Source organism: Pleurodeles waltl, chromosome 1_2 (assembly GCF_031143425.1).
Source record: "Pleurodeles waltl isolate 20211129_DDA chromosome 1_2, aPleWal1.hap1.20221129, whole genome shotgun sequence".
In the NCBI taxonomy this organism is placed as follows: Eukaryota; Metazoa; Chordata; class Amphibia; order Caudata; family Salamandridae; genus Pleurodeles; species Pleurodeles waltl.
This window is the reverse complement of record NC_090437.1, coordinates 634339200-634411288: the sequence shown is the minus strand read 5'-3', so window position 1 is coordinate 634411288 and position 72089 is coordinate 634339200.

Genomic DNA, 72089 nt, shown 5'->3' with positions numbered 1-72089 from the left:
TTTACCACCTGTAAAATCTTTCACAACAGTGTTGGTTATAGTGGATTTTTTATCTAAAATGGCACATTTTGTACCATTACGGAAATTACCCACGGCAGCAGAATTTGCCGATATTTTTATAAGGGAAATTGTGCGTTTACATGGTTTGCCAAGCAAAGTGGTGTCAGACCGAGGGAGCCAGTTCAACTCTAGATTTTGGAAAAAATTATGTGAAAAACTGAAAATAGATGTGGCATTATCCACTGCTTTCCACCCAGAGACAGATGGACAGACTGAACGACTGAACCAAACCTTACTTCAAACGCTACGTTGTTTATTGGCTGATTATTCTAGTGAATGGTTGGAAGCTCTCCCTGTAGCGGAGTTTGTTTATAACAATACTGAGCATTCAGCTCTACTTTGCTCACCATTCTATTTCTTGCAGGGGTATCATCCAAGAGCTATACCCATTGTGTTAGAAGATTCCCTGTTACCTACAGTAACGGATAGACTAACGAGGTTAGGTGACATACAAGACAAAGCCAGGAAACATTTATTAAAGTACAAGGAAAGTATGAAAAGGCAAGCAGACAAACACAGATCTGAGGCCCCAATGTATAAAATTGGTGACAAGGTATGGCTCTCCACAAAGAACCTAAACATAGAGCGATCCCGAAAGCTGCAACCACGTTTCATTGGACCCTTTAGTATAACTGCCATAGTAAACCCGGTAACAGTAAAATTAGATTTACCAAAAGAATATCCAGTACTTACTACATTCCATGTGTCCTTGCTTAAGCCGTACAACCCAAAAACCCGACCTGAACCACCACCTCCACCCATACCAATTAAGGGAAATCTAGAATATGAAGTGAAAAGCATAAAAGACTCAAAAAGAATTAGTGTACGTCTGTTTTATTTAGTAGAATGGAAAGGATATGATGAATCTGAGAATTCATGGGAACCAGCATCATATGTACATGCCCCACAGCTGATTAGACGGTTTTATTTAAAAAATCCAGGAAAACCCCGTCCTGTAGGAGGGCCTTTGAGGGGGGCAACTGTTAGGGTTTGTGCACAGCAAAGAGCATGTCCCCTCTCACTGCACTAGTGGGTTCTGTAATAGCTCCCTTTTAAACTTACTATTGAAAGCCTTTCTTGTTATCTCACCTTCCCCCCCCTAGGCTTCTGTGTATGTTGTTTAATATGCTGTTTTGTTTACACATTGAGCCTTGCTCTTACCAAGGCTTCTTTAAAACACTCCTCCCTAGGCCATGTGTTAATTCAACTCATTTGTATAATAACTGAAACTCTGCACACCTTTCAAGAACATGTGCAGCATGTGAGGACCACACCCAGCTCTTCAAACCACACCCAGCTCTGCACACCTTTCAAGAACATGTGCAGCATGTGAGGACCACACCCAGCCCTTCAAACCACACCCAGCTCTTCGAACCACACCCAGCCCTGTCTATAAAAGGCAGCCCCCGAACCTCACCCAGTGCTTGTGCTCGTCTACCTCCCGCTTACCTGAGATCAGATCCTTCAGCGCTGGCACTCCTGCTCTCTACAGACTTTCATTGGCTTCAATGGGCGCAGCTGCTGGCTCTTCCTTCCTCCGGTTTCCGGTTCCTCCTTGCCTCAGCCTCTCTCCTACAAGCAACCTGCAAAAGAGAAAGAAGACAAGGTTAGACTGATCGGTATCTCTTGCCAGCAACAAGTAAGTGCAAAACTTTTATTACCTGAAAGAACTTTGACAACAATTTCTGGATTCGTGTATAGACAATTTGAAACAAGATACCTTCCACGAACATTGTGATTCAAACTCTTTGTTACAAGAATACTTTATGGAACTTTTAAGAATCGAACAATGGAAACCATTAACAGCAAGACAAACAGTAAATCAAGGACTTGCACAAATTTCATGCTGTATTTTGATGTAAAAGTACAGTATTTGTTTTATAAAAGATTCTGGAAATATGGGAAAAGTGAGTCTGCTATTGGGAGTTTAGGCTTTAGTTATATTAAGATGAATGTTTGATATTGGTAATTCTGATAACGGTATTTGTTTAATGTTTTAGAAGCTTTACAGCAATAGAAAGCACATCCCAGAGCAGTAACACATTCCAAACCTGGAAACTAGAGACCAGGATCCAAGAGGTACTTTTAGAAGAGAATTTCTAATAAAAAAAGGGATAGTCAGGAACCCATTTAGGAATAGGTTGTACTTATCTGTTCTTTGTTTATGTTTCATTAGGCACCAGTTTCTACAGAAGTCAGAAAGGGCCGCAGATTTGTGCAGCACTTCAACAGTGGAAACGCAAGAACGGTGTTGTCTCTCTTTTTTATTTTATCCACTTCCCCCCTTCCCTTGAGCTTCTGTTCTTAGTGCACTGTTTTAAAAACTAGTGTGCTGGAACAAGCAGTTTCAGGGTGGGGTCGGATTGTCTTCAACCTCCATTAGAACTGAACAAGGACTCAGGTGAGCTGGGCTTTGACAGAAGCACAAGCCTTAAAAAAAAAAAATATTTCAGTTCTGGTGGACGATGAATACCGGGGAAGTAATAGAGGGCATTGACGTCACGGATATGGCGCAGGCCCTAAATGAGGACTTGACTCATAATGAATCAGTGTCTGGCATCTTGCAACATATGCAAGAGGAAATAGAGAGATTAAAGATGGAGAATACCTCTTTAAAACAGGATTTAAGCAAGTATAAATTTAGGGGATCTCAGTGGAACACAGCTTTTACGCCTTTGTTTAAAACCTCCTCAGAGACAGGGGCGCCATCAAAACATACAACTTTGCCTCCTCCAGTTGAGGTTACTGTTAATGTTCCTAATGCTGTGCCCTTAGCAGCACCTGAACGTTTTCATGGAGATAGTAACAAATTCCATGTTTTTATCAATCAATGTCAATTACACTTCGTATGTAAGCCACAACAATTCCCTACTGATGCTACGAAAGTGGCATTCGTCTTGTCTTATTTGGGTGGCACAGCAGCCAATTGGTCAATTCCTTTCGTGGAGAGAGATGATCCCATCCTCCATAATTGGAATCAATTTAAACGTACCATGACCAGCCTTTTTGCAAAACACACTTTCATGCAGGCAAGTGATAATGAGCTTTTAAATCTTAAACAAGGTAACAAGGATTTATTGACCTATCTCACTAGTTTTAATTGTTTACTCACCGAGACACAGTGGCCAGAAGAAAAGCGTGTCTCCCTTTTTTATAAAGGTTTGAGAGACGAGTTAAAAGACGCGCTGGCTCATATCGTTGATTTGCCAAAAGACTATCCGGACTTTGTAGATTTAGTTGTGAAATTAGAACATAGACTAGGAGAAAGAAAGGGAGATAAATACAAACTGGAATCACGGTTAACTTTTATTAGACACGAGAAGAAAGACTCAGATAATAAACTCCCTGAACCTGAGCCTATGCAAATAGGGACACTCAGAGGTCCACTCACATCAGAGGAAAAAGAAAGAAGGAGAAAACTTCAATTATGTTTATATTGTGGCAGGGCAGGTCACTTTGCCAGAGAATGTCCAGTAAAGCCTAAAACTCCACGAAAGGGTGCTGTTTCCTCCACCTCCTCAACTGAATCGGGAAACGATTAAGCTCGACAAGGGGAGAGGTTACTTCTTCGAGAAAACATCTTAATCAAACCTCTAATGCTGCAGCCTTCATGGTACCGCACATACCTAGACATTTCATAATTCAGGTCGTTTTAATTGTTACTACCCAAGTGAGGCATTCTCTCCCTGCCCTACTGGACTCAGGCGCGACAGGAAATTTTGTGGATAATAAGTTAGCTGAAAATTTAGGACTTCCTATGTGCCTAAAGCCTTGTCCAGAAGCAGTATGTGCAGTGGATGGGTCAGAATTGACCTCTGGATTAATCACAAAACAAACAAGTCCACTTGTTATGGTCTGTCAGAACGGGCACACAGAGGTGATTAGCTTTGATCTGATAGATACTCCTAATTTTGGTTTGATTCTCGGGGTACCCTGGTTAACAACTCATAACCCAAAAATTGATTGGGTGAATAGAACTGTTACTTTGGATTCCTCTTTCTGTAGAACCAATTGCTATCAAGAAGCAGGTACAGAACAGAGCACAGTATTACACTGTGCTAGTCTTACACAAGATGAACCAAGTCTCCCTCCTGAATATTCTGACTTTAAAGACGTCTTTGATCCAGTAAAGGCTAGTGTGCTGCCCCCACATCGGTCTTATGACTGTCGTATAGATCTTATCCCAGGGGCCCCTTTACCTAATAACAGAGTATATGCTTTGACTGACGAAGAAACCAAATACTTAAGAACCTACCTAGATGACCTACTACAGTCTGGGTTCATCCGTCATTCCACATCTCCGGTGTCATCTCCACTCTTGTTTATCCCGAAGCCGGATAAATCCCTGTGCGCGTGTATCGATTATAGAGGACTAAATAAGGCTACAATAAAAAATAAATATCCTCTTCCTCTAATACCTGTGTTGTTGGATCAGTTAAGACATTCTACTGTATACACTAAACTAGATCTGCGGGGAGCTTACCACCTGGTCCGAGTAAAAGAGGGGGATGAGTGGAAGACAGCTTTCAAGACAAAGTTTGGTTTATTTGAGTACACAGTAATGCCTTTTGGGTTATGTAATGCCCCTGCGGCCTTTCAGTTCTTTATAAATGAGGTCCTACATGAATTCCTGGACGTTTGTGTCATAGTATACATAGACGACATCCTCATTTACTCTAAGAACTCAGAAGAACATACCCAACATGTTCGTGCAGTATTATCAAAGTTAAAAGAAAATCATCTTTTTGCTAAGTTAGAAAAGTGTACTTTTAATGTCAGCAAGGTGGACTTTTTAGGATACTGCCTGTCACCTCAAGGAATAACTATGGATGTAAAGAAAATCAGTGCTATTGCTGATTGGCCAGAACCATCCTCTGTAAAAGATATTCAGAAATTTCTGGGTTTCGCCAATTTTTATAGGAGGTTTATTGCACATTTTGCAGACATTGCGGCCCCAATAACTACCTTGTTGCGGAAAGGGCAACAATTTCTTTGGACTGATGAGGCGGCACACGCCTTTCAACTCCTAAAACAAAAATTCACTTCAGCCCCAATTCTGAAACATCCTGATCCTGACTTGCCCTTTTTTGTTGAAGCGGATGCTTCACAAGTAGCTTTAGGAGGAGTTCTCTCTCAACGAGATGCAGTAGATGGCCAGTTACATCCTATAGCCTTCTATTCCAAAAAGTTATTACCAGCTGAACAAAATTACACTGTGGCTGAAAGGGAACTACTAGCTATCAAAGTAGCCTTTTCAGAAAGGAGGCACCATTTAATGGGAGCCAAGTACCCAGTTACAATCTTTTCTGACCATAGGAATCTACAGTTTTTTGGATCACTTAAAGCACTAACACCACGTCAGATGCGCTGGTTAATTTTTTTTAGCACATTTGACTTTGTAATAACCTATAGACCAGGTGCACAGCAAATTCAATCTGATGTGTTATCTAGATACGGACATACCTCAGACATGAAACAAGATAAAATAGGAGAACCCATTATTCCTCCCCAAAAGTTTTTGGCACCAGTACAACAGAAGGATTTCATCACAGATCTATATAATGCACACATGCAAATAGCACCTCAGGATTGGTTAAAGGATTCCCATAACACAATACAACGAGGTTTATTGTATCATGACAACATGCTGTTAGTGCCCACCTCTGAATTACAAACACAGGTGATAATGTGGCATCACGCCTCACCGTTGGCAGGTCATCCTGGTTGGTTAAAAACCCTGGAAAATGTGCAAAAACACTTTTGGTGGGACACTATAAGAAAGGACATTAAGCAATTTGTCACTTCCTGTCCAATTTGTGCAAGACATAAATCTTCTCATAAGGCCCCTGACGGCTTGTTAATACCAATGCCAACACCCAAACAACCTTGGCACACTGTGAGCGTAGACTTTATTGTAGGTTTACCACCTGTAAAATCTTTCACAACAGTGTTGGTTATAGTGGATTTTTTATCTAAAATGGCACATTTTGTACCATTACGGAAATTACCCACGGCGGCAGAATTTGCCGATATTTTTATAAGGGAAATTGTGCGTTTACATGGTTTGCCAAGCAAAGTGGTGTCAGACCGAGGGAGCCAGTTCAACTCTAGATTTTGGAAAAAATTATGTAAAAAACTGAAAATAGATGTGGCATTATCCACTGCTTTCCACCCAGAGACAGATGGACAGACTGAACGACTGAACCAAACCTTACTTCAAACGCTACGTTGTTTATTGGCTGATTATTCTAGTGAATGGTTGGAAGCTCTCCCTGTAGCGGAGTTTGTTTATAATAATACTGAGCATTCAGCTCTACTTTGCTCACCATTCTATTTCTTGCAGGGGTATCATCCAAGAGCTATACCCATTTTGTTAGAAGATTCCCTGTTACCTACAGTAACGGATAGACTAACGAGGTTAGGTGACATACAAGACAAAGCCAGGAAACATTTATTAAAGTACAAGGAAAGTATGAAAAGGCAAGCAGACAAACACAGATCTGAGGCCCCAATGTATAAAATTGGTGACAAGGTATGGCTCTCCACAAAGAACCTAAACATAGAGGGATCCCGAAAGCTGCAACCACGTTTCATTGGACCCTTTAGTATAACTGCCATAGTAAACCCGGTAACAGTAAAATTAGATTTACCAAAAGAATATCCAGTACTTACTACATTCCATGTGTCCTTGCTTAAGCCGTACAACCCAAAAACCCGACCTGAACCGCCACCTCCACCCATACCAATTAAGGGAAATCTAGAATATGAAGTGAAAAGCATAAAAGACTCAAAAAGAATTAGTGGACGTCTGTTTTATTTAGTAGAATGGAAAGGATATGATGAATCTGAGAATTCATGGGAACCAGCATCATATGTACATGCCCCACAGCTGATTAGACGGTTTTATTTAAAAAATCCAGGAAAACCCCGTCCTGTAGGAGGGCCTTTGAGGGGGGCAACTGTTAGGGTTTGTGCACAGCAAAGAGCATGTCCCCTCTCACTGCACTAGTGGGTTCTGTAATAGCTCCCTTTTAAACTTACTATTGAAAGCCTTTCTTGTTATCTCACCTCCCCCCCCTAGGCTTCTGTGTATGTTGTTTAATATGCTGTTTTGTTTACACATTGAGCCTTGCTCTTACCAAGGCTTCTTTAAAACACTCCTCCCTAGGCCATGTGTTAATTCAACTCATTTGTATAATAACTGAAACTCTGCACACCTTTCAAGAACATGTGCAGCATGTGAGGACCACACCCAGCTCTTCAAACCACACCCAGCTCTGCACACCTTTCAAGAACATGTGCAGCATATGAGGACCACACCCAGCCCTTCAAACCACACCCAGCTCTTCGAACCACACCCAGCCCTGTCTATAAAAGGCAGCCCCCGAACCTCACCCAGTGCTTGTGCTCATCTACCTCCCGCTTACCTGAGACCAGATCCCTCGGCGCTGACACTCCTGCTCTCTACAGACTTTCATTGGCTTCAATGGGCGCAGCTGCTGGCTCTTCCTTCCTCCGGTTTCCGGTTGCCTCTTCTGAAAGCGTTCTGGATTTGAGGATAGGAGATTACACTAGTGTGTGGTCCAATAAGTTGAAGACAGCATTCAGAGAATATACATTGAACTGTTGGTATGTATGGAACTTTTACACAGTGTACATTATTTGGAGCTTGGAGACATCCCGATTGTATCTATGTATCATTGTTATCAAACCACTGCAATTTTGAGCACTGTACCATCTGCCCTATTTTTGAAGTATATAATAATTATACCTGTTTGGGAAATAAACAAAGTAAATTGGTTATAATATTGAAAAAGATTGTCATATTGACTGAATAACAAAAGAGCCTCACAGAACTGTCTAATTTGTTCTTGCTTTTAACCCTGGTTCTGGGTTGGAGGATAAGGGACACATCCTGTATATTGCTGTCTAAGACAATCCGGTGACAGATCAAGTGGAGGTCTAGTATTCCCCTTTATGAATGATCTAAATTTGATTGAGCCTAAATTAATAATCAAACTGAAAACTATCCTTACAGTATCCCTTAAATTTAAAACTTCTATCAATTTACTATGGTAACTTCTATATCCCCCCGTAAATCAAAAAAAAAAAAAGAGCTTAACCAATTTCACAAAAAACTAACATTTGCAATTGATTTTAGCATAGAAGGTACTGTTATTATAATGTGAGACGGCAATTGCAATCAGTTAAGTGAGAACAAAAATGAAGAGTTTGATACCATTGGTGAACATCACCCTATCCCACAAACTCAAAACAACAAATTTAAATGCTCTCAAAGCGAGTGGTCCATGTATTATAAACTATGACACTTAGAACACAGACAACATATTGAATAACTGCCAAACTATCAACCAGCATCTTATACATTCCAGGCTGCAGGAAACAAATCAGTAATTGACTATACTCTCCTTCAAGCTGACTTTTATAAAAAATTTGATTTTAAGATCATTACAGGACCAGAATGATCACATATCCCAACATGTCCTGGACAACAAACATGTATAATGCCTCAGATGTCATCAACCGTGCTCCGTAATAGTGAGTAGAAGAATGATGTGGAACTGCAAATTTGGCCGGGCTGTGTGAACAATCACATACTTGGTAAATTCTTAATCCAACTGTACTCATCAACTACTAGTTCAATAACAGACTCTTACAAGGGAAACCCTTTCAAATACCATGTTCAATTTCTTGTCTTCTTCTATAAAACTCCAAAATAGACTACTTTTTCTACTGTTCTCTTACAAGCTGAAAGTGAACCACTGTTTTTTCAAATAGAACTAACCAACCACTATACTTTTAAGGGTCTGTTACTTAATCGACCTCCAGGACCCAGATCTGGTTTTGCCTAAGCCATCAAACCTTGCTGGAATCTAGCATTAAATCTACCAACTACACTGTCCTTGGTGACTTTAATTTCAATCTTGAGAACCCCTTGGATAGTGATATTGAGACAGTGTAAGATGTCATGGCCAGTGTTGGCTTTTTACAACAGGTTGAGGCTCCAACGCATTCCGCAGACCATACCCTAGGTGGGATTTTCACCAATAATCCCTTTGTATCTTTCACTACCTCGCTACCACTGAACTGCTTGGATCACAATGCTGTCCTATTTGTCCTATTTGTATTAAACATTCCAGCGAACCATTCAAGAGCTATTTCCATCAGCTTGGCTGTAAAGGGCAGGGAGAGGCATACGTTGGAGTCATTCTCCCTGAGGTTGGCCTTTGCCAACTCAAAGCCTTTGTTAGCTAAAGATCTAGATGTGGCCACTTCTGATTACACTGCTTGGTTTGGTAGGGTGTTTGACTAACTAAGCCTGGATAAAAATCCGAAGAGGCTCAGAAATACACCAACTGAACCTTGATTTTCAGACAAACCTAAGACTCAGAAGCAGCTATGTGCAAACAAGAGCATAAATGGTGAGAAAATTCTGATCAGGCTGAGAGAGAGAACTATAAACAATGAATCAGAGAGTACAACGCAATGACTTTTTAAGAGAAAACTGCCTATTTTACTAACAGGGTTGAAGTTAAGGAATATTCTAGCAAGGAGCTTTTCTCAACAATAAAAAACAGTAAAAAAATAACACGATGGCACGCAAGCCTTTTGTAACACAATGGCCTGCTTTTTCAGGCAAAAGTCATGCAGATAATCTGTTTGATGCAAATAACATCACAGCCTCTAAAATCCATGATGAGCCTTTCCTTTTTAACCACATGGTTTTTTTGCACTCCTTCGTCCCGCTCTCAATTCAACAGATTCTAGAGTTGGCTCAATAAAATCCGGTTCCACTTTGGATACCTGCCATCCCAAAATATTTCAACTTGCCCCGAGATACCATGGGACCATCTTAAGGACATTTTCAATACTATGTTTAGCTTGGGATAGTTTTTGAAAGACTGGAAAAAAGCATCTTTTCTTCCACTATTCAAGAAGCCTAATATCAATCCTCAGGACCATAGCAGTTACCTATATCTCATCTTCCCTACCCAGCTACAATAGTGGAAAAAACAATCAACATTGAATTGATGGTCTACTTAAATAAGAATAACCTTCTTGATGCTGTCCATTATGGCTTTGGAAATTAACACAATACCGAGTCTGCCTTGATTGTTGCTGCAGAAGAGGTTAGAGGTACTTTTGATGTGAGGGTAAAGGCAGCTCTCATCTTTTTGGACCTCTCTGCAGCGTTTGAGACCGTCAATTGTGATGTATTGATCGACTGTCTTTACAGCATAGGAATAAGAGGAGCAACTCTGGCACTTCCTAAATTATTTCTTTCTGAACGCGAACAGTCAGTTGCCTGGAATGAGTTCATCTCTGGTTCTTTTTCCCTTTCATGTGATGTGCCCCAGGACTCCTTCCTGAGCCCCACCATTTTTACCTTATATATCACTCCTCTGTGTCAGGCTTATAAAAACCTTTTTTTTCTATTATATCCTATGCGGATGAAATGCAAATTGTCATTACTGTATCCAGTAACCTGTAAAATACAGCTGTTAGGTTTCACAGCTGTATGAGACAAATCAGCAAATGAATGAAAAATAATTGTCTGAAATTAAACTCAGCAACAATGGAAGTTCTGTTATTTGGAAACAACACCTCATTTTGGACCCCAAGTTCGTCACTACAAGAACTTGGAACCTACCCTCTCCAGTTAACAAAACAAAAAACCTTTGAATTGACTTTGACAATAAACTGTCTTTTGAGTCTCAAATAAAAACAGTCACCTTACCCATCTTTTTCACCCTAAACTTAAAGTGTATTCAGAAAGTACTTCCTTACATTCCCTATGAGCTACAAAAACAGTGGAGTTTTTTAACAGAATTATTAATGAATATTCATGTATCCTGAGTGTTGAATTTGGGTAGAAAATTAAATAGCATAGGAAAAATATTGCACTCATTTGAAATTATGACCACATGAGTAGCCATCAATATTCACCAGGTGTACTTATTAATAGCGTATTAATATGCAATATTGAGCATATGTTTAATTAATGTAGTAATATGTCATATTAAAGGTTATGCATTATGTATGAGCTTTATTAATTGAAAGCCTTAACTTAGCACAGCCTTATGTCAAGCTGTATTTCTTGAGCGTTTAATAAAATATCTGCTTAGAGAATTAAATTATGATTTTCCACTGTGCTGATTTAATGTACTCATAGCTAAAAGTCTTTCCCATGAGAACTGCTTGCTAGAAGATGCTGTTCATATGAATGCAACAATGTAAATGTGAAATGTGTAAGACTGACTTTCTCAGGAGAGAACAATGACCATGCTGAGTGGAGTGTAAACTGTAACAATATTGTTACCTGGCAAGCTGAATCATCGACATGTGAACCGTGTACTAGCATAAATGTACATTTGAAGTTTTAGTTTTATTAGACAAAGTGTAAACATGCGATCCCTTGACCAATAGGGACTTAGGAAGTAGTTTTAGGAAATCTAACTTAGCTAGACTGCACCAGGAGAAGATACTGCATTTGCTTATTTTATATCACGCCGTTAAGACAGCCATTATTATCTGGGCGTCTTGAGAAGAGACATGCTTAACTTTACTTAAAGACTTTGCCTTCTCTGAACTTTGATGCTGAATCCTTAAGCCTTACTGAACAAACTGATATCCTGAGGACGAAGACTGTCACAGCTTGCCAATCCAAACTAAGGATAGGTATTTTGAATATACTGTTGTTTGCGATGTCTATTTGCTTTTGTCTCTAGGTACCAACCGCAGTATTTTGATGGAGCCATAGATAGATATTTTTCCAAATTTATGTTGACTAAATTGTTTTGCATGAAGCCCACAATGCTAATTCTAATCTGAAGTTAGTTAGGGTTCTCACTAATGAAGTCAATAGAGAGGATAACAACTGATCTCTTTTCTTTGCTGAAACTAAATGTATGTGATATTGTTTGCACAGTTATTCTTGCTATTAGTTTGTATTGTAACTTTGGAATGTGTAGTAGCTCAAACCTTGATTAGATTGCGTTTCTTTTGACGCTTTGGCCAGCCAGTGTTGTTTTGTATGTTTATTAATTGATTTTGAGGTTAACTTACAGGACCTTAGCCTTGTTAATATAGGGAAATAAATATTCTAACTTTTACATAACGTTGTGGTTATTCATGACTGAAAGGTCATGGTGTGTGACAATCACTGACTCCTATTGATTAGAAATGTTATTGATTATTGTTGAAAATGGATGTTAATAATTGACAATTGGTTATTGATCGGTGTTAGTACGGGGTCTATGCGGTATGAACATCTCAAGCGTTGGTCAAAAGGTTCATCGACCTATTTGCATCCCCTTGTAAGTTTACTTATTAAGGTCTGACGTGCTAGCAGAGATGGTAGCAGCTTGATGGTGTTTCCCCTTGGAAGCCCATCCTAGAAGCCCAGTACATGGTATTGAGAGATAGAAGATAGTAGCAGATTGATGGTTTGTCCCCTTGAGAGCCCATCGTAGAGGCCCAGTACATAGTATTGAGAAACGGTGGATGTCCACAGAGACAGTAGCAGACTGCAGCTTTATCTTCTTAAGAGCCCATCATACAGTCCAGGAAGAGATGGTAACAGGCTGAGTGATAACAGGTGTTCCCAGAGATAGTAGTAGTTTCACAGTCTTGTCTTTTGAAAGCTCATTATCACCGAGATTTTTATTTATTTTTCAATGATTCAAATTGGAGAGAAAATGCGCCCGTAAATCCTGACATGACTTTCCAAGAATCCTGGAGCTTGCCAATGGTGATTTGAGGAGGTTCTCGGCGTTCTAGTGATAGTGTGAATGAGGTAGGTTTTGGGCTTGCACAGATTATGCAAATCGAAGGTGAATTGTGATGTCTGTGCGGGTATAGGGAGTTTGCATACTCCAAATGAAGTTGTAGAAGGAGTGTGCGTACTCTGCTGTGTGAGAGTAGGGAAGTCGTTGAACTTCACATGAGTGTGGCACTTTGTGCTAAAAAATTGGCCACATTGTTGTAGTTTAGCAGTGATTAGATTAAGCATTAGCAGAAGACATCTTCTATTTAGCAACTATTGTGAACATTTTGTATTCATGGCAGCCATTTTCTTTGCCACATGCTGCCATGTGCTCACCATGTGCTCTGTCCTACCTTTCTGTTAACTACTCTTGAAAATCTGCCTAGTGACAAGTTATATTTAGCATCTCCCACTTCGCACATACTCAGTAAGGTCTGCAGCTGTTAGTCCTTGAAAACTGTCAGCTCCTCCTACTACCTGTTTACTGTGCATTTCCACATGACCTTACATGTATGCAAGTCTTGCTTCTATAATTGTACCACCTCCTTTTAACCCCTGCGTGGGTATAAAGGGACCATGCTCTCTCAGTTCAGTGTGCTACTTCAAACATTACCGAAGGGTGCTGTTTGAACTGTAGTACCACCTCATGAGGTTTAATAAACTTTTGTCTTTTATTTCAGTTTCTGTGCCAACTTCTTCCTACATGGTCTGAGGACTTTGTGCAGAGAAAGGTGAACCCCTTACACTAGTAGGCCTTGCTGAGGCTTACTTCAACAAATTGGCGCCCGAACAGGGACTCATCGGCAACTCGGACGCCCAACGGATTGGTCGCGATGAAGGACTGGGATCTCGCTGCGGACAATCAATGCCTGAGGAGACCCGAGTCTTGGCAACCACGGCGTTTTTCCCTTCCTTCTGACTTGACCATCCAGGTGGCGCCGGTCCTCGACTGAGATCCTTTTAATTCATTCGTCATGCAGTGACCATTTGGTTGATTTTAGAACTTGGCAGTTGGAACCTGGACAACCTGTGATTGGTAAGAGCCGTTTTACGGCACTTGCTCTGGGTTTTTATTTGTGTCCTTTGAATTGATATATAAATTGCAATTTATATAGGCAGGTAATAGGAGAATTTTCTCCAATTTAATTTTGATTTGAACGCCACCTTAAGTGCTACTTTGATAATAATATTGCATATTCTGCACAATTTTTGGCATGCCTTTAGCGCACTTCGTAGGATGTGTTGCTTTTGTAATGGTACCAATTTGAGACTGGAAGAATCGCAATCGGCACCCCCAGAGGGGACGCCCAATAGAGATATGTATGTTAAACATGGTCTTTCTTCTATAATGTACAGCACATTATGGAATAAATACACTTGTGCGGATCCTGAGTTACGTTGGCCTATGCATGGGTCATTTGATTTGCGAAAGATTGAGTATGTGGAACAATGTATGTGTAAGTGAAAGTCTAGGCAAGATATGTTTGACTGTGTACGAATGTGGGAGAAAGAAGTGCGTGGACGAGTGAAGCGTGAGCAAGCCTTGCTTGAGAAAGAGCAACGGAAGAATGTATATGTGAAAGCATTGGAAATGAGAGAGAAAGAAAGAAATGACTTAAAGGCGATAGAAGAGAAAGAACGTAAATTACAGGTAACTGGCCAATATACCATTAGGCAACCTCTCTATCCTATCCTTAATAAACCACATGATGATTTTTTATTACTAGATCGCCCTCCACCTCCGTATGTCGTTCCTTCTGCCCCTCATGAGTTAGCTAAGGTCTCCAGTTCGGAGCAACAGAAGATGCGAGACAGTCGCTCTATGTTACCTTCTGACCGTGCGTCTGAGCTTAGATCTATTGCTCGTAAAACAATTTGTAGCGATGTCTCTGCTTCTGAACTTTTAGATAACTTGAAAGGGTGGACAGAAAAGGAGCAGCTATATGTTACTGAGGCATTTGGCTCAGACGTTATTGAACTATATCGGAAATATTCTGATGAGTTAGAGCCCGATGATGTAGCAGCTGATCATAAGCAAATGCGTGATGGTCTTTTTGTTTTCTCCCAGGTGGCTGATGCAATCAGGCGTTTGGTGAAATTATGTGTTACGGCAGTCCGCTTGCAAGAGGAGAAAAGGGCTGTGGACGTAGTTGCACAGACATCTCAGACCGATGGGGTTCAAGATTTCATCTTCGGAACAGATAAGACAATGATAGTTCACGCGAAACCAATGCGGGAGGCCGCGCCTTTGTATGTTACTCCTAAAGGATTGGGTACAAGTGATGATAAAACTTCTGTTGATGCTAAGGGTTATTTTATTTATATTTGGGTGTATACTCCTTGGAATAGGGCAGATGTAATGGTACTTAAAACAGCATTACCTGACCCGCGGAAAAATACAGCCGCCTTTTATGAGGAAGTTGAGGGAGCAATTAGTTCTTGTACTATGACTTTGGACAACTTGATCCTTTTGTTTTGCCTGAAGGTGTGGCTCTCATACAATATGTCGATGATATTTTGGTGGCGGCTGATACCCCTGAGCAATGTGAAAAGTGCACTTTGTCCTTACTTTCTTTTCTTCCTTCACACCATCACAAAGTGTCACGAAAGAAATTGCAATATTGCAGACCAAGGGTAACCTATTTAGGTCACCTTTTGTCTAAGGAGGGCCGTTCACTTACATCAGATCATATTCAAGCAATTTTAGACACACCAGTACCCTCTACTCAGAAAGATATTTGTGCATTCCTTGGTCTTACTTCTTTTTGTAGACAATGGATATTAGGGTTTTCACACATTGCCAAACCTTTGCTAGCACTTTTGACTAAAGATACTCCAATGCCCCTCCCATGGACAGATGAATGTGAGACTGCTTTCAGGCAGCTGCGACAAGCCCTTTGTTCAGCACCAGTGTTAGGTACTCCAGATTACATGAAGCCTTTTGCGCTTTACGTACATGAGAAAGATGGATGTGCATTGTCAGTTTTAGTACAGACACATGGCGATAAGCAGCGTCCCTGTGCATATTTTTCAGCAGTACTTGATCCTGTCGCACAAGCGTTGCCTGGGTGTTTTCGTTCAGTTGCCGCAACAGCTGTGTCAATATGTCAGAGTGAAGGGATAGTTTTGTCACATAAGCTGTTGGTGTTAGTACCCCATGCGGTTGATGCTCTTTTAAATCAAACAAAGACACAACATTTAACTAGCGCTCGTATAACAGGATATGAATTGACATTGCTGGCTCCTCACATTACACTGAAGAGATGTGCAACACTAAATCCAGCCACTTTGTTGCCATATCCGGTGACTCAGCCTCAGTCACAAGAAACACATGATTGTATATTCCTTACCGAAGAACAGACAAAGGGTTGTATTGATTTACAAGATACGCCCCTTCCAGATGTAGACGGGGAATTGTGGGTTGATGGGTCTTGTTTGAAGTTGCCAGATGGTACGACCTCTGCTACATATGCAATTACCACGATACACACGGTAGTGGAGACAGCTCGTATACCACAGAAGTCAGCTCAAGCAGCTGAACTAATAGCTTTGACATGAGCATGTGAGCTTAGTACTGACTTATGTGTGAACATTTATACAGACAGCCGCTATGCTTTTGGAGTGGCTCATGATTTTGGTTTGCTTTGGAAGGAGAGAGGCTTTCTCACATCCCACGGGATGCAGATAATGCACGGAGAATTAGTGCATAACCTCTTGACTGCATTGACATATCCAAAGAAAATAGCTATTGTGAAATCTACTGCACACAAGAAAGTGACCTATAAGATAGGGCAAGGTAATGCCATTGCGGACCGCGTAGCACGTGAGACTGTGATGTAGCGAAGTACTACTTCTATGTATGTAGTAAAGTTACAAGCTAAACGTTGGCATTATGCTAGACAAGACGTATTAGATATACAGAAATCTGCTTCTGTGAAAGAAAGTGAGCAATGGTCTGAACATGGAGAATTGGATGATGAGGGCTGTTGGCGGAATAAGCAGATGGATAAATGGAAATTGCCTATAGCTTTTGTACAACCTATGGTTCAGATGGCACATGGGCTGGCACATGTTGGAGCTTCAACAATAACAAAGTTGCTTACGCAAGTTTGGGAGCATCCAGAAATTTCCAGTACAGCTAAGAGAGTAGTACAGTCTTGTTTGATCTGTTTACAATACAATCCTGGAAAAGGGACACGTACTCCTGCGGGAGGGTTTGCTACACCAACTGCACCTTTTGAAGTTCTACAAATGGATTATATTCAGCTTGAACGCTGCAACAATTTAAAGTATGTCTTGGGGGTGGTATGTGCCTTCAGTAAATGGATAGAGGTGTACCCCACAAAGGATAATACTGCCATTACCACAGCGAAGGTGCTTTTGAAAGAATTTTTCCCTAGGTTTGGTGTTTGCAGACTTTTTATGGAATGATAACGGACCTCATTTTGTTGGGGAAGTTATTAAGTATGTCCTGAAAGGATTAGGGATCAAACAGAAGTTGCATGTGGTTTTCCACCCACAATCATCAGGGTTGGTGGAAAGGTATAATGCTACTTTGAAGCTGAAGTTAGCGAAGATACAGGCTTCCACATCCTTAACTTGGACGGATGCATTACCGTTGGCATTATTGTCTATTAGGTCAGTGCCACACTCTCGAATTGGCCTTATGCCCTATGAAATAGTGTTTGGAAGGCCAATGAACATTTGGGGAGTTCATAAGCCAAAATCTGTATATGATGTACCTTGTGTCCTGATGAATGATTATTTGGCACAGTTAACCGACAATTTGGTTTCTATTCATCGACAGGTTCGAGAAGCACTTTCTGACAGATCTACAGGTGAAGGCCATGAACTCCGACCTGGTGACCAGATGATGATTAAGTCCTTTGAAAGATCAAGCAGCTTGGAACCAAGGTGGTGAGGCCCAGAACAGGTGCTCATTGCGACAAGGACAGCAGTTCGAGTGACGAACCGAAATAATTGGGTCCATAGTACTCACTGCAAGAGAGTGCTACCTACCTTGGTGGAACCTGCTGTGCTGACCGATCATCGAGAGATTTTGACTACGGAGAAAGGCCGTGCTATATCACCTGACGAATCTGCAGAGTTCTTCCCGGACCATACGACTTCTGGAGTGTTGCGATATAATTTGAGACCGAGGAAAGAATCAGAATTTTTTTTTTTTTAAACTGGTTGAGCTACCGCCCTGGGTTAGTGAAACGGAGAGCCAATGTGGCAAGGGGGGGGGATCAGCCATGCATTAGAGTAGTGACACCCGTCTTGGCCTGTGGTGAAGAAATCAGCGGCTGCCCAGGGATAAGAGCTCCAACTATTGTTTTTAATTCATTTCTGAAAGGGTCGATTATCACTGTTGCTAAAATGAATAACAAACTGATCATTAGTACTATGGGGTTTGTTGTTGTTTTGATGGTTATAGCAATAATCACCTGGTTTGTTGAAAAGAAGTCTCCTGCTCTTGAGTTTTTTGTTGCCACTACTCCAGTACCAGAGGATCACTATTACTTTACACTTACCTATCAGGAGCAGAAGCACCGTCAATCGTACTAGAATAATACCTTCATTCAGATGTTGCATCATACTCATAATGCTACAAATACTACTAACTGTTGGGTATGTGGAATGATACCTGCGCATCAAAAGAAAGGAGGAACACCTTTCATTCCTCTTCCTTTTTCACACGATGGTTCTTGTCAAGCTTGGTACACGCTTTTGTTTGCATCTGGAAAACGTACAGAGGGTGGACTTTTTTTTCCCACCTTAATAAAGTATGCTACCAAGACAAAGATGGGTATCCCCAAGCCAAAGGAACTAAATGGGAATGGGAAGAGTATCAACCGGACAATGTTTCAATACCATATGTCTTCACAAATATAAGAGACTCTGACAAGAAGGAACAATTTGTGATTTCTGTTACAAAAACTAAAGCAGATTTATGTATACGTAGCATTGGGCGAATTCCAGTAGGGATAAGCAATTGTACCTTGATTTTAACTTTTGAGGGTGTAAATAATAGTAGTTTTACAGCTTCACATAATACATATTTTGTTTGTGGTAACTATGGATATTACCAACTACCTGTTGGGTGGTCAGGTGTGTGTTATGTATCTTTTCTATTACCCCCTGTGTTTTTGGCCCCTGCATCATATCACCGACATTTTAAACTGTTCAATGACATCATTAACAATAGATATAAAAGGGCAATAAGTACAAATGAGGTAGACCAAACGGATACTAGCCTGCAACAATATGTTGATTTTAATTTAGGGTTGTTCCCCTTTGTGGGTGCTGCGTTACACAGTAGGAAAGTGAGACGATTGACTAGGGTTGTGGAAGCTGTTACCAATCAGGCAGCTCTGGCACTTGGGAATATTACTGAGGAGCTCCAAATTGCGAGGATTGTAGCGCTCCAAAATCGTATGGCACTAGATGTGATATTAGCTGACCGAGGTGGTGCATGTCGCATCATCAGTAGTAGTTGCTGTGTTTTTATTCCTGATCACTCACCTTCAGTATATGATGCAATATCTAAATTGCATAAAATTGCTGCAGAAATCCACACAGAGACTGGTACTTGGACTTTTTCTGGATGGTTTTGGGCTCTTGTTTCTGCCTAGGGCTGGAAACTACTGACTATCCTGTGTGTAATGATTGCAATATTTTTCACATGCTGTATCTGTATTCAGTGTGGTCCAATGTTCTGCTCCATGTGTATTACTGCTTGTATGCCTACCAAAATAAATATTACAGAAATGAAAGCACAACATATGTTAGATAAGGAAATAGCTGAAATGATGAGCATAAATATACAAGATGAATATTTAGATTATCCCAGAAAGACTAATGTCTTCAGCTAATGCTGAAAGGGTCGTCTGTTGTAGTTTAGCAGTGGTTAGATTAAGCATTAGCAGAAGACATCTTGTATTTAGCAACTATAGTGAACATTTAGCGGAAACCATTTTGTATTCATGGCAGCCATTTTCTTTGCCACATGCTGCCATGTGCTCACCATGTGCTCTGTTCTACCTTTCTGTTAACTACTCTTGAAAATCTGCCTAGTGACAAGTTATATTTAGCATCTCCCACTTCGCACATGCTCAGTAAGGTCTGCAGCTGTTAGTCCTTGAAAACTGTCAGCTCCTCCTACCTGTCGACTGTGCATTTCCACATGACCTTACATGTATGCAAGTCTTGCTTCTATAATTGTACCACCTCCTTTTAGCCCCTGCGTGGGTATAAAAGGACCATGTTCTCTCAGTTCAGTGTGCTACTTCAAACATTACCGAAGGGTGCTGTTTGAACTGTAGTACCACCTCATGAGGTTTAATAAACTTTTGTCTTTTATTTCAGTTTCTGTGCCAACTTCTTCCTACATGGTCTGAGGACTTTGTGCAGAGAAAGGTGAACCCCTTGCACTAGTAGGCCTTGCTGAGGCTTACTTCAACAACGTGGTTGTTGATGTATGGACCCTGTGTGGTCTAAGACTCCGGAGAATATTGAAAAGTGTATGAGACACTTGGTTTTTGTTTTAATTTTGTAATCTGGTTTCATAGGTTGATCGGGTGTGGTCGACAAGACAGAGTGTGAGAAGGGTTGCACATGGATTTGCAGCCGTCCGTGAAGTGCAATTGGTTGAGAATGTGGGTAAACAGAATTCTTGGATTAAAAGTCATTTCCTGATTTGATTTTGAATAAAACAAAGCAAAGGTTGAAAAGATAAAATGTTTTAAAGCTTTAAGGGGAGATACGTACATTACAATGATTATAGGGGATATTACACCACCAGAAGGTACACCAGCTTAAATTGTAATCGAAGAGAAGAGTGTCGCGCGATGTCTTTGGCTAAAGCAGTTGTGCAAAGTGACAGACAAAGATGGGAGTTTAGCGTTTCCTACCAACAGAACATTTATTTGAGGAGTTTAGAGAATCCGAGGAGGCTGCTGTATGATCTGAAACCACTTCCGAGGCCAGCACAGTTCAAGGCATTAGCAATCTGGGAATTGGTAGCCCGACATCAACATAAATTTGAGAGAATGAGAAAGGCAGAAACAACACTAGCGGAGGCTATATGGGATCATGCTCAGAAATTTTGTAGAACTGAGACATTACAAGGGATTAAACTATTTCCAGCAATTACTCAAGACAGCGAGAGAGAAGGAAGGAAAGCTACCTGAAAGACTAACAGTAGCTCTTCTGAGAGCAGAGTGGCTAGAAAATCTTCGACAGCGGAGGAACAGTCAGATGAAAATGAGTTTATTTTACAGTTATTGAGAAGTCGTCCACCACCATATGCAGCACATGAGAGTGGTCCAAGTATCAGTGCTGATCCTTCAGCTCCAACACAGTGTAATGCAATGAGTCCAGTGCAGGTTAATCCTAGCCCGATACAGAGTCCGATGCATAGTAGTCTTGACGCACCTACTACTCCAGTAGTACAAACTCAGGTGCCACAGTCAAATGTCCATAGAATTTACCCTGATGTGCCCATTGTGGAAATTGCCACAAATGTAATAGTGCCAACAGGACAGGTTTACCCGGGATCGATGTTGGTTCAGATAGAAGTCAAATCTACTTTTGCTGCCTCAAGTGCAGCCACAGGTAATGCCGAAATACACTCAGATAACAGGGACACAGTCAGAGATTCTATAATCACAAAAGGTGTGGGGTAGTAGGAACCGGGGGTAAGACTGGGTTAGTCTTTCATCCAGTGCCTGGTTACATTAGGTTGCTTTATAGGGGGTGCTGTGTTGACCTACAAGAGTAGCGGGGAATTTTCCTTTACGGACTAGGTGATCTCACACACATAGTAGTGTCTTGCTTCATCATATGACCACCTAGCCCCACCCAAGTAAGATGATACTACTCAGGCGGACTCAACCTCTGGTTAAAAGAACCAGAGGGAGTGCTGAAATTAAATTGACTGGATAGTTACAGTGATCCAGAGGGGGTGAATAATAAAATTACCGAACATATCACCGGTGGCTCTTGTTAATTTTAATGGTGGTGCATGTTGGTAAGACTAAAACTAAGGGGGACGGCTCGTTAGAGAATGATGTCTCTTGGAGTCTAAAAGGGGATGGATAAGACCAACATGTTTCTGCCCTCACTAGGTGCTGGTAGGTCAGGGGCATTCGTCAGGGTCAGAGCAAGTGTAATAAGTACGGTGCTCAAAGTGAAAAGTGTGTGGCCTACCTGAACAGGTAGTTCACGGTGGGGTAGGCCCCGGAGCTGGGGGCGTATTGCCTCTGGTCTGGCTAGAACCGGGGGGGGGTTTTCCCTTGTAGTCACACTCACGCCAAAGGGAATACCATGGGGGATACCTACATGCCGGAGCCAGGCCGCTCTGAGATGTCTGTACTGGTGAATCAGAATGTGGGAATTACACAACCACAGAACTTGAGTGTCAGACCGAACCCAGATGCTGTGTCTGTACCTGTCACTATTTGTCCAATTGTAACTTTGTTTGCACAGGAGAATAACAGAGCAGGTGGACAGGGAATCCTGAATCAGAATTCAATGAGGGGAGGACTTAATGAGAATATTCGAGTAATCTCTCCAGTGGGACAGCCTCTTGATGGATCGAGATCACTGCTAGAACTTAGCCCATTTGGAATTCCTACGGATGCTGTGATAGGGTTGAGAGCTTGAAATTGTTGACACCACAGACCCCGAATACCATTGTGTAACAGGTACCACCTGTCAAGGCCAGCAACATTTTGTTGCAAGGTTTAACAACCCAACAACTGTCTGAATGGTTGAATAAACTTAATTCCCCCGAAAGTGCTCCTAAGAGAGAGGAGTACTTGAACTACACTAGACTAAGCATGAAAGCAGATGAGCTCATAGCTGGAAATATGGGTGTGAATAGGTTAATGTCCAACACAGAAGCAGAGTTGAGATATCTATGTCCAAAGATTACGAGGGAAGTGAGCAATGTGCATGAAAGGCTAGCAGACCTGGCAGAGAAATACATCATAGAAATAGAGAAAACGAAGCATTTGAAAAGGAGTTACAGGTTAGATTTTGAGGCTAAAGATTTTGAACACATCTGCCAGAATGAAAGCACACCTTAGAGAGTTGATTCAAAGTGCTCAGACTTGGGGAGCATTATACAAATGGGAAGGTAGATGCGTAAAGAAAAGACATAAGAGCAAAGGGATTCTGTAGAATTGACTGCAAATGTGCAGCAGGACAAGGACCCAGTGAAAAGTTTGCCAATGAGGGAGATTCCAGGAGGGAATTTTTTTCATGTCCCTTAGAGCAGAAGTGACATTCTTTCGTTTACAAATAATTATCACAGATTGAGAGAGAAGCCAGTGGAATGGTACCAGCAGACAGAAAGGTTTGGGAAACTTGCAAAGTTCATCTGGGAGGACTTGAACACTTTATTAGAGATGGTAGTTCCAGCTGATTTGTGGATGGAGGGTAAAAGGAGTATAGCTTGTCTGACAAAAGAACCAGAGAGAGATATTGATCAAGGTGTGCCGTCTCCTGAGGTAATGAAATATTATTACAAAGTGATTGAATTCCTGATGACGAGAATTTTGCCCAAAAACATTGACTGGCAGAGAATAGATAGGACAGCTCAGGAAGCAAAGAAGTCAATACATGCATACTATGAAACATTGTTACAGGCGTCCAAGCATTACAGTGGTACAGAGACAATTGTGCCAAAAGACATGATTCATTTTGTGTTCAGATTTGTGGAAGAATTGAGACCTGAAATTGGCCAGATGATTAAGAGTAATTTGATCTGTTGGCAAGCAAAGTCAATGGATGAGGTGTTGCAGTATGCAAAGTACTGTAGTAATGAGACTGAATTGAAGCAGAGAAAGTTAAAAGAGAAGGCAATGGTGATGCAGATTAAAGCTGCACAAACAGGGATGCAGGGAAATTTTCCACAACAGCTACCACAGCAGCAGCAGGGAAACATGATATTTCAAAATCAGATGAGAGGTAGAGGTCGCAGAGGAAATGTAAACCATGGTCCAGATATAGGTACTGTAGTGGTTCAGAATGATGTGCAGGGAATTAAATAATTTTTGCCTTGTCACACTTGCGGAGCTATCGGGCATTGGAAGAAGAAGTGTCGGATGATGGTGCAGGTAGGTGTTATTCAGCAAAATAATGTTATCAACTTGTTCCAGAACACGAGAGGACTGAGAATGAGAGGTCATCATCTGAATTTAAAAAAAAATTTGAATCAAATGCAGAATTTTCAACCCTTGCAGAAGGTGCAAATGCCATGTCTACAAATGACACAGTTGCAGCCAATGAAACAGCAGGTTCCCATGGTACCTAGACAGCAAATTCAAATACCCCAAGCCCCAATGGAACAGCATCAGGTGCGTCTTCCTCAACAGGTCACAGGTGAGAGGTCCAGTCAAAGTAATAAGACAGTACATCAATTCCCGTTACACAGTGAGATTGGAATAAATGATGATTGGGTGAGGGAGATTTCGGATTAAGAGGAATGTATGCTTGCAGCTTCCCTAGAAGTAGATCAGAAAAGTCCCTGTGTGAAGGGAAAAGTCATGGGTCACTCTTTCTTCATTCTTGGTTGACACAGGAGCTACACGCTCTACAGTGAGAAGTGCAGAAGTTCCAAATTTGCCCCTTCCAGGAGAAACAGTCCAGGTTGTAGGGGTAGCGATTAAGTATTTGACCAACCCGATTACAGATCCAGCACAGGTTAAAATTGGCAATTTCCAGGGAATGCACAAATTCGTAGTTTGTGATTCAAGTCCAGTATCCCTACTGGGAAGAGTCTTGCTGTGTAAAAAGAGGTGCTTGATTATTTGTTCAAACTTTTGAATCGAGATTCAGACAAATAGCGACGATGAAGATGACCCGGTACCAGAAACAGAGTGTGAGACAATAAATGAGGAATATCCTCTGATTAATTTCTTTCCAATGTTCACAGTGAAGGAGCTTCACCTTAATTTACAGGGAACGGTTAAAGAGAAAGTGTGGGATCTGACAGGGAAAGAGATAGGTTTAATAAAGGGAGTTGAGACAGGTAAGGTTTCTATAAAGCTGAATGCAATTTTCCTCAGAATCCCCAGTACCATATGCCACAAGATGTTCTTATGAAGGTCACCCAAATAATTGCAGAATTTGTGAAGCAAGGGGTTTTGAAAGAAGTGTTGAGTAGCCTATGTAATTCACCGATAATGGGATTGAAAAAGCCCTGTGGGAAAGTTTGAATTTTCCAGGATTTGAGAAAAATAAATGACATTGTGATCAAATGTTGCCCCCTAGTACCAAATCCAGCTGTGATAATGTTTCAGATTCCATGTGATGCTGAGTGGTTCACTGTCATAGAATTGTCACAGGCCTTCTTTTCTGTGCCTGCCAATTTCTCTTTTGTTTCAAATTTTTAGACCGAGTTTACTGTTGGTGTTGAATTCCTGAAGGGTTTTCGGAGTCATCTTTCATATTCAATCGCATCTTGAAAATGAATTTGGAGTCACTGGAATTTCAAATCGACCTTGGTACAGTACATTGATGACCTACTGATTGCTTCCAGAACAATGGACGAGTGCAAGTATGACACGATTGCCTTGCTGAACCATTTGGGAAAGAATGGTCATAAAGGGTCCCCACACAAATTACAATACTGTCAGAAAGAAGTTAAATATTTGGGTTACCAGATTGAGAAAGGATCAAGGAAAATATCCAGAGAGAGGGTCACAACCATATTGCAGGTGAATCCCTATACCACACAGAGAGATGTCAGGATGTTCTTAGGGATGGTAGGTTATTGCCACCAATGGATTCCCAATTTTTCAGTCATTTTGAGGCCATTGTAGAAGCTTACCCACAAAGAGGTCACTGATCCCATAGTAATAGACCAGGCTGGTATGAAGGCATTCTCTGAATTGAGAGAGTGTATGTGCAAAGCTTCAGCTTTGGGTATTCCTGATTACACAAAACCTTTCACATTGCTTGCCATGAGAGTGATGCATGTTCCTTGTCTGTCTTAACGCAGGTCCATGGAGATGTAAACCGCCCAGTAGCATATTTTTCATCTACCTTGGACCCAGTGGCAGCAGCCTTACCAGGTTGTTTGCGTGCAGTTGCAGCGGTTGGATAGAGCCTCACACAGTGTGAACTTATTGTGATGGGACATACCTTAACAATTATGGTCCCTCACTCAGTTGAAGTTCTCCTTACCCGCACCAAGACACAACATTTAACTGGTGCAAGGTTGACCAGATATGAGACGTGTATTTTAGAATCACCAAATGTGTCATTAAAACGATGTATAGTGCTGAACCTGGCAACTTTACTTCCAAATGAAAATGTTGAAATTGAAAAATTCGAAGACATCGAGCATGATTGTCTTGAAGTAACTGATACTGTGCACAAAACCGAGACCTGACATTAGAGACACTCGATTGGAAGAAAATGACAAAATTATTTTTGTTAATGGCTCTTGTCTAAGAGACAATACAGGGCCACTGAGAGCAGGATATGCTGTGTGCACAATTTCTGGGATCATGGAAGCATCTTGGCTTCGGGAAGTGTATTCTGCACAAGTAGCGGAACTGGTAGCCCCTACTAGAGCACGCCATGCTTCTGCTCAGATGAGTTACAATCTATACGGATAGCCAGTATGGATTTGGAATAGTCCATGATTTTGGCCAGTTGTGGTCACAGAGAGGTTTCATGACCGCTTCTGGTTCACCAGTGAGAAATGGTGAGAGAATTAAAGAATTGTTGCATGCTATCCAAATGCCTGAAGAAATTGCCGTGGTGAAATGCAGTGCATATCTGAAATCACAAGGCTTTGTGTCAATGGAAAATGGATATGCAGATCAAGTTGCACGTTTTTGCGTATTGAACTGTATATCGTTCAAAGATAAGTGAGAACTGTTACCTGAAGAAGATGTAACATGTCCAAGTTATGCATTGAAAGTAATTGATACGATGGAAGAATTGAAAATGTTCAGAATAATGTTGGTAGGAAGGAAATACATTCATGGAGCAAAATGCAATGTGTACAAAGACAAGATGAATTGTGGGTTTCAGAAGAGGATAAATTGGTTTTGCCTAATAGTCTGTTGTCTCAAATGGCTAGGTATTATCATGTTCAGGTACATGTTGGGAGGGATGCCATCATTTGTCTGCTCAAGCTTCATTGATTCAACCCAATGTTTAGACAGGTTGCTGAAGCAGTTTGCCATTGTTGTGTCATTTTCCAGCAAATGAACGCAGGGAAAGGGGCATTGGTTAACTTGAGCCACTTTGGAAGAGCAGGAGGTCCATTCAGCAGAATGCAAATGGATTTTATTGAGATGCCTGTATGTGGAGGTTTGAGATATGTGTTGGTGATTGTTTGCATCTTTAGTCACTGGATTTAAGCATACACCACACGAAGAAATGACAATCTCACAGCAGCTAAACCACTGCTTAGGGAACTGATGCCACGTTTTGAGTTACCGATCTCTTTAGAATCAGATAGGGGCAGTCACTTCAATAATGAAGTAATTAAATTACTGTGTGCAGCGCCAAACATTGAACAGAAGTTGCATTGTAGTTACCGCCCTGAAGCATTAGGACTAGAGGAACAGGTGAATGGTACCTTGAAGTCAAGAGTTGCAAAGATATGTGCGCCCATGAATCTGAAATGGCCTGACGCACTGCCTTCAGTTCTGATGACAATGAGAAACCCACCTGACAGGAAGACAGGATTGTCGCCGCATGAGATCCTTATAGGCTGCGCCATGAGGTTGCCAGCGGTGCCTGCAAATGCTCTTGTCAACATTACAAATGATTTGGTGTTGGACTACTGCTAAGGTCTGGCTGATGTGGTTCGCTCTTTCTCTCAGCAGGTGGAAGCCACCACACTGCCACCGATCCATGACCCAGGGCACAACCTGAGAGCCGGTGACTGGGTTGTGGCCCGAAAACATGTGAGGAAAATGTGTTTGGAGCGTCGTTGGAAAGGTCCATTCCAGGTAGATCTGATGACTACCACAGCTGTGAAGTGCGCTTGAGTTTCAAACTGGATCCACGCCAGCCACACGAAGAAAGTGGCATGTCCTTCAGACAATGAAGAAGGGTTGTTGAGAGTACCAAGAACGACAAAACAAGTCTCAGAACCGTAAGGAGAAGAAAGAGGAACTGAGACCGGATCTGAACCCATTGAGGATGGTTCAGTCACTTCTGTAACAGACGAAGGAGAAGACCTCAAGAAGGGTGACAGTGAGCCTATCTCAACTGAGGCAGCAGGAGAGCCAAGTCAAAGAAGGGCTTTCCCAGAAGCAGATGATTTTGAGAGACAAACAGAGCAATTGCCAGACCCAGAGAGGAAAGGAGTCGAGGAGGATCAAAGCCAATGTGATCTAACCCCTCCAGAACCAGTTGCAGGTCTGTCAAGAGAAAACACCACAGAGCAAGAAGAAGATTAAGATCAATATTGAAAAGAGCATTGACCAAGGGTCCACTGAAAGGAGATAAATGGCTGGAGTCACAAGCGAAGGGAAAGGAAGCAGTTGTTGATACAACAATTGAGGAAGAAGTAGACACAACTAGGAGAGAAGATCTAAGTGAAGGGGAACTGAATAGCGATCGAAAGTTGAAGAGAAAGAGAATAGCAAGTTGAAGATACGCTGGTCCTGAATGGGCTTATGCAACTACAAATGAATGGCAAAGAGAGTTTTTGTCTTTTTGTTTTGATTGAGACATTCCAGGTCAATATTTTGGCACTTGAAGGAGACTGATGAGCTGAACTGTTGAGACAAATTGAGAAAAGTGCAAAGAGAAAAGAGGCTGTTGAAAGGAACCGGAAGAGACTTTGATAACCTGATTTGACTTTTGAGTACTGATTTTGACAAGCTGCTAAACTGATTTTGACAAAGGATCCTGGAAGTGAGACTGAGAGCTATAAATAACTGCTTACAGAATTTTTTTGTTTTTGTTTTTGATTTTTGCTGCATTTCCTAAATTTTCTCTTTTGCTTTCTGATTCTTTACAGATCATGAGTAACATTAGTCAGCAGGGTAGGAAGGATAGGCACTCTAAATACATGAGTATTGGTTTGGTAATTATTTGTGGGATATTATTTGTGACATTGATTGTGGGTATGACTGTTCTTGATAAAAGGGGAGCCAAAGACCACTGCATTAACAGCTATAGAGGTTTAGGTTAGATGAGAAGTATTTGCACGAGGGTACTAATACAAAAGAGAACTTTCTTTTAATGTCTTCTATCGCTTAGTGAGTGAGTATGTTGTGATGATGGATGCAAAGAATTGCATTGTGTGTACGCAGATTCCTTCATCAGTCGAAGAAGGAGTTTCTTATCATAGCTTGCCTCTCACCTATGGGATAAGTTGTAGTCTGTTACTAAAAAGATTCTATAACCAAGAGAACATTGAATAGTTCTATCCCAACCATGACGTTGTGTTTTTGTTTGTCCCTACAATTGGGTATTTGAGAAGAGTAGCTAAGGATAATGACATAATAATAGTTAGAGGTTTCTTTGAGCCTGCATAACTTTTGCCACAGCTTATGCTCACCGTAACAACTTGATCTGCTTGCTTACACCTTTAGAAAAGAGCTTTGTAGATCACACAGATGACAGGAGGAAGGCATTAAAGGAGAGATTAGAAAAGGGTTTAGAGAAAAGGACTTAGCAGAATGATTATGCTTATAGTGCAATAAAAACACAAGGGAAATTAGCTTTAGATGTAAAACACGTAGGAAAGCTTTGTGTATATAGGCCTAAATCTCGCACTGATGCTTTATTTGTTGGATTGAGTGAATGTAGACATTTGTTCTTTTTTCAGAGTAAATTAACATTTATGTTGAATGGACAGGATTCAGCGATTCCTGGGATATATTACATCTGTGGTCCTAACACTTATTACCATCTTCCAAAAGGGTAGTATGGACATGCTATTTGGAGATAGTTTTCCCAAAGATTTTTCAATGAGATGACTTGAAGAAATTTCCAAAAGTGACTGAATTACATCTGTTAGACTTTTCATCCTTGGCGTGGTCTCCCTTAACTTTTTGCCTCTGTTCCCCAGGTTGTTGATGTGTGCTGGACTCTGAATTTACTGTTTTTGTTACTCTGGGCACTTTGGGCCACAGATAGCAAGCTTTTTGCATGTTGCAAACAGCGAATTTCGCTGTTTGCGATGTGCAAAAAGCAAATCGCAATGCACAAACCCCGTTTTGCGATTCGGTAACCTGGTTACCAAATTGCAAAACAGGTTTGCGACTCGCAATTAGGAAGGGGTGTTCCCTTCCTAATTGCGAGTCGCAGTACAATGTAGGATTGGTTTGTGACCGCGAACACGGTCGCAAACCAATAGCATTTTGCACCCATTTCAAATGGGTGGTAACCCATTTGCAAAAGGGAAGGGGTCCCCAGGGGACCCCTTCCCCATTGTGAATGGCACTGTAAAAAATTTTTTAGAGCAGGCAGTGGTCCTATAGACCACTGACCTGCTCTGAAAAAATGAAACGAAAACGTTTAATTTTTCGTTTTTGTAATGCATCTCGTTTTCCTTTATTGAAAAGCAGTCACAGACATGGTGGTCTGCTGTCCGCAGCAGGCCACCATCCCTGTGAGGGCCGCCATTCGCAAGGGGGTTGCAAATTGCGACCCACCTCATGATTATTCATGAGGTGGGCATTTGCAACCCCCTTGCGAATCGCATATGGTGTCAGGGACACCATCCAACCTTGGGATTTGCGACTCGCAAAATGCGAGTCGCTCTGACTCTCAATTTGTGGGTCGCAAATCTGAAAGTTGCTACATGTGACCCCTAATCACTGCTAACCAGTGCTGAAGTGCAAGTGCTCCTTTACAAAATGCGTATGTAATTGGCTTATCCATGATTGGCATATTTGATTCACTAGTAGGTCCCTAGCAAAGTGCACTAGAGGTGCCAGGGCCTGTAAATCAAATTCTACTAGTGGGCCTGCAGCACTGGTTGTGCCACCCACATAAGTAGCTCTGTAATCATGTCTCAGACCCGCCATTGCAGTGTCTGTGTGTGCAGTTTTAACTGTAAATTCAACTTGGCAAGTGTCCCCACTTGCCAGGCCTAAACCTTCCCTTTTCTTACATGTCAGACACCCCTAAGGTAGGCCCTAGGTAGCCCCAAGGGCAGGGTGCAGTGTATGGTTAAGGTAGGACATATAGTAATGTGTTTTATACGTCCTGACAGTGAAATACTGCTAAATGTGTTTTTCAGTGTTGCAAGGCCTGTCCCTCTCATAGGTTAATATTTGGGCTACTTTAAATCTGATTAAAGTGTAGATTCCCTTTGGGAGCGGATGGACATGTGGAGTTTGGGGTCTCTGAGGTCACAATTTAAAAATACAAGTTGATTTTAAGATTGTGTGTTTGAAAATGCCACTTTTAGAAAGTGAGCATTTTCTTGCTTATACCATTTCTTTGACTCTGCTTGTTTGTGGATTCCCTGTCTGGGTCAGTTTGACAGATGGGCTGGTTGCACCTCACACTAGACAGTGACACAAAGGGACTCGGTGTAGTCTGCATTTCCCGATGAGCCATCTGTGCTGGGAGGGAGGGGAGGAGTGGTCACTCACACCTGAAAGGGCTGTGCCTTTCCTCACACAATTCAGTTTCCAACCCCCTGGTGAGTGTCTGGGGGCTGGCCTGGTCAAGGCAGGATTTCACATTTAAAAGAGACTTTGCTTTGAAGTAGAATGGGTATAAGAAGGGCACCCAAAACCACAGACTTTAAAACACTTCTGGAAACCAAGAGGAATCTCTGCCTGGAGAAGAGCTGAGGAAGAAGAGCTGCCCTGCCTGTGACTGTGCTTTGTGAAGCTATCCTGCAGTTGCTGCTTCTGCCAGAGTAAGAGGGCAAAGACTGGACTTTGTGTGCCTTCCATCTTGATAAGAACGCTCCAAAGGCTCGATGTAGAGCTTGCCTTCTCTTATTTGAAGTCTCAGGGACAGCAAAGACTACTCTCTGCCAGCACCTGGAGTCTCTGGAGGGACTCCTACTCTGCTCTGTGGTGCCCATCCTGTTCCTTGGACCCTGAAAGGAGAAGTTGGCAGCCTAAGAGGAGGAAATCCACACACAGAGTGCCGTGCGGGGAAAAGATAGACGCAACTCCGATCTGGGGCTGAAGAAATGACACGTAGCCGGATCCGCGGCTTGAAATCAATGCTCACCGGAAACGCGACGGAAGAATCGAGGCACGGAGCTGGAGAAATGACACACAGCATCGCTGACAAAGGCTGGGAGATCGCAACCCACGCTGCGTGGTTTTTGGATCATCGTTCGGCTGGATTTCCGATGCAAGCACTGATGGGCGTGTAAAAACAACCCAAGGCCTGCCCGGACCCGAGAGTGCTGATCGGATCGATGCATCGCTCTCCTGCAGAGAGAAGGAACGACGCACCCCGACCTGCCGAAAGGGGAAACGATGCAAGGTCCCGCTCGTGAGCGGAATCGACACATCGCAAGCTCTTTTTGACGCACACTCACCCGTGCAGGGTTATTTTTTACGCACCCAAGGTACATTTTCACACTAACAGTGTTAGTGTGTGGTTTAAACTACATAAAGACTCTTTTTGCTTTTTAATTGATAACTTGACTTGTGTATTGTGGATTTTTGTCGTTTTGGTCTTGTTTTGTTTAAATAAATATTTCCTATTTTTCTAAACCTGTGTTGTGTCATTTTGTAGTGTTTTCATTAAGTTACTGTGTGTGTTGGTACAAATACTTTACACCTAGCACTCTGAAGTTAAGACTACTGCTCTGCCAAGCTACCAAGGGGCTAAGCAGGGGTTAGCTGAGGGTGATTCTCTTTTACCCTGACTAGAGTGAGGGTCCTTGCTTGAACATGGGGTAACCTGACTGTCAATCAAAGACCCCATTTCTAACAACATCATATTAGACAAAGGAGAGAGTCTCCTTCTGGTATAGTGGGAGATATATTTGGAGCAATAATTCCTTCAGTGGGAGTTGTTCTGAATTCGATAAAGATTAGAAAGTCGTCTACTGTTGTGGATAACATGCTGGCAAATTTTTCAGGAGCCACACTCCTGATAGATACTGAATTAGCTGCTGAAAGAGCTATGACTCTTCAGAACTGTCTTGCAGTAGACATTCTTTTAGCAAAAGATGGCGGAGTTTGCAAAATGCCTAATTTTAGGGATTGCTTTTAGTTTATTCCTGACTATAGTAAAGAAATTTGAATCTTACTTGCTAATCTGACTAATGAAAGTGTTGATTTGAAAGAATCGAAAGAACCAGGTATTTGGGAAAAGGTTGGCAAAGGTTTTGCTTTAGTGGGAAATTGGCTCAGCGACATTTGGAATGGGATACTATTGAAAATAATACAATGGATATGGATTATTGTGGTTTGCTTAATTGGAATATGGGGAATATGTAAATTGTATAAAAGGATCAAATTGAAAAAGACAAAGAATAATAAGAGGAGGGAAGAAAAGAAAAGGGAAAATTTGTTTAGAATAAATTCAAAAAGGGAACCAAAATTTGAAGGGATTGAATTGACAGAATTTTAGCTGATGCAAAAATCTGTGAAAGAAGGTTTAGTGTGATGACAAATTTAGTCATCGGAGGAGGGATTGCTAGAGCAGGAGTTTTTTTAACAGAATTATTAATTAATATTCATGTATCCTGAGTGTTGACTTTGCGTAGAAAATGAAATAACAGGAAAATTATGACAACATGAGTGGCCACCAATTTTCACAAAGTGTACTTATTAATGGCTTATTAATATGAAATATTGAGCATATGTTTTATTAATGTAGTAATATTTTATATGAAAGATTATGTATTATTTCTTGAGCTTTTAATAAAATGTCTGTTTAGAGAATAAAATTGTGATTTTCCACTGTGCTGACTTAATTTACTCGTAGCCCGTTAGACCTGCTTGCTAGAAGATGCTGTTCGTACGGATGCAACAATGTAAATGTAAAATGTGTAAGACTGACTTTCTCAGGAGAGAACAATGACCATACTGACTGGAGTATAAACTACAACAATATTGTTACCTGATGAGCCGGATGGATGAGAACACTACAAAAGGAGCCAATAATTGACATGTGAAACGTGTATTAGCAGAAATGTAGATTTTAAGTTTTAGTTTTACTGGACAAAGTGTGAACATGCGATCCCTTGACCAATAGGTACTTGGGTAATAGTTTTAGGAAATCTAACTTAGCGGAACTGCACCAGGAGAAGATACCGCATTTGCTCATTTTCTATCACGATGTTGAGACCGCCATTGCCTTGCTGACCGAACTGATGTCCTGAGGACAAAGACTGTCACAGCTTGCTGATCCAAACTAAGGATAGGTATTTTGAATATACTGTTGTTTACGATGTCTATTTGCTTTTGTCTCTAGATACCAACCGCAATATTTTGATAGAGCCATTGACAGATGTTTTTCCAAATTTATGTTGACTAAATTGTTTTGCATGAAACCCAACATGCTAATTCTAATCTGATGTTATTTAGGGTTCTCACTAATGAAGTCAATATTGAGGATAACAAGTGATCTCTTTTCTTTGCTGAAAGTAAATGTATGTGATATCGTTTATGCAGGTATTCTTGCTATTAATTTGTACTGTAACTTTGGAATGTGTAGTAGCTTAAGCTTGATTAGATTGGGTTTCTTTCACCGCTTTGGCCAGCCAGTGTTGTTTTGTATGTTTATCATTTGATTTTTAGATTAATTTACATGACCTTAGCCTTGTTAATATAGGGAAATAAATGTTCTAACTTTTACATAAATGTGTGGTTATTCATGACTGAAAGATCATGGTGTGTGACAATCACTAACTCCTATTGATTACAAATGTTATTGATTATTGTTGAAAATTGGTGTTAATAATTGACAATTGGTTATTGATCGGTGTTAATACAGGGCCTGTGGGGTGGAACCATCTCAAGCGTTGGTGAAAAGGTTCATCAACCTATTCGCATCCCCTTGTAAGTTTCCTTTTTAAGGACTGACACGCTAGCAGTTACAGCCCTTGCCCTTTCCAAGATGGATTACTATAAGGCGTTATACTTGAATATGTCGAATAAAAAGTCTTAATAAGCTTAAAATGCTGCAAAATACTTTGGCACAGTTGCTGCTGAAAATTCCCAAATACCAGTCTGCAGCACAAGCTAGTCAAACTGCACTGGTTACCCATTAAAAAACGCATTGAATTTAAAGCCTTGTGCATGGCTTTTAATGCTCTTCATTGCTCTGGGTCAGCTTATTTTAAGCATAAATTCACCTGGTACTCCCCAGCCAGGATTCTGCGCTCCTCTGCAGCCATCAATGTTGTGGTTCCCAAGGCCAGTCAAGACTCTTGAGCCGAGAGAAGCCTTGTTTTATGCACAGCAGAACTTTGATACACCCTCCCGGTACGCCCTAAAACAAGTCCAAATCTGATTACTTTTAGGAAAACAGTGAAAACCTGTCTGTTTTCTTAGGGGTGTCAAACCGGCAGAAGTCTCTCTCAGCAGCAGCGCGAAGACGCCTCCGGGCATTCGAGCGCCTTACAAAGCTATTTTTCATTTAAAAAAAACATGATATGCATATTCTTCATGAAAGGAGAGAATTCCGAAAAAACACAAAGAGTCTCTTGTAAAACAGATGCAAGCTTCACTGAACGGAAGAATATTAAATTTGATTATCATTGATCAGAAAAAGAAACTGTACACAACTGAAGTTAAAAGACAACAAGACTCCTGGCCTGAACTACAACTAGCAATCAACCTTAAGCATGCTCTCAAATGTTGGGTCATACTGGTCATGGCCTACACCAAATTAAGAAGGCTTTAGGGCATCTTAAATCAATAGCAACCTAGAAAACTCTCATCAGCAACCTATATGGAACGAACAAAAGTACGTTTCCGCACCCCACCTGTTACAGTGATTGTGAAAATTACCTAAATCACAACAGGTTTAACTGGACATAAAGGGTTGCCGAGATTCCTTGACATCCGGAACAAGCAGCATACATGTAAGCATGATAAAAGCTTCCTCACGAAACTATAGGTTCACTTTGTCTCCATTGCTGAATTAAATGATTTCCCTCTTGTAGGTCCTGCCATCATGGAAACGATCATTCATAAAATCTTTTGTAAAAAGGGCCAAAAAATAAACTATTGGATGATCATCCTATTTATTAGACGCAGATGGTACCATTTTTGCCAAACATCTTCTATCCTTTTCAGAACAATGGCTCAGTACATACAAAATAATTTCTCCAAGCCAGACACGCGTCAGAGCTAACTGCTCTAAAGTAGGCAATATCTTTATTCTATTCTGGATGGTTGATCAGTAGAACCAAAACTTCTACATTGTTCGTTTACTTCACTGATTGTCCCACAGCCTTCAGCAAGGGAGACAAAAACGTCCTGTGGCCAAAACCTTAAAAGTGAGGAGAAGAGCTAGTGTTACTACATTTTCTAATAGAGTTCATAGTGTAATTGGGTCCAAGTTAAACTGACCTGTGGTAAAGGCCAAGCCCCAAAAATGCATATGGCCCATGTAAATCTCTATACCAGCCCATCTCCTTTTTCACTTTGCACCTCTGATCTCACACAAACCATAAGCCAAAGTGCTTGTGACTACCCACCCCATAATTTAATCAACATATAATCTAAATTCTACCAATCAATCAGTCAATCAGGATTTTTATAACGCTGCTAATCATCTAATAGGGTATCCTGGCTCCATATGCAGGCGACCCTTGTCTTGTCACATAGACAGAAGGGACTGCAAAGACAACTAGATATCTTGCAAGAATATAATAAAGAAAACAGCTTTAAAAGTAATTTCAATAAAACCAAAAAATCTGGAAACAACACAAATTATGTTTGGAAGCTAGCTCACAACAAAATGCACCAAGAGTGGAAGTGTACTTATATTGGTCTCAAAATCGATGCAAAATCAAACTGGATTCCACATAAGAAAAAAACAATACCATTTAGGACAACCATCCCAAACTCAAGCAATTAATCAATTTGCGAAACGGGGATATCGGCTGCAATCATTTCAATATGTAAACAATAAATTATCTAGATTCATTATTCATCAAACTCATCCATCAAACTTTTCAATTAAGATCATCCTCTTCCCGTTGTCGAATTAGATTAAAACTGATTTTTGTACAGCTACAAGCATAACCTCATGAACTTGATCAATTATTTCTGTGACTATTATATCGCCCATAACACAGCAATGTAATGTATTACAAAAGAAGAGCTGGCGACGCGTTTAAGAAAATACTTTGGCCCTCATTACAACCCCAGCAGTAAATGCCGCCTACTGCTGTGTTGACGGCTGCCAACATACTGTTACCACGGCGGTAATCCGCTACGGGTATTATGACCCACACAGAGAAATCCGCCACTATACAGACACAGACACAAGTCCGCCAGCCCAAAGGTCAGTGATAAAATGGCAATAACAAAATCCACACCGTTACGCCAACAGGAATACGCCCACAGCATCAGGACCCACGAATCACCGCAGCAGTCTTTCAACTGCGGTAAACCATTGGTGGTACACACCGCCACACCCAAAAACACACACACTAACAAAACTACACCACATTGGACAATTCAAACTACACACACCTGACACACATACACACACCACACCCACACACCCACAACACTTTCAACGAGAAAAAAAAAGATTGCTAAGAGAGAGAGACACAAGCCAGGAGCACCCACTCAATCAGAGGCACAATACTTCATCACCCATACACCATCCACGCACCCCACAACACAACACCCTACACATCAACCCACACATCTTCACACATACTACTCACACCACATCCATGGCACCCCAAAGGCACCCCAGGTTTTCAGAGGAGGAGCTAAGGGTCATGGTAGAGTCAATCATCTGGGTAGAGCCACAGCTATTCGGATCACAGATGCCGCAGACATCCATTGCAAGGAAGATGGAGCTATGACAGAGGATCATGGACAGGGTCAACGCCGTGGGACAGCACCCAAGAACTAGGGATGACATCAGGAAGAGGTGGAATGACCTACGGGGTAAGGTGCGTTCCGTGGTTGCAAGACACCAGGTAGCCGTACAGAGGGCTGGCGGTGGACCCCCACCTCCTCCCCCACAACTAACAACATGGGACGAGCAAGTCTTGGCAATCATGCACCCGAGGGCCTCACAGGAGTAGCAGGAGGACTGGACTCTGGTAAGTCAAATCTTTACTACTATATCCCCCACGCTACCTGCATGCCATCACAAACTCCTACCCCCACCCTCACCCCCATCACTCCACCACCTCACACATACCCCACTATCACAACCCACCCATCCTAATACCAAGCCCTGCATGTAACACAAATGCATGGACCCCCGTCACAGACCTAAATGGACACCCATCACCACAGCATGGCCAGTATAGAGACTCACCCAGCTCACAAAATCACCATGCACACAAGGCAAAGCTGACAGGGAAATCACAACCATACAGGGAAACACACCCATGCACATGATGGCACACGCAGATACACTAACACTGCATTTGCATCCCCACAGGACCCCTATTCAACATCACCGGAGAGGAGGTGCCAGCTACATCCAGTCCCCCACAGAGGAGGCTCACAGTGACGACAGCAGCTCTGCACACCTGGATCAGGATGACCAACCTGGCCCATCAGGGACCTCTGGACAGTCGGTTCCCCACAGAGTCTCCCCCTCAGGAAACACCAGCACAGCACCCACCCAGGTGGGCCATGCCACTGTCCCCAGGACACGTCAATCAGCAGTGTGTCCACCACTACAGGGACCACAGGCAACCCCACAAACACAGGACGATCAGGGACCTGGGGGTCAGTGGGCACACGGTTCAGGGGACAGAGGCACAGGACAACAGGGAAGCTGGGAGGACTGCTGTGTGACAGGGGGAGGACAGGCCCAGGGAACCCAGTCTCCAGGAGGCACTCAGCAACATCCTGGGAGCATGGCGATGGGCCAGATACTGGCCAAGTTGCAGGAGACCCAGCGGCTGCAGGAGGGACAGTACCTGGGGATCAGGGAGGACCTCAAACTCATCTACACCATCCTGGTCACCATTGCAGGGGTGCTGGGTGACATGGCCAACACCATGAGGGAGGCAGTGGCACACAAACAGGCCCCTGACACTAGCCAAACCGATGAACAGCCCTCCACCTCCAACGGAGCTAGTGGACAGGAGGCCCCGCCACAACAACAACGGGCCACCAGCACCCCACTCCCTGCAGAAGGAGAACCACCCCGCAAACAGTCCCTGCGATCCAGGCAGAAGCCAGAGAACACTGCCAAGACCCCGCCAGGAAATAAGTCTCTCCTGATTGTCACCCTTCTGTCCCACTCTGTCACCCTGTCCACCTTGAACTGCCATTACTCCCCTTCCTATGCCCAATTGGACAATGCACCTGTGATACCAAGAGACTGGACTCCACACTGGACTTTCCTCCACCATCAGCCCAGCCTATTGCACATCCCCCCTACTTATGAGCACTTAAATAAACACCCTTGGAACAAATACAAATCTGGAGTCTCTCAAATGATTCAAATATGTATTAGTTCAACATAAGCAAAGCATTGCAAATCAAATGTACAGTTAAATAGACTTTGTAATGACCTTTGGTGCGTAGCAGTACACGTAGCAGGAGCCAGAGTGGGGCACAGAGTTCTGAAAATAGAGATACCAGAGGGTACAGTAAGTGGCCACAGACAGAGGGAAATCAGGTTGCCAAGTACAATGTCCAATAGATAAGTGATAAGTTAAGTTAAGTTACAGTGTCTTACCTGTGTGTCACTGAAAGTACTGCTGTATTATGTTGCTTCTTTTGTCAACATCTTCTTCCTCTGCCTCCTCTTTCTCACTGTCCACAGGCTCCACTGCTGCCACACGGTCATCTCCAGCCTCATCCTCCTGCAGAAAAGACACCTGACATCTCAAGGCCAGGTTGTGCAACATGCAACAATGATCTGGCACACCTTCTTGGGTGAGTAGTACAGGGATCCACCTGTCAGATGGAGGCACCGGAAACTGGTCTTCAGTAGGCCGAAGGTCCTTTCAATAATCCTCCTTGTACACCCATGTGCCTCATTGTAACTCTGCCCTGGTCCTGGCATTCCTCACTGGGGTCAGTAGCCATGAGAGGTTGGGGTAACCAGAGTCACCTGCAAATATCAAGGGACAAAGGTCAGACACTTAGGCCCTCATTACAACATTTGCGGTAAAAGCTGCATACTGCTGTGCAGAAGACTGCCAATACACCGCCGCAGAAATCCACCACAGCCATTATGACCCACATCTCAGAATCCGCCGCAATTCAGACACCCACACAAGTCCGCCACACCAAAGGTCAGTGTTAAACTGGCGAAAACAAAACATCCACCGTCATGCCAACAGAAACACGCCCATGCTATCATGACCCATGAATCCACGTGGTAGTCTTTCAACCGCGGTATTCCATTGGCGGTACACACCGCCGCACTCAAAATACACACACATCTCCAAAACACCACCACATTGGACAATTCGAAATACACACACCTGATACACATACACACACCACTCCCACACAATCAATACTATATAAAACACACACCCACATCACCCACAAACCCTTACGACCAAAAATTTAGACAAAGGCCAGAGAGACAGCGCAGCAGAGACAACCCCACCACATAGAGGCACACAACACCATCACCCACACAACATCCACGCACAAAACACCACACACCACTACACATCACCACACTCATCACCACATACACCACCCCACACATCACTTACACCACCCCATGGCACGGCAAAGACACCCCAGGTTCTCCGAGGAGGAGCTCAGGGTCATGGTGGAGGAAATCGTACAGGTAGAGCCGCAGCTATTTGGATCACAGGTGCAGCACACCTCCATAGCTAAGAAGATGGAGCTATGGCGAAGAATTGTGGACAGGGTCAACGCAGTGGGACAGCACCCAAGAAATCGGGAGGACATCAGGAAGAGGTGGAACGACCTACGGGGAAAGGTGCGCTCTGTGGTCTCCAGGCACAACATCGCGGTACAGCGGACTGGCGGCGGACCCCCACCTCCTCCCCCACAACTAACAACATGGGAGGAGCAGGTCTTGACCATCATGCATCCTGAGGGCCTCGGACGAGTCGGTGGAGGAATGGACACTGGTAAGTCGAATCTTAACTATCATATCCCCCACCCTACCTGCATGCTATCACAGACCCCCACCCTCACCCCCTCCCCATCACTCCAACTCCTCACTAATGTACTAATAACACAAACCACCCAACCCAACACCAAGCCCTGCATGACACCACAAAGCATGGTCACCCCTCACTAAAGCATGCCCACAGCACATACCCATAACACCCCCCCAACCATCATCACACAAGCCCCCACACAGGAATGCTAGCACTGGGGTACACGCTCACCCACCCATTGCACACCATGACACACACAGATGCAATAATCATGCTTTTATACCCCTGTAGGACCACTACCCAACGTCACCAGACAGGAGGGTCCAGACATCTCTACCCCACCCACAGAAGAGGCCCACAGTGATGACAGCAGCTCTGTCCAACTGGATCCAAATGACCAGCCTGGACCATCGCGGGCCTCGGGACAGTTGGTTCCCCTCGCACAGGCACAGCCCAACATTGACCTTCCACCCTCCGGAAACACCAGCACAGCACCCACCCAGCGGGCCCATACGTCCGTCCCCAGGACACGTCAATCACCTGTGAGTCCACCACTACTGGGAATCCAGGATAACCCACCACCCCAACAACAACAGGGACCTGGCAGTGGTAGTGGGCACACGGTCCAGGGGACGAAGGCCCAGGAACACAGGGGAACTGGGAGGGCTGCTGTGCGACAGGGGACGGACAGGCCAAGGGAACCCACTCTTCACGAGGCCCTCTCCTCCATCATGGGAGCATACCACCACTCCCAGGAGACGATGGCTACGGTCCTGGCCAAGTTTCAGGAGACCCAGCGCCTGCAGGAGGAACAGTATTTGGGGTTCAGGGAGGAACTCAGAGCCATCAGCTCCGCCCTGGGCACCATCGTAGGGGTGCTGAAGGACATACAGAACACCATGAGGGACACCGTGGCATTCCAAGGGGCCGCTGACACTAGCATGGACGAAGAACTGCCCACCACCTCTGCCGGCGCTAGTGGACAGGATGCCCCGCCACAGGACCACCACACAAGCACGCCACCCCCTGCAGACGGGGAACTACCCCGCAAGGGGTCCCTGAGATCCAGGAATAGGACAGAGCACGATGCCAAGACCCCCGCCAAGAAATGAGACCACCCTGATTGTCATCCCACTGTCCCAATTTGTAACCCTGTCCATATTGGAACTGCCCCAGCTCCACTTCCTATGCCCATATGGGCAGTGCACCTGTGAGACTAATAGACTGGACTCTGCAATGGACATTCCTCCACCATCACCAATCACCATTTTACCACCCCCTCCAATAATTAGCACTTCAATAATCACCCTTGAAGCACAAAACAATCTGGAGTCAGTTTGTGATTTTGAAAATGTGTATTAGCAATGACAGTGACAAAATGCGTTTTCAAATGTAATGTCAACATACCTATGTCACACATCACAAGTCCATGAAGGATGCAAGCAGATGACACACGTTGGTAACCACACCTGTAAAACCGTAATGGATATGTACAACTCAGTTACCAAATACTGCTTGAAATAGACAGACAGGATAAAGGTAGAAGTGTGAAAGTACTTGTAGTAGGCAAGAATGTGTTCTCACCTGTGTGTCACTGGAAATATTGCTGGATGACTGAGTCCCTGTTGTCAATGTCTTCTTCCTCTGCTTCCTCCTCATCACTGTCCACAGGCTCCACAGCTGCCACAACACCGTCATCTGGACCATCCTCCTGCAGAAAAGGCACCTGGCGTCGCAAAGCAAGATTGTGAAGCATACAGCAGGCAATGATGATTTGGCACACCTTCCTTGGTGAGTAGAATAGGGAACCACCTGTCATATGGAGGCACCTGAACCTGGCCTTCAGGAGGCCGAAGGTGCGCTTAATCAACCTCCTAGTCCGCCCATGGGCCTCATTGTAGCGTTCCTCTGCCCTGGTCCTGGGATTCCTCACTGGGGTCAGTAGCCATGACAGGTTGGGGTAACCAGAGTCCCCTAATAGCCACACCCGGTGCCTCTGGGGTTGACCCATCACATAAGGGATGCTGCTATTCCGCAAGACGTAGGCGTCATGCACTGAGCCAGGAAACATAGCATTTACCTCGGAAATGTACTGGTCTGCCAAACAGACCATCTGTACATTCATCGAATGATAACTCTTCCAGTTCCTGTACACCTGTTCACTCCTGTGGGGGGGACCAGAGCTACATGGGTCCCATCAATGGCACCTATGATGTTGGGGATATGTCCAAGGGCATAGAAGTCACCTTTAACAGTAGCCAAATCCTCCACCTGAGGGAAAACAATGTAGCTCCTCATGTGTTTCAGCAGGGCAGACAACACTCTGGCCAACACGTTGGAAAACATAGGCTGGGACATCCCTGATGCCATGGCCACTGCTGTTTGAAAAGACCCACTTGCAAGGAAATGGAGCACTGACAGCACCTGCACTTGAGGGGGGATTCCTGTGGGATGACGGATTGCTGACATCAGGTCAGGCTCCAACTGGGTACACAGTTCCTGGATTGTGGCACGGTCAAACCTGTAGGTGATGATTAAATGTCACTCCTCCATTGTCAACAGGTCCACCAGCGGTTGGTACACTGGAGGATTCCGCCATCTCCTCACATGTCCCAGCTGACGGTGCCTAGGAAGGACCACAGCGACCACAGAGTCAAGCTACTCAGAGGTATGTACCCACAGCTACACAGAACACGAAACATAATCCAAAAAGTTGTCTGTATGTGTGTTGAGTCCAGGCCTAGGTATGTGTGAGGCAGTTGAAAATGAAGCCATGTGGGCCCCTGAAATGGCGGCTGCCTGACCTCTAAACTGGGACAATGGGATGTGAGGTAACTGCGCTGGCGTTGTACACCATCGCAGTAGGCAGTCGAAGACTGCTGCGCATTGCTGCATTGGTTGACATTGGACCCTATGGGTCCCAGGAGCCAATGACGAAGTGCGCCGGCGGTGATGATACGAACCGCCGCGGACGTCACCGCCGCGGACATTACCGCCATTTTCTATCTGTTCAATCACTCGATACCTGATGTTTGTCAGGAGAGGACCTATACTGCAAGTGCTGCTGTGACCTCGGTCTGGAAGAGACAATGGCTCGTGCGTCTGGGGAAAGGGCCCCTGCCTTCACTGCACAGGAGTTGGAGAAGCTCATGGATGGGGTCCTCCACCAGAACACGCTACTCTACAGTCCTCCAGACCAACAGGTGAGTACATAAGGTGCAAGTTGTATGGGCTATGCCTGGGTGGAGAGGGCTGGTTGTAAGAAGGAAGGGGGCAGAGTTCTGCGAGCATGAAGGACTGTGAATGCATGTGCCACATGGCAAGGGCAGGGATGTGGGCCACTCACTTCGACGGTGCAGTTGGTAATGACTTCTATTCTTCCCCTGTACATGTCATGTAGGTCAGCGCCCACCAGAAGAAGGTTATTTGGCGTGCCATCGCCAAGGACCTCTGGACCCTGGGGGTCCACCAGAGACGGAGCACCCACTGCCGTAAAAGATGGGAGGACATTCGCTGCTGGAGCAAGAAGACGGCGGAGGCTCAGCTAGGGATGGCCTCCCAACGTGGGAGGGGTGCCCGTCGCACCATGACCCCCCTGATGTTCCGGATCCTGGCCGCGGCCTACCCTGAGTTGGATAGGCGCTTGAGGGCATCGCAGCAGACACAAGGGGGTGAGTACAACATCATTCTGCGGACTTTGCGCAGTGAAGGTGTCTGGATGGGGGAGGAGGGCTGTGGGTTTCCCTAGGCCAGGGCGAGTTCCGTAGGCTAGGCCCCTCCGTAATACAGGCCATGTGGCACTCCACCCCACCTCTGTAGAGTGCCAAGTACAGGTATACATGCCCCTGTGTCATCTATGTGTGCTGATGTCCACCATAGCCATGTAGGCCATATCCCAGGAACTGCATCAGTAGAGCCCAACAGCGTGGCGTAGTGCAGGGGGTTGCTGTGTCTGTATTGTCCGCCAACGGTAGCGGTAAGCCATGCACTCAACCTGTCTTTCTTTTGTGCATCAGCACCATCAGGCGGCGGTACAGTGGCACCGGAGCACGAGGGAGCTGCATCCCACATGGCCATGGAGGGCCACACCACAGACTCTCAATACACCAGTGGGACGGAGGGCGAGGGGAGCTTGACGGCAGTCACCGGATCAGCAAACAGCGACACGGACTCGTCCTCCGATGGGAGCTCCCTTGTGGTGGAGGCAAAATCTGTGCCCCCCACTCTTACAGGTACAGCCGCCACCCCCCCTACCAGCACCACCCTCCCAGCAGCCCCTCAGCCTTCGCCCCGTGCCCGCTCACCAAGGAGGGTGGGCATCACCTTCGCCCCAGAGACCTCAACCCCTGCCCCTGTCACCTTTGCTGCCCTTAGTGAGGAGGCCATTGACCTCCTCAGGTCACTCACTGTTGGGCAGTCTACCATTGTGAATGCCATCCAGGGTGTAGATAGGGAGTTACAACACACTAATGCATTCCTGGAGGGCATTCATTCTGGTCAGGCTGCCCATCATCGAACCCTGCAATCTCTGGCCTCAGCACTGATGCCAGCCATTGTCCCTGTGTCTAGCCTCCCCCCTCCAACTTCCTCCACCCAGACCCAATCCCTTGTACCCCAGCCTATCCCAAGCACACCATCAGACCAGCCTGCACACACCTCAACACACAAGGGAAGCTCAGGCAAACATAGGCATCACACATCCCACAGGCACTCACACAAGCATCACCCACATACAGACACAGCAACATCCACTGCCTCCACTGTGTCCCCCTCCTTGTCGTCTCCCTCCTCCCTCCCAGTGTTGTCTACACTCTCACCTGCATACACTTCCACTACAGCCACTAGGACCCGCACCAGCACACCAACCACCACACCCGCTCACCTGCACTCACCACCCCCACTCCCATTTACACGTCCACTGTGTCCTCTCCCAGTGTGTCTGTGACGCCCCCTCCCAAAGTACACAAACGCGGGCACACACACACCCAACATCCATCCACCTCACGACAGCTTCCAGAACATGCACCTGCACCCAAATCATCAAAAGTTACACCTCCTACAAACACCAACTCTTCCTCCTCTCCCAGACCCCCTCCAGCTACCCGTCCCAGTGTTAGTCAGAAACGTTTCCTGAGCAACGTTGACCTCTTTCCCACCACCCCCCCTTCAATTCATAGGTCCCGTACTAGCACCTCAGCCAAAAAATCTCCGGTACCAGTGGTGCCTGTTAGAGGTATGTGGAGTGCACCGGGCACCAGGGCAGCCAGTGTGAAACGGAGCCAAAGCACAGCCAGTCCCCCCCTGTGAAGCACCAGAAGTTGGACACTGCCCAACGGGATAGGGGGAAGACTCCAGCCGGCAAAGCCGCTCACAAGGGTCCTGGGGGAGTGTCGAGTCAGCTGTGACTCCTCCCAAGGTGGGGAAGGGGCAGAAGAAAGCACCAAATTCTGGGAAGAGCAGCACGGCGGAGAAGGCATCCATCATCCCCGCTGCCCAGGAGGCCACCGCCAGCCCGATCGTCACTGGTCAGGAGACCACCACCAGAGTCAGTGCCCAGGAGGGCAGTTCCATCGTCACTGGTCAGGAGACCACCGCCAGAGTCAGTGCCCAGGGCAGTCCCATCGTCACTGGTCAGGAGACCACCGCCAGCCACAGCCCCGCTGGGCAATGAGGGACCACCATGGCAAACACCGCTGCACAGGTCAGAGAGAGCAAGGTCAAGCACCGCTGAACAGGGCAGGCACCACTGAACAGGGTAAAGACCGCCATGGCAAGCACGGCTGAACAGGGCAAGCACTGCTGAACAGGTCAGAAACTGCACACTCAAGCACCGCCGAACAGGGCAAAGACTGCCATGGCAAGTACCGCTGAACAGGGTAAGCACTGCTGAACAGGTCAAGCACCACTGAACAGGGCAAGCACCACCAACTCAAGCACCGCTAGCCCATGTGCGGCAGGGGCAGTGACGGAACTGGGACCGTCACGGGGAGAGTGATGCACTCTGGGCACCAGTCCCCCTCCAGAACCAGTGGAGAACTGCATCCACTACCTCAATCCTTAACAGTACGAAGCACTCTGGGCACCAGTCCCCCTCCAGAACCAGTGGAGACTGTCATCCACTTGAGAGACTGTGGCTTTGCACTCCCCAGGATTGAACAGTGGGCACACCACCCACTGTAGAGACTTGAGAGACTGTGGCTTTGCACTCCCCAGGATGGTAAAGTGGGCAAACCACCCGCTGTAGAGACTTGAGAGACTGTGGCTTTGCACTGCCCAGGATGGTACAGTGGGCAAACCACCCACTGTAGAGACTTGAGAGACTGTGGCTTTGCACTCCCCAGGATGGTACAGTGGGCAAACCACCCACTGTAGAGACTTGAGAGACTGTGGTTTTGCACTCCCCAGGATGGAACAGTGGGAAAACCACCCACTGTAGAGACTTGAGAGACTGTGGCTTTGCACTCCCCAGGATGGAACAGTTGGCAAACCACCCACTGTAGAGACTTGAGAGACTGTGGTTTTGCACTCCCCAGGATTGAACAGTGGGCAACCCACTCACTTGTGAGGCTTGAGAGACTGTGGCTTTGCACTCCCCAGGATACATCAATGGGCATGGACCCCCCTTATGGATCTGGCGTGGTGCTGTCATCTGGCTGAGGTGCCCCACCTCCCCTTCCCCCTGAGGTGCCTGTTGTATTTCTATCTGATGCCCCTGCAGTGTTCTCTCCGTTTTGCTCAGGTATCGTGTGTGGGCCTCGCCCATGCATTTTGGGTCCAGTGGTCCACGGACATTGAATGGTGCATACCTGCACTACTAATCATGATGTATATTTTGTTGAATGTGTATATATATCTGTATGTATTTGTTTACTTAATTTTTAAACATTACAATGGCTGCACTCATTTGCTTTTGTCTTTGCATTCTTCAGGGGGGTTTTGGGGTTGTAACTGTTATGTTTGGATATGCATTGGTGTGTGTGTTGTAGTGGGTGAGGGTCGAGGTGGGGGTGGGGGTGATGCGTGTGTGTGTCCCTGACTTTTGCCTCCCCCCTCCCCTATGTCGTATGTGCAGTACTCACCGCTGTCTTCGGCACCGGCGTTGATGATGATCGTACAGAAGCAGGAAGACTATCGCAGGGAGTATTTGGAGTTCCTGCTCCATGGTGCCCTCGTTCCTCGTGGAGTGTGTGGAGGTGAGCGTTTTCCCATTGAAATGGCTGTTTCTGCCGTGTTTTTATCCATGGTGAATCCGCCCCGGAAAAGGTGGCGGATTGGTAGGCTGTGATACTGTGGGTGGTACTTTGTCTCCCGCCTGTCTGTTGGCGGTGACCGCCGCGCTGCTTGTCTGTACCGCTGTGGCGGTCGGAGTGTTAAAGTGGCTGTCTTTCTTGGCGGTTTCCGCCACGGTCATAATTCCCTTTTTTTTCGCCAGCCTGTTTGCGGTCTTACCGCTGCTTTAACACCATCAGCCAGGGTTGTAATGACCCCCTTACTAATCCTTAGGGACAACCCCATAAACAGACACCAACTTATACTGTGTGGGGACCTTGGGCTCACCTATTAGCCACACCCAGTGCCTCTGGAGTTGGCCCATCACATATGGGATGCTGCTATTCCTCAAGATAAAGGCGTCATGAACAGAGCCAGGGGATTTGCATTCACATGGGAGATGTACTGGTCCGCTTAACACACCATCTGCACATTCATTGAGTGATTGCTTTTTCTATTCCTGAACACTTGGGGCCAGATGTAGCAACTTTGCAAATTGCGAGTTGCAATTTGCGAGTCCGAGCGACTCGCAAATTGCAACTCGCAATTTGCAATGCAGAACGGTGTCTCAGACACCATCTGCGAGTCGCTATGGGGTCTCAAAGACCCACCTCATTAATATTAATGAGGTGGGTCGCAAATTGCGGCCCCATAGCGACTATGGGCACTCACGGGTATGGAGGCCTGCTGGGACCAGCAGACCTCCATGTCCGTTCCTTAAAGGAAAACGAGCAGCACTTAAAAAAAAAAAAAAAGAAACCTTTAGTTTTGGATTTTTTTAAGGGCAGGTAGTGGTCCCTTGGACCACTGCCTACTCTGAAAAAATATTGGTGGGTCCACTCACAAAGGGGAAGGGGTCCCATGGGGACCCCTTCCAATTTGCGAGTGGGTCACCATCCACTTCAAGTGGATGGTAACCGCGACGACCGCAATTGGAATTGCATACCACTGCGAGTCGCAAATAGGAAGGGAACACCCCTTCCTATTTGCGACTCTGAAATGCATTTTGCGAGTCGGTCCCGACTCGCAAAATGCATTCCTGCATAGCAAACTCCGGTTTGCGACTCGCAAATGGCAATTTTTGCCGTTTGCGAGTCGCAAACTGGTTGCTACATCTGGCCCTTGGTCATTTCTCCGGGGGGAGGCAAATGCCACATGTGTACCATCAATAGCACCAATAATGTGGGGATATGTCCCAGGGCATAGAAGTCAGCTTTCACTGTGGCCAAATCCTCCACCTGGGGGAATACGATGTAGCTGCGCATGTGTTTCAGCAGGGCAGACAACACTCTTGTCAACACGTTAGAGAACATTGGCTGAGACATGCCCGATGCCATGCCACTGTAGTTTGAAAGGAACCACTTGCCAAGAAATGGAGCACTGACAGGACCTGCTCTAGAGGGGGGATACCTGTGGGCTGGCGGATAGCTGACATCAGGTCTGGCTCCAATTGGGCACACAGTTCTTGGATTGTGGCCCGATCAAGTCTGTAGGTTATGATAATGTGTCTGTCCTCCATTGTCGCAAGGTCCACCAGGGGGTCTGTACACTGGAGGATGCCACCATCTCATATTCAGCCTCAGAGGTTGAAGCCTATGGAAGAAAACGGTGAGGAGAGGGTCATATTCACACATCCATTGCACTAATGATGAATTTCTTCCTTCACAGAACCAGTATGTGAATCCACAATCAGTTTCTGTGACAATGTCTGCTGTGACGCAATTAGGTGCCATGGCCTGTGCCCCCTGAAATGGCGGCTGCCTGACCTGTGAGGAGGGACAAGTGGAAATGTGGTAATTCCGCTGGCATTGTGCGCCCTCACGGTAGGCAGTCGATCACCGCTGAGCAACTTCGCATTGGTTATCAAAGGGCTGATGGGTTCCAGGAGCCAATGGCGATGTATGGCGGCGGTGACGGTACACACCACCGCAGACATAACCGGCATTTTCTCTCTGTTCACTCCCTTGCTACCTGACCTTCAACAGGAGAGGACCTATACTGCAAGTTCTGCTGTTACCTGTGTCTGGAAGCAACAATGGCTCATGTGTCTGGGGAAAGGGCCCCTGCCTTCACTGCGGAGGAGTTGGTGAAACTGGTGGATGGGGTCCTACCCCAGTACACGTTACTCTACGGTCCCCCAAACAAACAGGTGAGTACACTGTGAGCATGATGCGTGGGCCATGAATGTATGGAGTGCTGTGTGTGTAAGCCACATGCTGGGGGGACAGAGGCGTCCTGGCCAGAGTGCAGCATGTCAGGTGATCAATGTATGTGTGTCAGGGGATGGGAGTGATCTGGTGGGCCGTGAGTCTGACTGTCCAGACGGTTGAATAATTCACTTTTCTGCTGTCTTTTCCATGCAGCCACAAGGGGGTGAGTACAGATTCTGAATCCAGACTTTGAGCGCGTTAAGAGTTACCTGAGTGGGGGATGTGGGCTATGGGTGCCCCCAGGCCAGGGCAAAGATGGCAGGGTAGGTCCCTTGTTGGGCATGCTCTGAAGCACTCCTACCCCAATAGCATTAGTGGAAATCTACTACTGGGAAGGGTCCTGTGGGTTTCAGGTGTGCAGCTAATGGCGTTAGGCATTGTACCCCATGGGCTGGTGACTATCTTAGTAACTGGTAGTGCATAGCCTAGTGCATAGGGCTGCTTCCTGTGTGTTGTGTACGCCAACAGTGGTGTTGTTGCTTGCATTGACCAAGTGTATCCTCTGTCCCTCCCTCCCTTTTTGTTTTGTCAGCCTGTCCTTGTGTGCATTAGCATCATCTGGCAGAGGAGCAGAGGTTCCGGCGATGGAGGGAGCTGCATCCCACATGGGCCTGGAGGTTGAATACACCGAGGGTGAGGGTACCAGTGGGACGGAGGGCGAGGGGAGAACCACGATGGGGACAGGAGGGGAGACCACAGACAGCGACTCCTCCTCCGATGGAAGCTCCCTGGCAGTGGCGGACACGTCTGTGCCCACCCCAACAACAGGTACAGCCGCCACCCCCCTACCAGCACCGCCCTCCCAGCAGCGCCTCAGCATGTTTCCCATGCCCGTTCACCCAGGAGGATGTGCATCTCCTTTGCCCCAGGCACCTCAGGCCCTGCCCCAGTCAGCCATGCTGCCCTCGGTGATGAGGCTATTGACCTCCTGAGATCCCTCACTGTTGGGCAGTCAACCATCCTGAATGCCATCCAGGGTGTCAAGAGGCATTTACAACAAACTAATGCATACTTGGAGGGTATTCACTCTGGCGTGGGGGCCCAACAGAGAGCATTTCAGGCTCTGGCCTCCGCACTGATGTCAGCCATTATCCCTGTCTCTAGCCTCCCCCTCCAACTTCCTCTACCCAGTCCCAATCCCCTCAACCCCAGCCTATCCCAAGCATACCTTCAAACCAGCATTCACTCAAATCACCACACAAAAGTGGCTCAGGCAAACACAAGCACCACACTTCATCCCACTGGCACTCACACAACCACCATACCCATGCAGACACACCAACATCCACTGCCTCCACTGTGTCCCCCTCTTCCTCTTCGTCCACCTCCCTCCCAGTAGCATCTCTACTCACACCTGCATGCACTACATCCTCATCCACTACCTCCATCACCAGCACGCCCATCACAACACACCCCTCACGAGCAGTCACCACCCGCACAACCATGCAAACGTCCCTTGTGTCCTCTCCCAGTGTGTCTGTGACCCCTCCTCCCAAAGTACACAAACGCAAGCACCCACCCACCCAACAGCCATCCACCTCCCAACAGCATCCAGCCCATGCACCTGCACCCAAACTCCGCAGACAGACTCCTCCTACAACCACTCCCTCTTTCTCCACTCCCAAACCCTCTCCCTCTTCTCACCCCAGTGTGTCTAAGAAGCTTTTCCTGGCAAACATTGACATCTTCCCTCCCCCTCCCCCTGTCCTTCCCCTCGGGCCAGGGTGTGCAGAACACAGCCCAGCACCTCACCCACCAAGACGCCATCCACTGTGGTACCTGCAACTCACAGAGGTTCAAAGGGGGCACCCGTCAGTCCAGCCAGTGTGCCACCAACTCCTGCAAAGGACAAAAGCATTCCGACACCTGCCAGGGTGAAGAAGGGACCAGCATGCAGAAAGGTCAAGGAGCACGAACCCCCCAGCAAGGCCTTCTCAAAAACTCCAGCTGCCAAAGCCAAGGTCACACCACCTTCTGCCAAGGTGAGGAAGGGGCAGAAAACACCAGGCAAGGCACTTCAGCCGTCGGAGGCTGCAGTTGAAGGCCTGGTAGCTACCAGCACAAACGCCAGCCCTGCCACCTGCACCGTGCCCAGCACCGCCAGCAGCCCCACGACAAGCACTGCCACGTGCTCCACCACCTGCACAGTCACTAGCACCACGACTGTCAGCAGCAGCAGCCCCAGTGGGCAGCCATCCGAGGCTGCAGGAGAAGGGCTGGAGCCTCCCTCCACCACTGGCAGCACCGGCACCAGCACCACGGCCAGCACCACCATATGCACGGCCGCCAGCACAGCTGCGACCCCGCCGTAAGCACCGCCACCTGCACTGCTGACACTAGGACCACTACCAGCAGCAGCAGCCCCAGTGGGCAGCCATCTGAGGGTGCAGGAGAAGGGCTGGAGCCTCCCACCACCACTGGCAGCACCCCCATTAGCACCAGCACCACCACCAGTTGCAGCCTTAGCCGCCACAGGATGGAGTCTAGCCCTGCCTCCAAGGATTCTCATGCCACCTGTTCTGTGCAAATCTCATGCCTCAGACACCCAGGTGAGGGAATGTGAACTGCCACACCACAAGTGTTTCTTCACTGGGTACAAAGCCCCCTCCAGAACCAGTTTAGAGATGCATCCACTCACTGCATCCTTGGCAGGATAAAGCACACTGGGGACAAAGCCCCCTCCAGAACCAGTGGAGAAAGGCATCCACTCACCCAATCCTTGGCAGGATGAAGCACACTGGGCAGAAAGCCCCCTCCAGAACCAGTGGAGAAAGGCATCCACTCACTGCATCATTGGCAGGATGAAGCACACTGAGCACAAAGCCCCCTCCAGATCCAATGGAGAAAGGCATCCACTAGAGTGACTGTGGCTTTGCACTCCCCAGGACCAAGCAGTGGGCAAACCACCCACTTGAGAGACTGTGGCTTTGCACTCCCCAGGACCAAGCAGTGGGCAAACCACCCACTTAAGAGACTGTGGCGTTGCACTCCACAGGACCAAGCAGTGGCAGACCACCCACTTGAGAGACTGTGGCTTTGCACTCCCCAGGACCAAGCAGTTGGCAAACCACCCACTTGAGAGACTGTGGCTTTGCACTCCCCAGGACCAAGCAGTGGGCAAACCACCCACTTGAGAGACTGTGGCTTTGTACTCCCCAGGACCAAACAGTTGGTAAACCATCCACTAGAGTGACTTTAGAGACTGTGGCTTTGCACTCCCCAGGACATTGCTGTGGGCATGGATCCCCCTCAAGGAGCAGTGGCTTTGTACCATCTTCTGGCTGAGGTGCCCCCCCTTCCCCGTCCCCCTGAGCTGCCTGTGTGTTTATGACCTGATGCCCCTGCAGTGTTCTCTCTGTATTGAGGCAGGAGTCAAGGTTGGGCTTGGCCCATGATTTATGCCCAGTGGCCCATGGACAGTTTGCATGGACAATGTACGGTCTTATGTACATATTGTATATTTTTGTAAATACAGTTTCTCAAATTGGTACGTATATCTGCCTATTTCTAAAATATCATTGATTTAACTTAATTCTCTTTGTACTTGCGTACTTCCAGGGGGTTACAGGGTGTAAATGTAATGTTGATGCATGTGTTTGTGTGTATGGTGTTGGGGGTAAGGGTGGGGGTGTTTCGTGTTGTGTGTTGCCTGTGTGTGTCACTCTTTTTTTTCTCCCCCCCTATGTGCTAGGTGCAGTACTCACCATGGTCGTCGCCGCCTTTCGTATTTCTGGTAGATGAGGAGGTAGACCAGCATGGGCAGGACCTGTAGCTCGGGCTCCATAGCATCCTGGTTCTTCGTTGAGTGTCGAGAGGTGAGTGGTTTCTCTTCCAAGTCCTGTTTCTGTTGTGCTTTTGATGGCATTGGTACCGCCCCGGAAAAGCTGGCGGATAGGCGGGTTGTGATGTGGTGGGTGGTACATTGTCCTCCGCCTGGCTGTTGGCGGTGACCGCCGCTGTGTTTGTTGCTACCGAAGTGGCTGGCTGTGTTGGCGGTTTCTGCCATGGTCGTGATCCCATTTTTTATACCGCCGGCCTGTTGGCGGTATGCCACTTTAACACCGACCGCCAGGGTTGTAATGAGGGCCTTTATGTAAAAATGACAATGAGTTTAACGTCTTTGCTCAAATCCAGTAATCTTCCACCTATAAAAAATGACTTGAAGTTTTCTGATCCAAAGACATATGAAAATGTCTTTCTACTAGTAACGAAGAAATGGAATCTGAGCTTAGATACAAAAACTTTGGGGCATATTTTCTAACCCCTAGCACCAACTTGCGCTGCCGTATCGTCATTGTTTTTACGTTAAGGCACCATTAATGAGGCCTGCCTCCTGCACTATTTACAAAGTGGCACAATGCTTGCATTGCCCACCTTTGGAAACCCTTGTTCTATTCATAATGTATGCAAGGGGAGGCGTTCTGACACAGGGAGGCCCACAAAAATGGCACAGTGAAATTTACATTTCACTGTGCCATTTTTTGACACACCCATTACAATCAATGGGCCTCCCTGTGCTTTGTAGAAAAGCGCCACAATAGCATCAACAGTGTTGAGGCTATTATCCTAACAACAGCCATGGTGCACCGTGTTGTAAATATAGTGCAACCATGGTGTTGTTAGGTGGGGCAGAGGAGAAGCACGAAAAAAGTGGCGCATCAGGACCGATACAGCACTTTCTTGTAAATGTGCCCCTTTATCTATAAACACCTATATACAGAGAAGCAATCTTATCTGGATGCCAGTATGGAACTAGAAATTAAAATGGCATTGGTTGCAGACCTCACATAGTGGAAGAGAATACCTGCTGTGCAACCAGACCATGGAAACAACTGAGCACTTTGTTTCTGCTCCAAAGTAACAGACCTGACTGAGGAAGAAGTATCCAAAATTAATGTTCCTTATAAATGGCATAAGGATGCTCAAAGACATCACAAGACGCCACACATGTGTATTGAAGGAACAGCAAATAGAATTATTATTTGTACAATGACATGTTTAATTGCAGGTTACCCTTCCCACTTAGGGCAACTTTAGTAACACAAAAGGATGATGGACGGAGTGCTGAACAATGCATACACTCACCCCCTGTCACATATCTGGGTTTAATCCATCGTTCTTTTGCTCACCATGCCACCCCAGTTGGGACCCAGCCATATGCAAATCAGTCTTGACCCTGTTCCTCATGGGAACAGTCCAGCCCAAACTGCCAAGCCAGGTCCTCCCTGGACCAGAAACAAGCATTCTGGGACCGGTTTCAGGATATCACCCTCCATCAGCCAGGCTAGCTCAAATCCAGTGGCACAGTGAGCAAGGGACCCACGTCTGGGCATACCCTTCCCACTTAGGGCAACCTTAGTAACACAAAAGGATGATGGACGGAGTGCTGAACAATGCAAACACTCTGGGTTTAATCCATCGTTCTTTTGCTCACCTCTGGTACCCATTGCAAGCCAGGCCAGATTCTCACATGAAGTCGGATTTTCAGTTACACTTTTGAAAATGCCACTTTTAGAAAGTTGACATTTTCCTACTTCAACTACTTGATGTCTGCAATCTGTTGCTGAGTCACATGACTTGGCATAGTGAGCAGTTGGACTTTGTTTATTCCACACAGACAGCTACACAATAGAGGAATTAGATGTACCTAGATGGGCCATTAAGTGGCATGATGGGGGAGTGGAGCTGAGCACAGCCTATTACTTGCAACTGAATATGCTGTACCCTGCCATCACACAAAAGATGTATCAGCACTCCATTGTTCATGCAGACAGCCAGGAGCCAGGGCACGGGAATCAGGGAATTTCAAGCACTTCAAAAGGAATTCTCCAGAAACTTCTTCTACCTCGGGGAAGGCATCAGGTAAAGCAATAGGACCCTCAAACTCACTATTCAGTTCACTTTTTGGACCTGCGGAAGGACTCTCAGAGGACTGCCTGCTGCTGTGGACTGCTTTGTCCTCCACAAGACTGCTTTGTTGCACCTAGAAGGACTGCTTTGATGCCTGGAGCCTCCCTTGAACTCTCAAAGTCTGCCACTGCTGCTTGAGCCCTTTTCAACTGTTTCAGGACTACCATAGTGATTCCAACGGCTAGATGGATGGCCACCTGATCAGAGCCTCAGGGACAGAAAAGGGTCCAGCCATCTTGAACCTGCATCTGGGCCCAGCCTGAGTGAGTCCTAATCCCCCCAGTAGTGCCCCTCTAGACCTTAACCCTTGACTGTTGTGTTAAAGGTCCCCAGATAGCCAAAATCCAAATCTTGGGCCTGTGAAATGTTTTGGCTCAAAACTGCTCTGAGAACCAAGAGAAGAGCATGGCCAACCTGGTCATCTATCCGCCCAAGGTGCATCGCCAGTCGGTCTGATTTTGCAACACCTCCCTCTACATTCTTCCCCACAGCACCATATCCTGATCACCTTTTCTGGGATATATGGCCTCATGGAATAGCGCCGGTCTTGTTCCACCAGAGATTTTCAACTTACCAAAAAGTGACTAAGGGCCAGATGTAGCAAGCACTTTGCATGGTGCAAACTGCGAAAATCGCAGTTTGCGCCATGCAAAATGCTCATCGCAATGCACATTCACATTTTCTGAGTCGGTACCGACTCGCAAAATGTGAATGCGACTCACAAATAGGAAGGGGTGTCCCCTTCCTATTTGCGACTCGCATCGCAATGCCAAATTGCTTTGTGACCGCGAACACGGTCGCAAAGCAATTCGCAGTTTCCACCAGTGTCACACTGATGGTAACTCATTTGCAAAAGGGAAGGGGTCCCCATGGAACCCCTTCCCCTTTGTGAATGTTGCCCAAAACGTTTTTTCAGAGCAGGCAGTGGTCCAATGGACCACTGCTTACTCTGAAAAAACGAAACCAAATGCTTTATTTGAAAAGCAGTCACAGACATGGAGGTCTGCTGTCTTCAGCAGGCCACCATCCCTGTGAGTGCAGGGACTCGCTATGGGGTCACAAAATGCGACCCACCTCATTAATGAGGTGGGTCTTTGCGACCCCATAGCGAATCGCAGACGGTGTCTGAGACACTGTTCTGCATCCGATTTTGCGAATCGGAAATTGCGAGTCGCACCGAGTCTACCAATCCTACAATGTCCTGTTTTTCAAAAAACATTTACTCTACAAATGGAAGCTTCAGCTCAGGGGTTAGGAGACGTTCTTTCCCAACATGATGTGGATAGTCGTTTATACCCCGTGGTATATATCAGTCGAAAGGTACTGCCTCGAGAAAGACATTACCCCACAATTGAGAAAGTATGTTTGGCCATTTTTAATGGGCAGTGGAATCCTTACAATATTGTTTTCTTGGCCGTGTCTTCACTCTTTTAACCGACCATGCTCCTCTCACTTGGTTGGCGCAACATAAAGATACCAATCAGCGCGCACTTTGATGGTTCTTATCACTTTAACCTTTTTCTTTCCAGATCTATCAGGTTTCAGGGACCAAACAACTCTTTGCAGATTATTTGACCAGGACAAGAGTGTTGTCAGGGCCCGAACGGCCATGTCTGGGAAGAGCCACTGAAACAGGCATGTTAGAATCCGGTCATACGACATCTAGTGATTGGTGGTTACAGTACAGTGAAAAATGCCCTGTGAGTATCTCCACCCGAACACTCGGCAGTCCTGTTCCTACATCATAGGACGTGGAGCACACAGTTTGGATAACGAGGAGGGAGATCCTCAAAGTGAAGCTGGAAAAGCAGGAATAAGGACGGGAGGAGAGAGAGGATCCGTGGCCCGGGGTAAGAACACGGAATAGCAGGACCCAAAATGGAGCCCCTGAGATGGGGCACGTGGACTGCTCAGCCGGGAAACAAAGACAGAAGAATACCCTTCCGAAATAAAGGAGACGAGGCGAACACACTTGCCTGCCATGTCCCATGAGGGACGTGGCTTAGTAAGGTACGTGATGGTATATGCGGTCTGAGTGGCTGGTTTTGGGTTGGCACGGGAGGAGGGACTGAGGCAATAGGGTAGTTGTCGTTAGCAGGGATTTATCTGCATGACTTCTCTATTCTATATATTTGGACAGCCTGTAAACTCTGGTTAGCACCTAAACACAGGTTTAGGCAGCACATGTGATCGGGTTACCAAGGCACAAGAAGGTAGATGAAATAAAATCCCACACTGGACACCTTAAGCCCCACTGCCCTCCTCACTAACCCATCCCTCTAATTAAGGCAAATAACCAAACATCCACTTATTCACTGTTGTCCTTTTCATGAGGTACCAGGAGTCAGCCAATGAATCCTTCAGCACCTTTAAAGAGAAAAAAAGAAGAAAAGATTAAAGAAAGCCCCAACCGTTACCAATATTCCTGGACCTAAGAGGTAAAAGACAATTAGAAACAGGACAAAAGCATAATTAGAAATATAAAAAAAGCACTGCAAATAAACTACCATGTTTTCTTTGTCATTTTTATTTGAAGTAATGGTCTATCATCTTCAACTTCATAACTAATTTGGCACAGTTGACTTTTTCTTACTTTATCCCTTTGGTGCCTGCTGCCTATCTCTGAATATATGGGTGGGGTGGGTGACAGCTGGTTTTTGTGCATCCCCAAAGCAAGCTTAAGTGTGATGTGATGCGCCGTGTACCTCCTGGTGGACTACAATGGGCAGGATGGGAGGGAGGAGCTGGCATAGCCTCACACTTACACCTGAATAGGCTGTGTCCTGTCAGTGGGTCTGGTGCTGGGGCAGGAAGACATGACCTCTATGCACTTCAAAGACCTTTCTTTAAGTCTCCCCCACTTCAAAGGCACAACTGGGCATAGGTACTTGACCTTTGACACCACCACTTCAGTACACTTCTAGTCCTGTGGATACTTTGCCAGGAAGAAGGACTGCTGTGCTGCTACAAGGACTGTCACTATGCTGGACTGCTACTCTGCTGGATTGCTGCTGTATTGTGCTGGCCTGCTGCCTCTAACCTGGGAGTGAGAAGCACTGGACCTGCATCTATTCACTCCAGAAAGCAGAATGACTTCAAAGGCCAGCTGACTAGTCTCTTGTTTTCTGATGTTTCAGGGACATGAAAGACTTCTAACTTATCTGAATCTTTCCCTGGACACTGCCAGCTATGAGTGCACTGCCAAGTGGTGTGACCCAAGTCCTGGACCCTTGGAAATTATGCTCAGTGTGCTTCTTCAGTCAACCTATGCATCATCATCTGAACTACCTCATCTTCGCCATTGTGGGGATTGGAACAGGCACATTTTGCCTTTGTTTGGATCGGAAACTGGTGCATTCTCATCTGTGCATGGACCTAGGGAACAAGCACAGAACTCTATGAATCAATGCATCTGCTGGTACAGGAGCAAAACTGACACATTTCCTTCTTTTGTGGGATCCGAACCAATGCATAGTCTCTGCTGCACCTCGCATCTTCCCCGACTTCGACTCAACCAGGATTGAGGTACATTTGTTCTGCAGGCCTCAGTGGGTCCCTTATCTGGCCTGTGGCCTACCGTGTTTGGCATGAGCTGTTGACTTTGTCACCGTCTGGCTGACCTGATATATCCAACTGGTGCCTCCTACTTCTAAGCACTTTTCTACAGTTAATCCTTTCAAACTTCACAACCCAAGTTTAACTCATTGGATTTTGGTCTTCTTTTATTCATTAAATTAAGCTCTCTTTTTCTAACCAAGTGTGGTGTTTTCACTGTGTTACTGTTTGAAGTGTTGCACAAATACATTACACATTGCCTATTAAGTTAAGCCTGGCTGCTCACTGCTAAGTTACCAGAGGGTGAGCACAGGTTAACCTAGGGTGTATTTGTGACTTACCCTGACTAGGATTGTGGTTCCTGTTAAGACAGGATGCATACCTCAGCCAACCAGAAACCTAATTTCTAACATTGGTGGCAGTGGTGGAGTAGTTCTTGTGTTTGTGCAGCGCCATACAATAACTTGGTGTACACTAGCCATCCACATCCAAGACCATTTTGAATTTCAAATTCCCCTCGATTGGCATTTTAAAATTTTCCCCAAAACCATGTCTCTGGCTGCTGGTTGTACAACTGAGATCATGGCATTTGACATGGTCGAACTTGAAACCTACACAGTGGCTCAGCTTAAAGACTTTTGCAAGGAGATGGGGGTTCCTGTCAAGAGTACACCCAAGAAGATGGAATTTCGGATGTTGCTGAGGCCCTCTGAAAGGAGAATTATGGATTGAGGGAGCCTGGAAATGGTTCTTCTGATAAACCACCTGCAGTTGCTGACAGTGAAATACCTGAATTGGAGCTCCCTGTGAGGGCAACAAGAAGTGTCACCTCCCATGGACCTATCCCCGAGCAGCTGAGGGAAAGAAAGAAGGAGAGAGAAGTCATGCTGCAGATGGCCATATTAAAAATGGAAGCAGAGGAGGAAAAAGGCTGAAAGGGCCTTGGAGGCAAAGAAGGCTGAGGCACAGAGAGCCTTAGCAGGCAAGAAACGTTGACTGGCTAAGGGGTGGCATAACTAGTGGCTGATGAGGTGAGACAAGCCCATCCTGGCTCCCTCCTAGCGATCCTCCATCTATAGTAATCCTGCCAAAATAGCGGCCCGCTGTCATCCCCGTACATTACGCTGACTCCATCGCCACCCACCAGATGATATTGTGGTGCTGAATGCTGACCAGAGAAGCAGGGTCGCACCTGGGCATGGTGTGCTAGGGATTGCCCAAGATTGCGGTGATTAGGCTACCTAGTTGCGTCTCACTCTGGGGATGTGCCCGTGCTGTCTAGGGCCCTGTAGAGCGGAGAAAAATATTAGCAGCGTGGACCTGGAGCCTGGAGAGCCCCAGTCAGCCCGGGTAAGAACTGAGGAGAAGTGCCATAAGCCGGGGACTGAGCATTGTGAAGGGCCCAAGATGGCAGCCCCAACTAAGATGAGCTGTCCATGAACGAGCGAGCCAGGCTGCCACAATGCTAATGTAGAAAAGCTAAGAGACAAAGCCTCTGCTCTGGGGAGAGTGGGCTTGAGATCCTAAAGGAAGCAGTTAGGCCAGCATTCTGGCAGCACAGCGCGGTGCACGCTCCCCACACATGTGAATCCGGGACCCTGAACCAAGCAGCAGCCTGGGCAGTGTGAGCCCTAAAGCGGCGTGACCGACATTTCCCCCAACACACATATAAGGTAGATCCACCGATCAGAGGGGAACATAGCTGCACTTGGCAGATTGAGAGTGGGGTCCCTGTAATGAAAAAAAAACAGTGAGCAACATTTGTGGATGCCAAGAAAAGTCTCAGAAAGCTGGGCCTGCAGTATGCTGTTTCACGCAAGCTTGAGGCTGAATCACAGGAGGGCACATAGGGCCTGATTCTAACCTTGGCTTTGATATTATCTTGGGAAGTATATATGGCCCTAATGTTGATCAAGAGTAATTCTTTGAGGATATTTCTCTGAAACTTGCCCCCCCCCACTTAACAGAATTAGTTCTCTTGGGTGGCGATTATGACAGTGTCACAGATTTAGACCTAGACCCCTCTCACCCTCTTCTTCAGAAAGCACCGACCACACGAGATGCCCAGGCATTTGCGAGCTGGCAATTGGAGTGGGGCTGCTCAACACCTGGAGGCGATAGCACCCGCAGGTTCAAGATTACTCCTTTTTTACTAGCCCCCACAATCTCAATGTGCAATTAGATGTCCTTCTCTGCACACCAGATGTTTGTGCACTAGTTAATAGCACAGAATACCTATCCCGCACAATCTCTTATCAAAACCCCCTATTGATGGGAGTGCAATGGGAAAGGGGAGCCCCAAAATACTGACATGACAGTTGCATCCAGAATCCTGGAGGACCTTGTCTATAGAGGCAGGATCCGAAATGGCATAACACAGTATTTTGAGGACAATGCAGGAACTGTGGCATGCCCTCTGTCAGAATGGGATGCATTCAAAGTAGTGCTTAGATGGAGATGTATTTGGAAAATGGTAGGAATCTGAGGGACTCTGCTGCAAGAGACCTTGGTGGTAGAGGAAGCCTTAAGAACATGCAAGAGGCGTCACCCAGGGCACATGGAATTGCATCTGGTCCTTCTCGCAGTGAAGAAGGAGGTAGCTGCGAAAGTCGAAAGGTTGCAATGCTTTAACTACCATAATTATATGGTACAAGCACACGCAGAAGGAGACTGAGACAGCCCCCGTTTGGCATGGATCATGATCCCAGCCAAAAGTGGGTAAGTAATTGTGGAGTTGATGGCAGATGACGGCAGCAGGGTGCACCAAGAAGATGACATTAATAGTGAATTCCATAATTATTGTGCTTGTCTAAATAGCAGGGGCATGGAACTCCATGAGGACCAGATAACAGCATTTCTGGCCCCATTGCACATTTTGACTATATCTCAAGAAGATGCAGAAACACTAGAGGAAGCGATTATTATCCAAGAGGTCAGAGCGGCCATAAAGACCTTGGCCAAGAATAAAACGCCTGAGACTGATGGGTCGCTGCAGAATTCTATCCCATATATTTGGAGACATTGGTCCCCAAATTAGTAGGCATGTATAATACCGCCCAAACTATAGGACAATCTACTTGTAAGACTTGATAGTCCCCCTATTAAAGCCAGGGGAAGAGCCACATGATAAATGAGCCTACCGTTATCAATGCTAAGCACAGAATACAAAATTCTGAGCAGAATCCTGGCCACACGCCTTCTACTGCATATGCTCACCCTCATACACGGAGACCAATTGGGCTTTATACTAGGGCGCACCACAGCTTATAATCTTCATCGACTCTATGTGATACTAGGATCAAGCGCATGTAACAGAGGCGGAGCAACGGTCTTAGCGATAGATGGGGAGAAAGCCTTTGATAGTTTAGAGGGGCATTTTCTTCATAGCGTTACGGAGTGAATGGGAATGGGAGAGGGCATCACATAATGGACTCAACTGCTCTATACCAATCCGACAGCCAGAGTCCGCACTGGTCACTCAATTTCAGAGAGTTACGGGGTGGAGAAGGGCAGCTGAAAGGCTGCCTGCTCCCCCCTCTGCTATTTGCCCTGCCAGGCCAGAATGGGAACTCTGTAGCAAGACCTTAAGACAGAGGGTTATACCCATCATATTGCCCTCCAGATGACATGGGGGACGTAAGGGATGCCTGAGCTATGCTGGACACTATGGGTCTCTGGCGGGCTTCAGGATTGATTGGTGCAAATCTTGCCTGTTCCCTGAGCAAACCTCAAAACACCCTCTGGAAGACCCGGAGTCCTTGCTGGGAAAGCCTAACTCAATATTTAGGGGTCTGTGTTTACCATAACCCAGATGATCTGCTAGAAAGAAATATAGGCAGGGCACTTAGGACTCACAAGACTAGTGCTGCGTTTTTGGCAACATTACTGCTCTCAGCAGCGGGAAAAATAGCACTGTTGAAAATGGTGGCTCTACCTCGCCTGTTATACTATTTTGAAATGCTCACGATCTGGATCCCTAGCTCCTATTTCCATGACATAGATAAGATAGTAACAAGCTTCATCTGGGGGTTGGGTTGGTGTAGAATAGCCTTAGCTACCCTGCAAAGCCCAATGACAGAGGGGGTGATGGTGGTCCCTGATTTTGAGGTGTATGATTTAGGGGCATGGATTCAATGGCTTATGCAGTGGGTTGCAAGCAGCCTCACCCCAGACAGGGATTTTCCACTTATGGCTCTGGAGACAACTAGGCTGGCCCAGACCTTGCTTGGGCTTCCATCACCAAGTGCTAAAGATACTACTGAGTTTCAAATCATACAACACTGCTGGGCCCGTAGCATCCACAGGGCGTGTATCCGGTTCACATACTCCCCAGACATACCACTCAAATTCCTTGAGGAGCTGTCTCACAGCAGGACCTGGGGTGGATTGGAGACATGGTGGCCAGAACACCTACAGTGGGAGCCCTTTTCGAAGATGGAGTGTTTCTCACCTTTGACGAGTTCCTTCTTCGATATGACCTACCACGGGGCCACTTCCTGTTGCACAGCGCACTCACCGCAACCATTCGCGAACACTGAAAGGCCAGACTGACAGAGCTGAGGGGTGCAGCTTAATACCAGTATATCCTGACGGCGTCAATATAACATATAAGATGGTTAAACTGCTACTGAATTGGTGGCGGGTTAAACCTTACAAATGCACCTGTCTTGGACTACCATGAATATTAAAACTCTGTGAACTATATTGTCGCCCAATTTCTATGGCTATACCTGTGCACAAATCACAGCACCTGCCACCACAGGGGCAATCCTGAAAGGATTACATGCAAAAAGATATGGATAGTGCACCACTGGGCAAAGTCAGTAAAGTCCAGTAACACAACGTTATCTTTTAAAAATCTTCATTTTTTATTATTGCTTTTTCTTGAACAAACGAGCAATCAGCCAACGCGTTTCGTCCTATACAAAAGGACTTCTTCAGGGCTGAAATGTAACACAAAAAGAATGTATACATCACACCAGGACAGAAAAGACACAATAAATACAAAAATAATTTAACAACAAAAAGAAAATATACAAAAACATACAAAAAATATATACAACAAATCACCTCTAATACACATACTTATGGTCATAAAGAACTCATGATCATAAGAGACAAGGGACACATGGTACCAGGAATGTTATTATTTACAAAGACAAAATACAAAAAACAAAATATAAACACCAGTTTTTAAAAAAAGGATATAATCTACATAGTTCTAAACATGTTTATAATATCGCCATCATTCTGTAATTTTAATTAATATATTTATTGAAAAGAAAAAATAATAATAATACATTTTTTTTATATAGAGAAATAAATATGATATCAAACACATCATACCTTATATTTGCATGGTCTTTAAATTGATTGTCTTTCCATATTATTGGAATTAAATGTTCAACCTATTATTACTAAAAAGAATGACAACACTATGTAATATCCCATGGATTGAGAAACGAGTAACAACCAAAATTATCGACAACCCACACATAAATTTAATGTTTTCAAAATGTTCAAAAGATGGAGAATTTAAAAAGAGGTCAACAAACTCCATAAACAAATAGCCCTACATAAATGGCCAAAAATGCCACAAAGAAAGACCACCAAAAGAGCCCATAATATAATAAAAAAAAAAACACGAGAAATCTCACTCTAAAGATAATAACCAAAGCTTTTAAGAATAAATATATAAATATAGCTATTTCTATTTTACAAAAAAACACAGCTCATAAACCATAACCCCACAAATCTACAAGTGTTTAGTCAAAAACATATATTTATAAATTCTAACACCGCACATGTACTAATATGCTAATAATTTGTGTTATTACTACAAAACAATCCCATTGGGAGAGGAAATTAATAGGCATACTACAAAACAGCGTTCCACAGGATGACATTTACAAAGAAAAGGCATTTGCATATATTTAAATTTAAATGCCTAGTCATCGATAATACTGCCTGAAAGGTCCGTGAAGCACGTGAAATTGCAATCAATTAGTAACTGCTTATCCCATAACATAAGTGATCAGCCATGTCCGCTCCGGTCGGCAAAGAAAGTAAACTGAGCCCAGATTGACATCCGCTTTTAAACCCTGGGCAATCTAGATAACGAGAATATTTGACACAGGTGGCATACTCATTGCTATGGCGACCGTTCTGGAATAAGAATAGTCGCCATCTTAGGTAAACAGATCGGCCTTTTTTGAATGGTGTCATCCATTCTATAAACAGATGTATAGGATCCATCTAGCATCATACAGGCTTAACAGGAGTTTTGGTAAAGCCCTAAAAAGTAAAAAGAAACTGATACTCTATACTAAACAGGACCCAAGATGCATATAAGTTGCTATAGCGACTAATATTCAATAAACTTACTCTTCATATCGCATCAATACGTCGGCCATTTTGAACTGGTGTCAACTATACTGAGAACCAACGGAACCTAAGACGTTCTTATAATAAAGCCCTACATTGGGCCAACAACATGTAGGAGTACACATTATTGGTAACACTTTGGCTGATGAAGCGGTCAAGTCAGCAGTAGCTACGGCTTCTGGGGCTGCAGTGACTCGTTCTCAGACAAGACTGGATAATGACATTTTGGCTGCTGTGAAAGCTTTGGCTGAAGGTAAGCCTCTCACAAAAGCATACCCCACAAAGTATTAATATCATATCAATGCACAGAATGTTGCCTTTGCAACAATTTCTGGGGTGGGAGATCAGGTGATCCTGTAGGAGGCTGGCCTGGCTTATAGTGGGTACCTGATAGTACTTACACCTTGTGCCAGGTCATCCCTTATTAGTAGATTAGTAGTGTTCTAGCAGCTTAGGCTGAAAGAGGTAACTATAACAGAGCAGCTTAGGCTGAACTAGGAGACATGCAAAGCTCCTACTATACCACTTATATCATATAGGTACTATATCATAAGAAACACAATACTCAGGGTTACCAAAAATAAAGGTACTTTATTTTAGTGACAATGTGCCAAAAATATCTCAGAGGATATACTCCCTTAGGAGGTAAGTAAAATACACAAAATATACACACAAACCACAATCAGGTAAGTAAAACAGTCAGAAAGTAGTGCAAACGCTGTACAATACAATAGGATGCAAAAGGCCTAGGGGCAACACAAACCATATACTAAGAAAGTGGAATGCGAACCACAAATGGACCCCTAGGCTAGTGTAGTGTGTAGAGGGTCACTGGGAGTGTAAGAAAACACTAAGGGTGTCCAAGATACCCCACCCCAAGACCCTGGAAACTAGGAGTAAAGTTCTGTCATTTAACCAGAAACACACTAAACTCGTGATAGTGCATTTTGCAAAGACCACAACAGACTGCAAAGCACTGAAGATGGATTCCTGGACCTGAGGACCTTTAAAGGAACGGGACCAAGTCCAAGAGTCGTGAAAGTGTCCCGGGGGGGGCAGGAGCCCACTAAACCCCAGAAGAAGGTGCAAAATGGCTGCTTCTGGATGGAAGAAGCTGAAGCAACAACAAAAGGTGCTAGGAACTTCTCCTTCATGCAGAATAAGTACCACAGAGTACTGGAGGATGCAGAGATGTTTCCTTGGAGAAAGACTGCAAACAAGCATTGCTAGCTGCAAGAGTTGCGGTTAAAGAAAAAGGGTGCTGCGCGAGCCCAGGAAGGACCAGGATGTCGCCACTTGAGAGAGGAGACAGAGGGGGCCCTCAGCAATATAGAGAGCCCATGCACCCACAGAAGTACTTGAACACAGGTTCAAGAAGATTGAACACAGCGGTCATCTCAACACTAAAAAAGAGGGTCCCACAAAGCCGGAGGTCAACTCAGGGAGTTGAGCAATGCAGGATGGAGTGCTGGGGACCTGGGCTTTGCTGTGCAGAAAGGATTCCTTGGAAATGTGCACAGAATCCCTAGCAGCTGCAGTTCACATGGTGCACAGGATTACTGTTTGGAGAGGGGAGGCAGGGACTTACCTTCTCCAAATTTGGACAGTTGGACCACTGGACAGCCTGCGTTACTTGGGTCCACCACCTGTGTTCCAGGGGCCACGCTCATCGGGATGAGAGGGGTCCCAGAGAACCGGTGATGCAGAAGTTTGGTGCCTGCTGGTGCAGGTGGAAGATTCTGTCAACCCACAGGAGATTTCTTTGTGGCTTCCAGTGCAGGATGAAGGCAGGCAGCCCCCAAAGCATGCACCATCAGGAAACAGTCGAGAAAGCAGGCAGGATTACGCGCTACACTGTCGCTGGTAGTCGTCTTGCTACTTTGTTGCAGTTTTGAAGGGGTCCTGGAGCAGTCAGCGGTCAATCCTTGGCAGAAGTCAAAGAGAGAGGTGCAGAGGAACTCTGGTGAATTCTTGCAAGTCATTATCTGAGGAATAGCCCACAAGAGAGACCCTAAATAGCCCTCAGAGGAGGATTGGCCACCTAGTGAGGTAAGCACCTATCAGGAGGGGCCTCTGACGTCACCTGCTGGCACTGGCCACTCAGAGCAATCCAGAGTGCCCTCACATCTCTGGATTCAAGATGGCAGAGGTCTGGGACACACTGGAGGAGCTCTGGGCACCACCCCTGGGGTGGTGATGGACAGGGGAGTGGTCACTCCCCTTTCCTTTGTCCAGTTTCACACCAGAGCAGGGACTGGGGGTTCCCTAAATCGGTGTACACTGGCTTATGCAAGGAGGGCACCATCTGTGCCCTTCAAAGCATTTCCAGAGGCTGGGAGAGGCTACCCCTCCCCAGCCCTTAACACCTATTTCCAAAGGGAGAGTGTGTAACACCCTCTCTCAGAAGAAATCCTTTGTTCTGCCTTCCTGGGACTGGGCTGCCCAGACCCCAGGACGGCAGACCCCTGTCTGTGGGGTGGCAACAGCGTTAGCTGCATAGAAAACCCCGGAGAGCTAGTTTGGCAGTACCGGGGTCCATAGTGGAGCCCCGGGGATGAAAGGGATTGCCACCCTAATACCAGATTTGGCATGGGGGACAGTTTCATGATCTTAGACATGTTACATGGCCATAGTCAGAGTTGTCATTGTGAATCTATATATAGGTATTGACCTATATGTAGTGCACACGTGTAATGGTGTCCCCGCACTCAGAAAATTCGGGGAAATTGCCCTGAACCATGTGGGGGCACCTTTGCTAGTGCAAGGGTGCCCTCACACGTAGGAACTTTGCACCTAACCTTCAGCAAGTGAGGGTTAGAAATACAGGTGACTTATAAGTTACTTAAGTGCAGTGTAAAATGGCTGTGAAACAACATGTGTGTTATTTCACTCAGGCTGCAGTGGCAGTCCTGTGTAAGATTTGCCTGAGCTCCCTATGGGTGGCAAAAGAAATGCTGCAGCCCATAGGGATGTCCTGAAACCCCAATACCCTGGGTACCTAGGTACCATATACTAGGGGAATTATAAGGGTGTTCCAGTGTGCCAATTAGAATTGGTAAAAATGGTCACTAGCCTGTAGTGACAATTTTAAAGGCAGAGAGAGCATAAGCACTGAGGTTCTGGATAGCAGAGCCTCAGTGACACAGATAGTCACTACACTTCAGGCCACAAACTATGAGCACTGGGGTCCTGGCTAGCAAGAACCCAGTGAAACAGGTAAAAGCAAACTTACATACATGTAAAAATGGGGGTAACATGCCAGGCAAGATGGTACTTTCCTACAGATCCCCAAACAAGACCAGAGATTAGATCTCATCAATGCTGTGCAAGAGGGCGTCGCATCTGCTCATGCTGGTGTTGCGGCCACAATAAGACTCTTAAAAAAATGCTTCTGGTAGCCAGGTCTACAGATACAGATCAAGTAATATGTCCTTCGCTGTGACATTTGCCAGCAGATTGAGGGCTCAAACTTCAAACGCTCTCCACAGACATCCCTTTTAGTGTCCAATAGGCCACTACAGTGTGTGTATGTGGATCAATGTGGTTCTATTCAACCTGAGTTTGCATACAAATACATCTTAGTCACTGTAGATTCTTGTTTTAGATTACTGTGGGTATGGCCACAGTGGTCGGCTGACTCTCAATCTTTTATAAAAGACTTGATGATCTTTTTCGGTACATATGCGGTTCAGCATTCCATTCAGACCAGAGCCCTGATTTTGCTTCTAAGGCATTCAGGGACACCATGAGGACAATGGGTGTTGAACTCCATTGCTCCTCACCCTACCATCCCGAGGGTAATGTGGTAGTGGAGATGAGGAATCAAGATCTAGAGCAGTCCTTATCAGCTACAGTATTAGGTTCAGGCCGCAGTCGGCTTCATCACCTATGTGGGGTCCAGAGAGCACTGAATAATCTGCCAAGATGGTCTTAGGGGGGAAGCACTGCTTGTGAGGTTCTCTTTGGGATACCTATGTATGTCCCAGATCTATATGGCCCTAGTTTGGTGGCAGCAGATATACCTTTTGACATAAATGAATGTCTCACTGTTTTACAGGAGCTTTATCAATTCCGTGATGATAATTCATTCACCAGTGCTGCAACTTTAGGAATAAGGGATTTGCCAACAACTTCTACAGGCTGAATTCCTAAGGTCTGGTTTGTTAGAAGGTTGCTGTGAATTTGGCCCATCCTACAGAGCACAGGTCCCAGTCCTGGGAATACAAGGTACCAGAATTGCAATCCTACCACCGCTGCCTGGTTCCAAAGTAAACAGATTTGTCTCCATCAACGACATCAAATCATACCATGTGGCAGATCCTGCACAGTAGACCCTGAGGTGCCTTGGGTAGTTCCCGGTCCCCTCTCACTACCCAACAGGACATAACTCTTCAAAGAAGAAACAACAACTCTTCTGACTACATCAGCATGTATAACGATGCTACAAATGCCTCCTCTAGCATGGGATTGGGTGGAAAATGAGCTTTTGCTGACTCCTGTTACCACTTCACTGACAACAACTGTCCAAGATGCGGCTGTCTTCTTTGCAAACAGAGGACATTGTCTACTATGAGCCTTCATGTAAAGTGGATCCATCCACCAGTACTGCACTGGCTCCTCTGTTTGCAGAGACTGCTTCTGTTACTTCATTGACCTTGATGACTTCTCTTCAACTTCATCTGCACCTGCAACTGAAAGTGTTTCAAAGACACATGAGCTGTATATATTACTTAAAAGTAACTATTTAGTTTATCTATGGAATTATCTGTGGAAATCTCTGACATTGCTATCTTTCCTATCATGGATTAGTTTCTTGGCTGTGTTACATCTCCTTATAAATGGTCATTATCTTCCTGAATGCTCTTCTGTCGAGCCAGTGGATGAAGTTCTTACTCCATATCTTTCCTCACATGGGTCCGAAGAGACTTGTGAACATTTGAGCTGTACCAATTCCTGATGGGAATGTTTTTAATACATTTCTATTTGATATATACGGGCCTACTGAGATCATTCAAATTCCATATGTATTTAAAATGTTGATGACCGATGTAATTACACCTGGTGTTTCTGATGACTGGTATTTTCAAACAGTTGATTCAATACTTGCTGAGCTGCAGTATTAATCTGTATTTGAAAGTGATGTACACTAAAACAAAGAACTATAGGGAAATGTTAAGTTACAATAATTGGGGACATTACTACCTGCACCGAGCAACAAGACAGATCAGTATTTAATTACACACAGTGGGAACACTGTTCAACTCCTCCTGCGGGGAGCCCAAAGCATTATTTAGACAAATTTGCATATTTCTCTGGGTATGACATTAAAAATGTAGAATCATACTACTTCAGGTTACCACCTTCTAAAATCAGGAAGATTTTGCTATCAAACACTAAATTAATCTGTTCAGAGTCCTTTGTTTCCCGACTTGCAGTTGAAGGATATGAATAATATACTGGAAGAACACTATTGAGGTAAAAAGTGTAGGGTGAACACAAGATTGGCAAATTCAGGGTAGGGAAGCTTTGTTTAGAGCATTCCTAATTCCTATTCAAATGATATTTTTAAATGACACAGTTCAGCAGACATCTTGTCTAGGATTAGCAAAAATGAAGGAAATGAATACGCTCAGTATCCCCCCACCGGCCAAATTTACCAATTGGCAATCCTTCCTGAATATCA